The following is a 71,756-nucleotide window of genomic DNA, read 5'->3' as shown; positions in this document are numbered from 1 at the left end:
TTGTTAATGATGATGCCTTGGTATAAAAGAAGGCTTGATGAATGAAAGTAGTGAGATTAGGGGATCGGGTGCCACGTTCCGGTACCAGGATAGTATATGAGGATCGGTGTGTCACGTTCCGACACCAGGATAGAATATGGATCGGGTGTCACGTTCCGACACCAGGATAGTATATGGATCGGGTGTCACGTTCTGACATCAGGATAGAATATGGATCGGGTGCCACGTTCCGGTACCAGGATAGTATATGAGGATCGGAGTGTCACGTTCCGACACCAGGATAGAATATGGATCGGATGCCACATTCCGGTACTAGGATAGTATATGAGGATCGGAGTGTCACGTTCCGACACCAGGATAGAATATGGATCGGGTGCCACGTTCCGGTACCAGGATAGAATGAGGATCGGAGTGTCACGTTCCGACACCAGGATAGTATATTGAGGAGCGGAGTGTCACGTACCGACACGAGGGGAATAAAGATAATGAATCTTGAAATATGTTAATATATTCAATCTAATGAACTGAATTCCCAAATGAGTATGATGAGGAGGTGTGAGTCCTCATTGATGTGCTTGGTGTTGTAACCAAGGGTTATGGTAACTGTAAATGCTGCATGCTAAGGATATTAGTTGATTTTATGATATTTCTTAATACATATTGTTTTCTATTTTGAGTTGGCCGATGATATCTACTCAGTACCCGTGTTTTGTACTGACCCCTACTTTTATTGTTTTCTTCTTGTTTATTTGTGGAGTGCAGCAAACGTACCATCGTCTTCGACTCAACAGTAACTCAAGTCAGTCTTACTACATCGGAAATTCAGGGTGAGCTAATGCTTCTAGCTTGGACTGGATCTTCTTCTTCAAGTCTTGATGCCTTGAACTTCCGGCATGGACTAGCTTCTTATGTATTTTTAGCTTTTAGAATACTCTTAGTTTAGTCATTTGATCGTAGATGTTCTTGTGATGATGACTTCCAGATTTTGGGAATTAATAGTATTGAATTGGTTTATTAATGAGTTTAAGTCTTCCGCATTACTTTATGTTGATATTACATTGAAATGTTAAGGTTAGATTGGTTGGTTCGCTCACATAGGAGGGTAAGTGTGGATGCCAGTCGCGGCCCGGATTTGGGTCGTGACACATTATTTGGCAAATATTTTTGGCAAATATCCCAAATTTCCAAATACTAGTTTTTTCTAGTATTTGGGCCAAATTTCATTATTTGGGATATTTTAAAAATTAAAATTTTACCCCAATCTTTTATCTTTTACAAAAACACCCTCTCTAGTAGTTGTTTGCGTTGTATTACATTATTTTTTACGTGAACACCAAAATAGTGATGAAATATGTAGTGAATATTAAATAATGATATGATTGTTGATGAAAATTATTAAAAATTGGCTTTAGGTAACAAAGTCATGTACTTTGTCTACTTCACGATGTATGGAATAATTTTTGTTGCACTCACTCCAAATTACCACATTGCTTTAGTGTCATGGACATCATTTGTTATTGTTGTAACGAACATTCATTGACTTGTAATACAAACTTTTAGTTAATTTTGATATTTTTTAAAACTTGTGTGTATAAATCATATTTTTCTAAAAAGGTGAAATATATTTCCCAAATTTTATGGCCAAACACATGGTGAAATTTCACCCATATTTTCACTCAAATAATATTTGCCAAGAATATTTAGAAATCTATGGCCAAACGCTAGCTTACTCTTCTGTAATCTCATCCCAACCTTGAGTTATACACAATTTGTCCACTTTAGTCTTTCATTTTATCATCCAAGAGGTTATGACAGGAAACTTATTTCAAACAACCCTAGTTTGAGCTCAATGATTATTTTAAAAAAGAAATTATAGACTCAGAGGTGTTTTTATTCAAAACAAAAGAAGTCTGTACAAAATTGGGTTTAACTAGGCTCCGAATTAAGCTGAAAAAGAATTCAATCTTATATTTCTCTTTTAAACTGAGTAATTGCAGGAGAGTGAGTACATGTAAAAGGAAGGGAAGAAAAAAAGTTTGGATATCATCTCTTTTGAAAGAATAATAGTTAGGGCAACTATAAAATTTTTTTAACAAATACTCTGATAAAAAAGTTATTTTGAAAACTAAATAAACTTAATCTATTTTTATGCAGAGGGTACAAATATGTAAAGCAAAAATTGAAATTGAATAACCTAAAATGCTTTTGCATTAGGTGGCTAAGATTGAGGACAAATTTGATACTTTTAAAGAGAGAAATATAATTTTTAGGAATTTTTCATAAAGTGACATCTAAAAAAATGATCTTAAAGTATATATACACTATTGATGATTTATAGGATATAAATATCTCTCTAATATGTGAATAGCATGAGCAACTTTTAATTTAGAAAAAATTGTATATAATGACAAACTGATAAATCAAATTAAATGTTATAATAACACTTTAATTTTATTGTACCCTGTAGCAAACTATTGTCAGTCACCTCTCTCCCTTAAACTATCGCTCGTCACTCTCCCTCTCTCGCTCGCTCCCTGTCACTTTTATACAAACACAAGTGTATAAAATGTGTTTCTGTTTGTATAAAGCAAGAAAAAATTATATATATACATATATTTTCATTCCCCTCGCTCGCCACTCTCCCAGATCTCGCTCGCCACCCTCGCCTCTATCGCTTATATAAACAGAAACGAAATGTATAAATTGTGTTTCTGTTTGTATAAAGTGAGAGAAAATTGTATATACACATGAAAATACATATATCTTTATCATATACACTATAATTATACAATACAAATATTCTCCTGCCCAATTTTCTTTTGTCTTTCTCTCTTTTTCGTTTTATACATGCACAAATTATACAATTGAGTTATATACAACTGCTTTCTTTTGTATATGTATAGTGAATTATACATTTGATTTCTTTGTATATGTATAGCTAATTATACATATTTATGTTTGTTATGGAGCGCAACTATGCAAACTTTGCCATAGCATACAAATATAAATTTTGTGTTTGTTATATGTGAAAGTTGCTCTTTAATTTATTATGAGCCCAAACGATGGATTCAATAAGTTCTTGAAAATATTTTCTACTCATATTAGCTATTTACGATAAAAGTAGAAGCAAGATCTTTGTTGTTCTCAAGAAAAGTCTCAGTGCATAAAAAGTCCTCATAAATTGAGAAAAAGGGAATGTTTTATCTTACAACTCATCAAAAATGCAAAAAAAAAAAAAAAACTTAAAACAAAAGTCTTTTTGATTGGATTACAATGAACGAAAAGATATTTAATCGTCCTATATTAAATTTGGAATTTTGGTTAGATAGGTAAATATACCAATATACTAGTTTATAATAATGAAATAGTAGTAGATGATGCAACATATAAATGAAAAACTAAAATTACCCCTAGCTTTATTTAAAAAAGGAATTCAATTGTTATTATCCCATAAAATAATTATAACCTGGTATTATTATATCATTTTTCAATCAACTCCAAATTTTAAGAAGTAAGTATGTTCACACCAATCATTATATACTCACCCCTTTTTATAAAAAATGGTTTAGTTAGACTTGACACAAAGTTTAAGAAAATTAAGAAGACTTTTGATCAAGTGGTCATAAATCATAATTATGTTAAAATGTACAAAATTATTCTTTAATCTTGTGGGTTTAAACATGTCACGTAGAAAGTTTTTACCAAAAAAAGAAAGACGTCATTCTTTTTGAAACAAACTAAAAAGAATAGGAGACCATTCTTTTTGAGACAGAGGGAGTATATACATCGATAAAAATAATTATAATAAAATACGTAATATTTCATTTTTTATTTTTTTTTATGAATTGAAGTAAGACATACATTTGCTATTAAAAGATCTTATTAGAAAAAAACGTGTTGAAAAGAAAATGAATAATATATTTATTTGGAAAATGAGCATTTTGACCCACTTAATAATAGTAAGACCATTTTTGGATCAAAGTATTGATGACTAGGACATTTTCGGACCAAACTACAAATGAAAGACATTTTTGTTCCTTACACATAATTTAAGAACATTTTTGATCATTTTCCCTCAATAGAATAACATTCTTATGATCGTTATTTGAAATATAATATGCATTAAGCGTCTGTATAACTATGTATTTGTTTAATTTTATCTTTCTCCACTTTTTTATTTCATTCATTTTATATTACTTGACCGTTCTTGATATGACACTCCTTAGAAAAAAATTAATTAGAAGTGTATTTTATTAAACTAACTTTATTAACAATGCATTGAAATTTTAAATCTGACTACTACTACTACTTTAGCAGTTATTTATATTACAAGTATATAGAAATAAAAGAATATTAGAAAATTCTTTTGATTTCATTAATTGGAGAAGTAATGAATTAAATATATGTATTCTTAAATTACATAAATTACAATTTAAAATCTAAAAAAGATATAATCTTTGAAAATTTGACCTTAATTAAATTAGTTATTTTTTATTTTTTTACATCAAATTATATTCATACTTCTATTATTCATCGTTCTTTTTATTTATTAAACTTTCAACTTTTCACGAATTTCATTTCTTAATTATTACTCCTTAAAACACATCTCGATTCTAAATTAGCATATACACACTTGTTATCGCTTAAAAATAAATATTTGACTAACTCAATATCAAAACGTACTTTAATATAAATAGAGTGTTGGTTTAGATGGTAAAGAAAATGAAAAAAAAAATCAAATAATTCTAGCCTCCCACTTTTCTTTAAAACTTTTTGTTGTTCCTTTCCTCATTATAAAATATGTGGTAGAATAGAAGGTTGAATATTTCTAGTGGCATCAATACTTTTTGCTCCACCTCTTCCAAATTATTTTTAAAAGAAATTATTCGTGCGATTCAACTGAATTTAATAATTTTTTTTTTTTTATAATTTCATAATTTTAAAAATATCGCAACAAATTAAATGATAAAATTTTAAAAATCGGATCTAAAAAGTTCCTATTCTAAATCTGCGATAGACCCGCCCCTCCAATTGGTTCCTTCTCACTCCTATAAATTCCTCTGTTTTTCCCCTGTTTTTGCTCTGTTTTTTTTTTACTACAACAACAATAAAACTTGCACTATGTCTCAAAATCTTGAAGATGTGAATAGTTGGAGCTTTATACAAATCCTCAACAATCCTTCTACTTATCATCATCAAATCGATTATAAAAAAGATGATAACGACGTCTACATTCATCCCTCTACGAAGCTATCTTCTCTCGTCATGAGCACGAAAAGCTTGGAGATGTGTACGGAGAGCTTAGGAAACGAGACGGGTTGTTATTTCAACGAAAGCATGGAGGAAAGGGATATTGCTCGTAGCGTTCAACGATCAAAATGTAGAGAATTCAAGAAAAGAATTAAAAGAACGATGAATTTCCCACCTCCGCTGACTTCAATCAGCGGAAGTGAGAGGGTTAGAATAAGATCTCACCGTGAAGGTGGTCGTTTAGTGTTAAGAGTCGTAAGCATAAATGCTTGCAACTCTTATTTCAAAGCTGAGCGTGCTAATGGCACGCTCACGCTTTCGTGGCGAAATAATAAAGTTGCACAAATGGATGAAGAGGCAAATAGTTGTAGAAAATTAGCAAGTGAAATTGGGATACCAAGAAGGTGTAAAGAAAAAAGTGGAAGTAGAATTAAAGGGATTTCAAGTTGGGGCCAATTTTGGGTGGCCATTTTCTAAAATAATACTTGCATTACAATGGTGATGTTCCATTTATTTTACGTGTAATTATTTCTTGTTTATTATATTATGATAATGATATTCGATTCATCTTGCGTGTAATTATTCTTTTTTTTCATATAAAAGAATGTATCTCAACTTTCTATTGGTGATGAAACAATGTTTATTTTGAAACTCGAATTAAGCTGAATTTACACCGTGCCATAATCCTTGTTTATATGATTAATTACAATTATAATTACAACTTGATTTATGAATACGGAGTGCGCTCGTAGTAGACAATTTAACAAATATATACAAGTTTTATATCTAAAATTATCAGTTACATTAAATCTATGAATTCATTGTTTAATTTATTACTAAATGTATAATAAGGGTTTTTGTTTCATTATTTTTTATTTGATGCCTAATATCTAATTACGTAATTAATTTGATTTCATGCACCACAAAACTCATTTTTAAGGATAGCACTCCCAATTTTATTTTGGTGGAAAATGTTAGTTTATCTCATCAATTTTAAAGGGTCAAATTCATCCTATAATTGTTGCATGTGTTAATCATTTTAAAAGGAAAAAGTTCTTGCCACAACAAGTGGCTACTTCCCTGTCAAAAATTCAATAATATCTTGCCTTAGTTAATATTATCTGTCTTTTATAATTTATATATTTTTTTAAAAAAGATAATATATATTTTACTTAATTAAACTCTACTAATTTGTTTGCATGATCTATCAACTTAGACTAGATAGCACTAGTTGCTCCTTGAAGTATATGTTAGGTCAGATTTTTAAAAAATTTCAACGGATGCGTGTCGAATTCATTAAAAATAGTGTATTTTTAAAGAATCAGAGATGGATGCGGCATCAAAAGTGAAGAGCCCGAGCAACTAAGAGTAAAGCATGCCATATTCTAATTAAAAAATTAAAATTATTCAAAAATGTCAACCTTGAAATATAACTTCTTCTTTTTTAACTTGAAATATAACTATGTATTCTTTTCTTATGTTATTACTATATTTTTTAGATATAACTGTTTAATTAAGGAAATTCAATTAAATTATATTGCCAGTATATTGTTAGTTCTTTACGATGGGGTAAAATTTGTGTACAAATTACTTTTTTTAGATCTCATTTAATTGAATTTCACTGCATATATTGTTGTATGTAGCTAGTGGTGTATCATGTACAATAAAGAATTGACAGTTGAACATCTTTCATCAGATAATTATATTATGTATACAAAAAATTGTATCAAATATATAGATTTAAAAAATACTCCCTCCGTTTCAAAAAAGATGACCTAGTTTGATTTGGAAAGGAGTTTAAGAAAAGAAGAAGACTTTTTAATCTTGTGTTTCTAAATTAAAATTGTATCAAACGTACCAAAATACTCTTTAATCTTGTGGTCTTAAACATGCCACATGAAAAGTTAAAGTTAAATGTTGCTAAAAAAGGTTAAAGGTCATTCTTTCTGAAACAGACTAAAAAAGGAAATAGGATCATTTATTTTTTGAAACGGAGGGAGTAGAAAAGAACAAAACTATGTCTAATTATTAGATTTCTACAAAATTATCCTTCGTCCACCTAGCAAGCAATACATTTGACAATATTTTTTTGGCTCTACTGTTAACATAATGGTTAAAATGATAAAAGAATACTTTTTGACCCGCACAAAAAATATAACGATTGGGAAATTGACTCAAAATAAAGCTCGATAAAATAAATATTTTTATGAAGATACGAACTACCCTAAAAAGAAAGAGAGAGATAGAACAAAAGATACCTAATTATTGGTTGGGTTTATTTGGTCCCAATCACATCAACTTGACAAAGGTGTCCATAGAACAACCTTACCAACAGACAGAAACATACATAGGAAACAAAATATATATATGTGGATAAGTTTTATGGATGACTAGATTTTATTTAAGTTGTTAAAATATGCTAGGTCAAGAAAATTACAAAGTAAGAAAAAAAAAAAGTTAATATTTTCCTTGGCTAGAATGGATGTTGAAAAAAAAAAGAAATTAAAAGCTTGAAAAGAAAGAAACCATAAGAATAAGTTTGATTGGTTCCTCATTAGTGTCATAGATTTAATATTCTCAAAAAGTTGAATTGAATCTTTAATTTTATTTTTATATTATAATCTTCTTGTCCATATTATGATATATCTAGTCAAATGATAAAAGTTTTGTGTCATTTTCTCAAAATGGATAAGGCACAATATAGTGTTTGGGCTAAATCAATTCATATTATATGATTTTAGCAAAAAATTCACATCATTAAAGGAATTATCACATTTGTAGGGGAAACATATAGATAAAATCTTAATTTAGCCTTAAATAATAATTAATTGTTTTAATTTTTAATATACATATCTAGAACATTAGATGTTCACGAGATATAGTAAAAACGAATTGAAATATTTAATTTTCAATTGAGATCGAAGATATCTAGATATACACTATCAACGTTATAATGCTTACTTGCAAAAATAAACCAAATTTGAGTATTTATTTATGTATTATGCATATCAAATTTAACGTTATTAATGTATTTTAAAAAAGTGATTAGAGAAGATATGACACAACTTTAACTTTATTTTTGCAACCCTGCTTCGAAACTTTTATTTTGAACTAAAAGTTTATGGAAACAACCTCTTTATCTTGTAATAATAATAGATGAAAAATCTATATATATTCAATTTTCTATAGACTAAGCATATAAAATTATACTAAATATGTCATGATATTTAACTAAAATATTTTATGTTAAATATGCAATTTATTCTCTTAGAATCTTAGTAGTATTATTTATGACTTTTATATTTGAAATTATATATCTTATAGTGCCTATATATATAATTTTGCCACTTATCAAGAGGCATGAATGAGTGGTGGGGGGGAGGGTTATCATGGTGCCATTTGGATACTTGGAAATCCAAACAATTTCTTGTGGTGTGTCTACTTCTGTAATTAATTATAAAAACACTTTTTGTTGAAGTTCATTTCTCCCCACAAGTGTAACTAAAGCTATACATCATCATTTGATTTTCAAGACTACAACATAAATATAAATAAACCCTAAAAAAAATATTCGATTGTTAAAGCAGAGGTAGAATTTGAAGCTTATAGATTTCAGATTTGAGCCTTTTAGGATTATTTAGTTTTATATTAACAGTTTAATTAAAAATATATAGATAATTCAGACCAAAATTATTGAATTGATCGTACATGTACATTAACCTTTAATTTCGCCTCTAAACTCGATAAATATATATTAACTTTTGAAAACGCTATAAAATCTCATAAAAAGTTCAAATATATTGCATGTTGTGTGTGTCATCAGTATATATAATTTATCCACTAGCTTTATTTATTTATTTTTATATGAATCCATCAACTTTTATATGGTGAGGTGTTAAAGGGACAAGAATACTATGAATGGGACATGAAGAAGATTTGCATTAGAGGGAATTCCCATTCCAATTTGACCTTTTTAGGTAAGTTTGAGGCTGAGAAATTTTTCAATATATAGAAAAAGTAAAATTAAAAAGAAAGCAAAAAAATAATATAGTTTGTAAAGAAATGAGCAAGGACCATACATTAAACTACACTAGTTGATTAATTTTAGCATAAAGTATCTGCTTTTACTTCTATACAAGTGATAGCTCAAGTGTTTACCTCACACTGAAAGCCACAACAACAACATACCATGGGGAACATAGTCCGACACAATGGTGACGAGTTGAGGCGTTTAGATGTACATCGTCAAAGTTGGTGTGTATAGATATCTCATGATATATTAAAAACTAACAAAAAATACAAACTGAAATACGTCACTGTCATGAAACATGGGGAAATTGTATAGATACAAAGTTCATCTTAAAACTATTACAAATATTCCAATCTAGTTATCAAATATCCCAAGGGAAGAAGAAACAGAAAAGGAAGAAGTATATAGGAAACAACAAAATTGTTGTCTTCCATCAACTTGCAACATAGGGGGGTACATTTTTTTTTACAATATTTGATATAGGTAAGATTACAACATGGCGTGCAGACTCCACTGGTGTGATTATACTAGGAGGAAAAAACAGTTTTACTCAAATTCACCATTTCTTCATTCATCATCATAGATATCATCAAGGGATTTGGAAATTCCATATAGATCTTTTTCACGTGCTCCGGATACATCATTTGCCTCAGTATGTTCCTCAGGTGAACATGAAATTTCCAATCCCATTCCTCTAAGTAAGCCTTCGTAGGACGCAGAGAGATCTTCTGAGGCCAACTGATGGTACTCAACAAGTTGTCGAAGGCACTGGTTCTCCCTATTCAAGTTTGCATTTTCATTTGCGAGCCTGGATTTTTCAGCTAGAAGTGCCTCCATTTGGAGCCTCACCTAAGCAAATTTATAAGATAAACAGTAGGTTAGATGCAGACATTTTCTAGTAGTGAACAGTTTGTTTCATGGTTCAAGTAGTAAACAAATGAGTGTCACAGTTGAAATAGTATACCTACCATATGATACTTTCAGTTTATAGCAAAGTGTATTTCAAGCAGTAAACAATTTGTGTAACGTGCTTCAAGTAGTATATAGTTTGAGTGCCACGGTTCAAGTATTGAACGATTTGAGTGTCACACGGTTCAAATAGTAATCAATTAGACTTTCACATTTAAGCAGCATCACTCTATGTTATCTACCATATAATATATATTTTATGTTCTGTCACATTTCACAAGTAGTAAACAACTTGAGTGTCACGGTTCAAGTAGTAAACAACTTGAGTGTCACGGTTCAAGTAGTAAACAATTTAAGCATCACACTTCAAGTAGTAACTAATTTGAGTGTCATGGTTCAAGTAGTATCACTCTATATTATCTACCATATGATAGTTTATACAGCAAATTAAATTACATTCTGTTACAGTTCAAGTAGTAAGCAATTCTAGTGTCATGCTTCAAGTAGTAAACAGTTTGACTGTCACACTTCAAGTGATATATTATACTGTTAGTTTATACAACTTAAATCTATTCACATTTCATTGCAGATCCAGTAGTAAACAATTTGAGCGAGGATGTCAAGTATTACCAGGTCGTCTTCTTCTGGTGGTATCCCAGTGTCAAAGCCATCACGAAGCCTTCTATTCTCCTCCTCCAACAGAGCAGAACGTTCTTGCATAAAGCGCAAGTCTGATCTCACTGATTTCAGTTCTCGAGCTAACGTGGCTGCTTTTGACGCCATGGAAATTGCAAGCTTCACAGAGATATGTCAAGTTAGATCGTGAACACAAATGCAAAGGTGATGTAACACCCAAAAAAAAAAATAAACTGAGAGAGACGGGTACCAACATTTTTGGCTTTCTTGAACTTCCCAATATGTTTCAAGACCTGCCCATTTTCTTTTTTGGTATCATCATCTTGTTGTGAATCCTCTGAACATTCGTCCAATTTCCTCTTCAATCCTTTATTTCCTTCTTCAGTCTCTTCTTTTTCTTCATCTCCCTCGTGTTTACCTTCCTTTGATTGGTTTTCTCGACTTGCCTTCTCCATTGTGCAATGAAGTATATCTGTCAATGTGGGTGGTTTTGCTAGATCCCTTGCTCCCTGTATGAAAATTACAGGATGCATGATCAATAACTCGATGTATGCACTCGCAAACAGAATTTCAACTTGTATGCTTTTTTTTCAACTATATCATGCAGTGCATTTATACTCCCAAATACACTTCTTAAACTTCAACAAAATATAGTCGTTATGAATTATGTACGCCTCAAAATGTTACATTCCAGAAGTGTAAGAGTATCTATGAGCAACATCTTCTTTTAACCTCATCTAGCAACTATTAATGATTAGAAAGCACTATACTGAGTAAAGGACCTCAAATTTACGAATCAAATCTTCTTTTTGACTAATCTATCTTCCTTAAAACAAGAGGCCATTGATAATTCACACCACTAATCCTATATGTACTACATATATGCATATACACTGATTTTAAATCCATAAATGACAATTGACAAACAAGATAGGTGCTTCTTTTATTCCCATCTAGCAAATTATTTATGATTACAACAACACCAACATACCCAGTATAGACACACAAAGTGGGCTCTGGGGAGGGTAGAGTGTACACGGACCTTAACTCTACCTTGGGGGTAAGAAAGGTTGTTTCCAATTGACCCTTGACTCAAGGAAAAACAGTCCGAAGCAAGTCCAGAAAAGGAGTAATGGAAGTGAAAGCTACAACATTCTAAACAGTAACTACAACAAAATAGTAATGCTACGACTACTAGAATTGATTGATAGTGAGACACCACACTATGCCACTGATAACCAAAGTACAAGAAACAACAAATAGTAACAGAAATCAAACTAAAGGAAATTGATATTGAGACAACACACTATTACCTACTAATTTACTACCCTACTCCGTGCCCACCAGTTATGATTAACAAACACAAATGCTCATCCAAATTAAGGTAAGAAAACTCAATTTTACAAACCAAAATTGCATCCCAACATTTGAAAAATCATAGATCTTTATCCTATATGAGCTTTTGATCAAACATTAAAACAAGGGATACCTGAAGGGCATTTTCCAGATTGTCAGATAACAGTGAAAGAGAGGAAGAAACTGAATCAAATCCTCTTAGTAAAAGCATAGCATCCTCCTTCATCCTCTTCGATCGATCCTCTGCTCCATCGAGCTGCTACAAACAATTTTCAAAGTAAATACACAAAAATTGAGACCCAAAAACAAATCTCACTGTTTCTGATATACTCTCGACTCGTGTTAAACCATTAACACAACAAAACAATAATCGAGGTACAAGTATAGTAGCAAAAAGCAAACTACAATAAAGCTACCAAAAATCAAATCTTGAATATTAATTTAAGCCCAATTTACCTTTTGAGCAGGGTTGTGATTTTCGCGGTTTTCAAGAAGAGTATCTACCCTACTGCGAAGATTACTCCAGAATCGTTTATCTGATGATGGACTGTAAATTGGTGAAGAACCCATCAAGCTTGGTGAACCCTGAAATGGTGGAAAAATTCAATTTTTATAAAAAAAACAAATCTAAAGCTGCAATCTTTATTGTTGTTTTTTTTTTTATAAAAACAACAATCATGAACAACAACATACAATAATCGAAGCTAAAGAATCAACAGAACTTGTCATAACATAAAAACAAATCTAAAGTTGCAATCTTTAATGAATAAAGTACCTTGTTAAGGGAAGCAGGGGATGAAGATTCTACTGAGATTGTCATTTGAGTTTTCTGGATTTGGAGAGAGAGAGAGAGTGTGTGTGTGTTTTAGAGAGAGAAAATTGAATATGTAACGGCTAGTTTCGAAGGAGCTGATGATGAGGTACTCTTTAAATAGGAGAGTATACACATACTAACGTTATAAATTGCACAAAGTTGTCTTCTTGCCTTTGCATTTATATTGTTGACTTGTTTTCTAAGGGGTTGTTTGGGTAGTACATGGTGGGATTTTTTAAATAATTTTTTTGTCCTTGATATGACGGTTGATATCCGTATTTGAATTCGATTAATTCAGATTCTGTTAGAGGATTTTTCCATACACAAAACATGAATTCGAGACTTATGGTTAAAAAAGAAATAACCCGATTCATCGTACGACATTCTTTAACGGTGGTCGGATAGCTTATGACTAAGTTTGATTTTTGATCTATATTATGTTATCAACACGAGTTGTGGTGTAGTGCTAGGACTGGCCCACCCTTAATCAACCTGCAGAGCGCGATTCAACTTTAGTCAGGCTCTATATATGTTTAGATCCCGATATAAATCTAAGTTTTAGTCTTGAGATATTGCATCTTATCTTATTTAACGTGAGATTATTTTACCCCAATTTCTATATGAGGTAAACTAACACTTGATCTATATGTTTGTTCTCATTCATCTTGAATTTAAGGTTCGCTACATGTTTGCTCTCATTCAACTTAAATTTAAGGTTTTTTGCCTTATTCAACATGAGATTATTTTATCCCAGTTTCTATGTGAGATAAATTAGACTCTTGAACTATTTGTTTGTCCTCGATCAACTTTAGTTTAAGGTTTTTTGTGTGTTTTAAAATATTCATTATATAAATAAATTCAAAGCAACATATATAATGTAACGTCACGAGTAAAGTTTGAGAGTGAAATATACACAAAATTTACTTTTATCTTTGTGGATTAGAGATGCTATTTAAGATAAACTTGTTTCTAAAAAGAAAATATAAGAATTTCAAGATAACAAGGTACAAAACAAATGTAGAAGAAAATAACAAAAGATAGTATTACACATCCAAGAAATATTTTAAAAAAAAAGATATTTATATCACGTAAATTGGAACAAGTATTATTAAACCTTATTTAAGTGTACATAATTGGAACAAATATAGTAGAGCCCCCCCCCCCCAAACTACCCCTCACTCTTTGCCGCTTTACTGTTAAATCCTATACAACATTAGGGTCTAAAGAAGAACTTAGGTCTCAATTTTTCTTCAAAAAAAAACTCACCAAGATTCAATTTTTTCACTCAGAAAACAAGAAAATCAGCAAACCCCAGAAGATGAAATTCCAATTAGAAGATGTAACAATCTATTTTCCATATGATAACATATATCCAGAACAGTATCAATACATGTTAGAACTCAAAAGAGCTTTAGATGCAAAAGGGCATTGTCTTCTTGAAATGCCTACAGGAACTGGTAAAACAATTGCTTTACTTTCTTTAATTACAAGTTACAGACTTTCAAAACCATCAAATCCAATTAAGCTTCTTTATTGTACAAGAACTGTACATGAAATGGAGAAAACATTAGCTGAGCTTAAATTGTTGTATAATTATCAGTTACAGCATTTCGGGCCGGGGGCTCGAATGCTGGCAATTGGGTTGTCATCAAGAAAGAATTTGTGTGTGAACCCATCTGTGGTTTCTGCTGAGAATAGGGATTCTGTTGATGCTGGTTGTAGGAAACTTACTGCTAGTTGGGTTAGAGCAATTGCTGTTGAAAATCCAAATATTCCTACTTGTTCCTATTATGAGAATTATGATACTGCTGATAAGGCTGGTACTTCCACTTTGCCTGCTGGAGTTTATACTTTGCAGGTATATCTCTCACCCTTCAATCAATGCATGATTAATTATGCCTCGATCCCAACTTAGTTGGAGTTAGCTAGATGAATGTGGTTTATTATTTCTATATGTTTTAGATGGTTATAGTTAAGTGAAAGATAACTTTTTTTGTTTGCTTCGTGTGGAAATAAATTAGTTGTTCTTGACTTTGCTTGTGGAGGGTTCAATGACATCTATTATATAAACTAGGCATAATACTTAAACAAACACTTAAACTTGGCCTCAACTAACAAGTAAGCACACCAACTTTGATAGAGCATATTTTGACATCTCAACTTGGTCTCAACTGGTACCTAATCAATTTACTCCTTCCGTTTCAAAAAGAATGACCATATTTCCTTTTTAGTTTGTTTCAAAAAGAATGATCCCTTTCTTTTTTGGTAACACTTTAACTTTAACTTTCCACGTGGTATGTTTAAGACCACAAGATTAAAGGGCATTTTGGTATATTTGACATAACTTTGATTTAGAACCACAAGATTAAAAAATCTTCTTTCTTTTCTTAAACTCCGTTCCAAGTCAAACTAGACCATCCTTTTTGAAACGGAAGGAGTAACTCGTCTCTACTGTGTCTCGTGGACACCTGATGTTGACGTGACACATAAATTTTGGAGGTGTTTAGATGATCATTTTGTTGATTGGAGTGTTCAACTGACACAGTGGATGTAAGTTGAGGTGACTAGATGTGCATATTCGAAGTTGGAGTGCTTACTTAGTTTGAGTGTCCGTGTATGTATTATGCCTATAATCTAATGTGGTTGGATAAGGGGTTATAGTGAAACAATTGATTGTGCAGCGGTGAAGAGTTTTTCTGCGTTATATGTTGTAAAGACTATTTCTTCACTAGAACATTTACTGTCATGATTAAGGCTGTTTCTGCATTTTTTAGGAGCTAAGATTGTTTGGTAAGGAGAAAGGCTGGTGCCCGTACTTTCTGGCGAGGCATATGGTGCAGCAGGCAAATGTTGTGGTTTACAGCTACCAATACCTTCTTGATCCCAAGGTTGCTGGTATCATATCAAAGGAGATGGAGAGAGAGTGTGTCGTAGTGTTTGATGAGGCCCATAATATAGACAATGTATGTATTGAGGCACTTAGTGTCAGTGTGAGGAAGCAAACACTTGAAGGGGCAACAAGGAATCTCAGTAGGATGTCTAATGAAATTGAAAGGTAAATATCTTCTGTGACAATAGCCTCTTCTTTCGATGACAATCTTTTAACAACCAAGCAAAAAACAATTACCTCTTCTTGTCACAATGACTCAAAAGATATCGTTTTTGAGTTTTAAATTTCTCCCAATAATGAATATATTTAGTTTCAAGAATTCATGGTAAGAATCAATTTTGATATAATAAGAAGTTAAAATAGGATTAACAAAAACTCTGTTAGAAGAAGTTCTCTCAGGCACTAATATCGAGTTTATAGTCTAGCTCGATATTTCCTACTTTCCTGTTCTCCGGTGATCCTTCTGATCACCAGAATGTACCTTATTCCTTTCTTTCTTTATTGTCTTTCTTCATTTCTCCATAGATAGCACTCTAAGGGCATTGCCTGTATTTACAACCACAAACATCAACACTGCTCCAAAGTTCAAAGGAGCATAAGTACAACTTCACTCAACTAAGTAAGTATCACTGACTCCCTAATTCAAGGATGACACGAGACTTTGTAAACAATAATGGAATATAAGCAAATCAAAACATTGTAAAACATTTTTCATTATAAAATATTATAAAGCATTTCATGCTGAACCATGGTTTGCATATTCTTACTTGATAGCATAGAAGTATAAATTTTCTAATAGCATTTGAATTATGTTTCATGCTGTAGTTTTCTGGGTCAAAAATGATTTGAAATACCTTGGAGATTGTTCAATCTATTATATATGATGTAATGATCTGTTATAACCCTCTCTTGGACAAGCCCTGTAAAGGCAAATACGTAAAGAAAAAAGAAGAGAAGTAAAGTAAAAGGATGGTGAGATACCCATGTTTGGCTAACATCTTGCATGGTAGGAAGGCTGAAGGCTACTGATGCTGGTCGATTGCGGGTTGAGTATAATCGTCTAGTTGAGGGTCTAGCTCAAAGACTGCCCGGTATGTTGATTAAAGTGTTCGTTCACGATGTACGTCTAATCTTGTGCAAGTGATAGTAAGCCAAGTTTCTTTCTCATCTATCTTCTTTGTACAGCTCAGGATGTATGGCTTGCTAATCCCGCCTTGCCTGATGACATCATGAAGGAGGCAGTGCCAGGAAATATAAGGAAAGCAGAGCATTTCTTGTCTGTTTTGCGAAGATTTGTCCAGTATCTTAATGGGCGTCTGGAGACTGATAATGTAGAAAAAGAAGGCCCTGTTGCCTTTGTTGCTTCTATTAATACACAAGTTGGAATTGATCAAAAGATGTTAAAATTTTGTTATGATAGGCTTCACTCCCTTATGTTAACCCTGGAGATTACTGATACAGATGAGTTTCTGCATATACAAACTGTTTGTGACCTTGCCACGTTGGTAGGGACGTACGCTCGGGGCTTTTCCATTATAATTGAACCATATGACGAGAGGATGCCACATATTCCTGATCCTGTCCTGCAGGTGCGTGTTTGCTTCTCTTGGGACATATTTGTCTAGCTTTGTGATTTACTTGTCTTGAGTTAAATACTATATATTGAAAATTATTGTCATTAGTTTCTAAATATTTTACCATTCAGATGTTGGATTTTCGAGTGCACTGGTCTTTTCTCAAGACACTTACTTGTCTAGCTTTGTCATTTACTTGTCTTGAGTTAAATACTATATATTGAAAATTATTGTTATTAGTTTCTAAATATTTTACCATTCAGATGTTGGATTTTCGAGTGCACTGGTCTTTTATTTGTTCTCAAGGCACTTACGATTGTGATGCCTCTTACCTGAGTGGGGAATCAATTTGTCCTTCTTTATATTGATCTTTTTGTAATGATTGCCTCTAATTAGTCTAATCATAGTCCATGTCTCCTGTAATGCACATCTGTCCATAAAAATATTGCTATATTGTTTTGAAATGCATATAACTGGGAAGATATCTAAATTGCCATTGATAATTTTTTAAGTTGCTTTACGATTAGTGCTCAATTTTCTTACATCAGAAATATTTTGGCTTGCCAGCTTACCTGTCACGATGCCTCTCTTGCCATAAAGCCTGTTTTTGAACGATTCCAATCTGTTGTGATTACCTCGGGGACCCTCAGTCCAATTGATCTCTATCCTCGTCTTCTCAATTTTAATCCGGTAGTAAGTCGAAGCTTCAAGATGTCACTGACAAGGGATTGCATATGCCCAATGGTCCTTACCCGGGGAAGGTAAACATTTGACTTGCTGTTGACCTCTCATGACTATACCTATCTCAACTCCCAACCCACTCACAAGATGTGGATGAGAAGAAGAGCATATATCCTGTTTGAGTGTTTCTTAGTTTGATTATGTTGAAGAATTTAGTACATGTTATCTGTTTTGTGTTTCTCTTAAATTGCAGTGATCAGCTTCCTGTAAGCACTAAGTATGACCTGAGAAGCGATCCGGGCGTCGAGAAAAATTATGGGAAGCTTTTGCTAGAAATGGTTTCTGTTGTTCCAGATGGGGTTGTCTGTTTTTTTGTCAGTTACTCTTATATGGATGGAATTGTCAACAGTTGGCATGAATCAGGAATATTAAAGGTGTCACTACACCTTTATTTTGTTCTCTTCTCAACTTTCTGTACTAATTGAGAATGTTTAAAGCTTAACAACAATGCCTTATCACACATGTGGCTACTTCTCTCTGTTGTTTTTTCTTATCATCATTATATGATGCAGGATATAATGCAACATAAACTTGTATTTATCGAGACCCAAGATGTTGTAGAGACTACATTGGCTTTGGATAATTATCGCAAGGCTTGTGATAGTGGGAGGGGTGCAGTTTTCTTCTCAGTTGCTAGGTGAATCTTTTTTTTGTGAGTTTATGCATTTAACAATTTTTTATTTCCATGCCTTGTTTCTTATGTGCCAAACACAAAATACCAGTCTTAAATTTCTATCAAGTGTGCAAGTGAATTGTTTTAGGTTGAACATGCTCTAAATTCTTTGTTTTTGATATTCTCTTCTTTTTGAATATACTTGAAATAAGTGAGAAAGTTGTACTTCCTTCAATTTGCTTGATTGGTTTTGACTTGGCCCGAAGTTTAAGAAAGTAAAGAAGACTTTGGAATCTTGTAGTTTTAGTGTAAAGATATTAGAATGTACCAAAATGCCCTTTGATCTTGTGGTTTTAAACATGCCATGTGGAAAGTTGAAATTAAGGAGTTTCCAAGAAAGGAACGAGGCATTCTTTTTTGAAACGGACTAAAAAGTAAGAAAGAAACAAATTGGAATGGAGGGAGTAATATTTTTAGTTCTAGACCTAATTCTTTGTTATTACCTTTCTCAATGTTGGACTAGCTTTCAAAGCTAATTAGCTCGATTAATTCCCAAATGATGATACTGGATTTGTTCAAAGTTTCTCTTTAAATTGGAATACAATTTTCTTTTTCTCAAAAAAGAAAAATAAAAAAATTGGAAGACAACTTTTAGGTTACCTTGGCTAAGTTTGCCATGTTGTAACAGATATAGGAATTACATTGGCTTAATTCATAGTTTCGAAACTCTTTTTGTAGTTTTTTATTTTCCAGTTTTAATTAATGTGGTAAACTTTTTTTGTTTGATATATTTATGTGTTATGATTCTTTCTTTCTCCTAACTTTGACCATTCTATTCCTTCACCATCATAAAGTAGGGGTCAGCATTTCACTTGTTTCTGCCAGTTTCCATTACTTCTGTTCTGCAATTGAATCAACTCATACTTCTGAAAATGCGAAAATGATATTTGAACAAAAATGATATTTGAACAAAAATGAGTTCAAAGCTATTCCAGTTTTGTTGTGTACCAGGTTTTCATTTTGCCTTATCTATTTTTGGGTTTTGCATCTTCTCTCTCTCTCTTTGCTTTGTTTTTGTTAAGCTGCTTCAACTAGACAATTACACTTTTGGCGTAAACTAAAAATGCATGAAACCTAAGGCAGCTCTCTGCTGCTTATCTGTATGTATCTGTTAATGGTAAAAATAATTTCAAACTGAAACTGGACTGGAAGTTCAAGATTTTGTAAAGGTATTCAAAGCTGACCAAGTAAAGAAAAAGTGGAACAGAAAGTTTGATTGGTAGTTTCAGTAAATTGTATAACGTGCACTTCTTGTGTAGAACTTCTATTACATAATTCTTCATTAAAGAATCTATTACATAATTATTCTTAGCTCAAACTGCTAAGAAAATTCTATCATTGCACAATTACTTCCGATCTTTCGCTTTGCCGTGTTACCTTTAAGGGAAAAAATGCCTATTGCTGATGTGTTTTAGTTCCTTTCTTTTGATTCCTCTCTCTATAAGGGAAATTATGAATGGTTGTCAACCAATTTTATCAGAAGCAAATAGCACAAAAAAGCTCTAACCTCTAAGGTCCGTCATCCTGGGGTTTTGAGTGCAAATCGCAAATACAACATTGACTTAAATAAAAAAGCTCAAAGGGAGAAACAATACAAAAAAATTATATATGTTTAGTCCAAAACTAATAATTATAACCATGAATGACAAATATATGAACAAAGTAAATATAAAAAAATCACGATTAAGTAAAATTTCATTTGGTTGGTATTGCCTCTTCAAAGGAGTCTCATTGGCAAGAAAAAGTATGCCTTAGAACCTTGATGATGACACTGAAGTGAAGTGCACATTAAGTGAGGCAAAGTGATCAACACGTTTTGACCTTGCTTCAGGGCTTAACCGAACCTTTGACGACACTGTTGCCATCTATCTGGAAGGGAAGTTGTTTAAACTTTTAGAGAGAGTTGTTATTTTGAAACATAACTTTGTAAGGTTCCCATGAGACTACTTAATTCAGTGTTTGTATCAACTGCAAAAGCGCAAATATCATTTTTTGCAGCAATGATGACGTAAAATCTAGTGCAAATTGATTTGGTATACCCGTATTGACATTGAACTTAACGATGTCCATGTGTTACTGTGCAGGGGAAAAGTGGCTGAAGGTATAGACTTTGATAGACACTATGGGAGGCTTGTTATCATGTTTGGCGTTCCATTCCAATACACATTAAGCAGGTTAGTATAACATTGTGTTAGGCTTCACTTCCCTTATGATCTAATGATGAGAGTGTGGTTCTCTTTTTAATCAAAAGGAAGTTCCAATGGCACATCCTTTTGATGTAATATCAGAGTATTGTTCTTTCTTTTTAATCAGATAATCCATTCACAGATAGAGACACGTGAACTTTATCTTTTAGGCTATATATTGCACCTTGAGCTGAGTTAAAATTGCAGAATATTGCTTGCACGATTGGAATATCTGAGGGAGACCTTCCAAATAAAAGAGGGCGATTTTCTGACTTTTGATGCTTTGGTACTTCCCGACTCGGTTATAGTCCTTATAATCTGTATTTGTTTTTTTCTCCGTTATTTAATTATTTACCATATGTTTGCAGAGGCAAGCTGCTCAATGTGTGGGTCGAGTTATTCGTTCAAAGGCAGATTATGGCATGATGATTTTTGCTGATAAAAGGTTTGCTTCTTGTCTGTGTCAGTTACATAATGTGAATAGAAAAACTCGGAAGTGAAACAAAATTTAGAAATGATCACAAGCAACTGGTGATGTTTTACCCGACCTCTTATCTATTATACTAACCTACACTCTATATTATCGACAAATTTACAATGTGCCAACAAATTATTGTCTTGAATATGTTCTAGCCCCTCCCCCACAACATACACACACCAAAAAATATTGGATAAAGATGCTTATGATGCCTTCCCTCTTGTATCCTGTGATCAGATATAGCCGTCATGATAAGCGCTCCAAGTTGCCTGGATGGATACTTTCACATTTACGTGATGCTCACCTGAACTTAAGTACAGACATGGCCGTGTATATAGCAAAAGAGGTGAGTAGTATTGGTTTTATGTTTTGCTGTTAACTGTTCCCAGCATGCCATTAACAGTCAGATCCATCAGAGAACCATTCTGAGGATCATCAAATGTGCTATGCATCTTTCGGAGGATCTTCTTATTTATTCTGTTTAGTTCTGTTTTGTCCGTATCTTTGGTCGTACGGGAAGCGGGCTGAGGTTTGGATGTTACGGGTGGACTATTCTAGTGAAGATAGCTAGGTTTGATAATTCTATGACAGAAGCCTCAAGCAGTGGAAAATATAGAGAACTACTCTTCTAGTGCTAGTCCAAAGGTTGGGATAAGGTCTGCGTACACTTTACCCTCCCCAGACCCCATTAGTGGATTACACTGGGTATGTTGTCATATAATAGTGGACTGATGTGAACTTAAATTGATCGACATGAATCAATGAGGATTTATATAGTCAAGCCTAGCTGGCTTGGAATCGAGTAGTTGTTGTTTTGATGATGACACTTAACTCTCCCCAGACTCAATTTGATTGCATTATATATACTGGTACTTCTAATTTTAAAATCTTTACTACTCCCCTGGATGCAGTTTTTGAGAAAAATGGCTCAACCATATGATAAGAACGGTGCTCTGGGCAAGAAAACTCTACTGTCACAAGAAGACTTGGAGAATATGATCACCGGCCCTGATGGGGAAATGTTGCTTTAAGTGCCAGTACTAGGTGAGAAATCATTTTTGCTAATCTGTTCCCCGGAATTCTCAGTGTTCTATATGTGGAACAGCACGATTACTACATCCGTTAAAATTTCAAGTGAACTGATTCCTGTTAAAGATTTGTAGCAACCTTCAGTTTTGGGCGACTTCACTACTTTTAGAGCTGACTTAATTGGAATTTCATGAAGCTTGTACATTTCCGGATCTCTGAGACTTTCTTGGTTTTTTTAAAGTCGGAATAGGTTTTTTTAAAAAGTTAACATAACATGGATGTCGCTTGTCTATTGGCGTAGAAAGATGTATTTATTTTCTACTGAAGCTGATTGTCGCAAAGTCTGTTCATGCAAAAATGTATCATTGGTAAATTATGGTTTGATTCTCAGTTGTAGGGAAATGAAAATTTTGTTTATCAATTATAAATTGCTGTGTATCTCAAGTTATCAACTTTTGATGAATCCATTTTGAAAATGTGTTATGCATATGTTTCAAATGTATGGACAATAGACCTACCGCTTACTGCTAATATAATCTATTATTGATATCGTTTTTGGTTTCTTTTTAAGTCGACGGTCATCGGAAATAGTTTTCCTATCCTGCAAAGATAGGGATAAGGTCGGAGTATATCTTACCCTTTCGAGACTTCACTTATGGAGTACTCTTATATTGTTGTAATTTATGTCTTCTGCTTTTTATGTTCATTGTGTGGTGGCTTCTATATATATATATATATATATTTTAAATAGGCTCGAAAATGTTATACAAAAAGTATATTTAGACTTCTTGATAGTAGGATAACGAGATCAATGATAAGGGTAGAAGATTAACACATTGTATATTTTTTTTCTAATTAATATTTTTATTATTATTATTACATGTTACTTTATTTGTTTAAATTGTCTGATGTTTGTTGTGTTGTTCTTTTCTCAAGTATTTCAACAATAAATTCTTTATTATTGTATTACATTTTCTAGCCTATTTAGAAAATCTTTGCTTGAGTCAAAAGTATGGAAAATAGTCTCTCTATTTGTGTATATCTTACATATTTCAAATTCTATTTATGAAATTATTTTGGATATCTTATAGAAATTTTTTATGATAATTTCAATTTAGTTCAAACTCTTATATGAGTATTAGATATCAGGTAGATTAATAAAAAGAAATTAACTTTGTTTTAGCTTAAATTTGTGGGTCCATTAATTATGAATGACCTTTTAGATAATATTATTTGTTTGGAAAAGTAGAAGGTGAAATATGCATGAAAAATGACGGGATATATGTAATGCTTTTTCAACTAATTATGGAGGTTTACATAAAGTTTTTTTAAAAAAAAAAATTGGGTGTCCAAAAGATGCTAAATTCATGGATTAATACAAATGGAAAACGATAAAAATTGGATAATTAATAAAGTTGGCTCGTAAATACATGAAAAAAATGGCTAGCCAATATGCAATTCTTACCCAACTCATTACAGAGATCAATCAATAATTTTTTTAGAAAATTCTTTGGTGCCTTTAAGGCGTCAAAAACATATGCTTACACACGAAAATGGTGAAAATCTGATAATTTCTAATAGTTTGCTCTAAAGTACGTGAAAAGAAGATGAGATATATGTAATGTTTTCTTAACTCATTATAAAAATCTTCGTACAACATTTTTTGAAAAATTTCTAGGTGTCCAAAGGCGTCGGATTCATGGCTAATACACACACAAAAAAATAATGAAATATAGCTAATTCCTAAAAATTATCTCGTAGCTACGAAAATGTGTGAAAAATCGTGGGACTGTTGTCACGATCCAAATCGGGCCGCGACTGGCACCCACACTTACCCTCCTATGTGAGCGAACCAACCAATCTAACCCCAATCGTTTACCAATAATAACATAAAATAATGCGGAAGACTTAAACTCATTAATGAAAATCAATTAAATAACTTCCAAAAACTCAACAACTATTATTATCCCCAAAATCTAAAAGTCATCATCACAAGAACATCTACTTCAAATTAACTAAATCTAAGAGTATCAAAGAAACTAAAATACATAAACAGCTAGTCCATGCTGGAACTTCAAGGCATCAAGACATGAAGAGGAGGATCCAGTCCAAACTAGAAGCATTAGCTCACCCTGATATCCGGAGTAATGAAGACTGGCTAGAGTTGCGGTTGAGTTGAAGACGACAGTACGTTTGCTGCACTCCACAATTTACAAAGAAAACAAATGCAAGTAGGGGTCAGTACAAACACAAGTACTGAGTAGGTATCATCGGCCAACTCAAAATAGAAAACAGTATATATCAGATAACATCATAAATCAACTAATATCCTTAGCATGCAGCATTTACAATTACCATAACCCTTGGTTACAACACCAAGCACATCAATGAGGACTCACGCCTCCTCATCATACTCATTTGGGAATTAGGTTCATTAGATTGAATATATTATCATCTTTCAAGATTCATTATCTTTATTCCCCTCGTGTCGGTACGTGACACTCCGCTCCTCATATACTATCCTGGTGTCGGAACGTGACACTCCGATCCTCATTCTATCCTGGTGTCGGAACGTGACACCCGATCCTCATATACTATCCTGGTACCGGAACGTGGCACCCGATCCATATTCTATCCTGGTGTCGGAACGTGATGCTCCGATCCTCATATACTATCCTGGTACCGGAACGTGGCACCCGATCCATATACTATCCTGGTGTAGGAACGTGACACTCCGATCCTCATCATGCTATCCTGGTACCGGAACGTGGCACCCGATCCATATTCTATCCTGGTGTCGGAACGTGACACTTCGATCCTCATATACTATCCTGGTACCGGAACATGGCACCCGATCCATATTCTATCCTGGTGTCGGAACGTGACACTCCGATCCTCATATACTATTCTGGTACCGGAACGGGCACCCGATCCATATACTATCCTGGTGTCGGAACGTGACACTCCGATCCTCATATACTATCCTGGTACCGGAACGTGGCACCCGATCCCCTAATCTCACTACTTTCGTTCATCAAGCCTTCTTTTATACCAAGGCATCATCATTAACAAAGTAGATTAGGGTTTCTTTTTCAAGATTTAAGATTCAATAGTTTCATCATGCTTATTTTATCTCAATCATATAATCACAACATGCAAACACATAATTAAGTGTATAGAAGGGTTTACAACACTACCCAATACATATCATTCTCTATTAAGAGTTTACTACGAATAGTATAAAAACCATAACCTACCTCCACCGAAGATTAGTGATCAAGTAAGCAAATTCCCCAAAGCTTTGTGTTTTCCTCTTCTCGTTCGATCCTCCCTCTCTTTGTTCTTTCTATTTTCTTTATTCAAACCCTCTTTCTTTTACCCTAATTAGCATATAATTAAGAATAAAAGATGGCAATAATAACCCCCTAATTTACTCAAGGTTACCTCTTTTAACCCCCAAGTAATTAGACTTATTAACATTAACCCACTAACTTTATAATTAAAGCAAGAATAGTCAAAAACGTCCCTTAAAACATTAAAGAAATCCGACTCCGCCTGGGATTACGCAGCCTGTGACGGCCCGTCGTGCCTGTGACGGTCCGTCCTGCTGCTCCGTCACAGAGTTTAGAGACTCAATTCCCTTAAAGAGTCTGTGACGGTCCATCACGCCTGTGACGGTCCGTCCTGCCATTCCGTTACGAAGTTCAGAGAGTCGATTTCAGTACCCATTTTTCAGAATTTCTAAGTGTTTTGAAACGAGACCCCCTCGACGGTCCGTCGTGCCTATGACGGTCCGTCGTGGGTTCCGTCGTCTCAGCCTGTTTTTCCAGAAATAAAATCTGCTGCTCAAAACGACTAAACAGGTCGTTACAATAGATACCAACTTACCCATCGTTCGTCCCCGAACGATCACAACTCCCAAGTGACTTCTTCAACGGGTCGATTCTTTCATTGAACTTTGATGGATGCAATCTCCCTTGACCTCAGCTTGCGAACTTCTCTATCTAAAATGGCAACAGGCTCCTCCTCATAAGACAAATTTTCATCAAGCAGAATTGAATCCCAACGAATGATGTAGTTTCCATCCCCATGGTATCTTTTCAACATAGACTCATGAAATACCGGATGCACTCCGGACAGCCCTGGAGGCAAGGCTAACTCATAGGCCACCTCCCCTACTCGTTTAAGTACTTCAAAGGGACCAATATACCTTGAGCTTAATTTACCCCTTTTACCAAAACGAATCACCCTTTCATGGGCGAAACCTTCAGTAAGACTTGTTCACCCTCCATACACTCCAAGTCTCTAACCTTTTGATCTGCAGATTCATTTTGCCTACTTTGCGCCGATAAAAGCTTTTCTTGAATAGATTTCACTTTCACTAATAATCCCTCAAAAGGTCAGTACCCCAAGGTCTAACCTCAAATGTATCAAACCAACCAATGGGAGACCTACATCTCCTCCCGTACAATGCTTCAAATGGGGCCATATCAATACTTGAGTGATAGCTATTGTTGTAGGAGAACTCTGCTTAGGGTAAGAAGCTATCCCAATGACCACCAAATTCTATCACACATGCATGAAGCATATCCTCCAACACTTGAATTGTTCGCTCAGACTGACCATCGGTCTGAGGGTGAAATGCAGTACTAAGGTCCAACCTAGTACCTAATTCAGCATGCAATGTTCTCCAAAACTTAGAAGTAAACTGCGTACCTCTATCTGATAAGATGGAGAGTGGAACTCCATGCAATCGAACGATTTTTGAGATATAGATTTTGGCTAACTTCTCTGCATTGTAGGTCACCTTGACTGGAATGAAGTGAGCAGACTTAGTTAACCTATCAACAATTACCCAAATAGAGTCAAACTTCCCCAATGTCTTTGGAAGATCAACTACGAAGTCCATTGCAATCCTTTCCCACTTCCATTCAGGAATGGGCATTCTCTGAAGTGTTCCTCCGGGCCTCTGGTGTTCATACTTTACTTGCTGACAGTTTGGACATTTGGCAATAAAATCAACAATATCACGCTTCATTCTACTCCACCAAAAGTGTTGCTTTAGGTCACGGTACATCTTGGTTGCACCAAGATGTATAGAATATTCGGTACTATGAGCCTCTGTAAGAATAGTATGGATTACATCATCAACACGGGGCACACATACCCTTCCCTTAATTCTCAAAACACCTTCCTCATCCATTATTGCTTCCTTAGGCTCTCCTCGCAACACCATATCCCGAATTCGGCTTAGTTTCTCATCATCAAACTTTTTTCCCTTGATCTTGTCAAGAAAAGAAGATCTCGCCTCCACACAAGCCAACAATCCTCCCTTCTCATTTACTTCTAACCTCATCAAGTCGTTAGCCAGAATCTGAACCTCTCTAGCAGTGGACGTCTAGAGACTTGCAAGTGAGCTAGACTTCCCATGCTCCCTATCTTTCTACTTAAGGCGTCTGCCGCAACATTAGCCTTTCCCGGATGATACAAGATAGTGATATCGTAGTCCTTCAGTAGTTCCATCCATCTCCTCTGTCTCAAATTCAAATCTTTTTGAGTAAAGACATACTGTAGGCTACGATGATCCGTATAGACTTCATACTTAACCCCATATAAATAATGTCTCCATTGCTTTAATGCAAACACTATCGCAGCCAGTTCCAAATCATGGGTCGGGTAATTGCGTTCATGCACCTTTAATTGCCTTGAAGCATAAGCAATTACGTTCTTCTCTTGCATTAGCACTGCACCCAAACCCGAATAGGATGCATCACAATAGACAATGAAATTCTTACCTTCCACTGGCAGGGTAAGGATTGGTGCAGTAGTCAACAAAGTCTTGAGCTTTTGAAAGCTTTCTTCGCACTCGTTCGACCATACGAATGGAACATTCTGTTTAGTCAATTTCGTCAATTGGGAAGCAATGGAAGAGAACCCCTTGACAAATCGACGGTAATAACTAGCTAAACCAACAAAGCTCCTTATTTTTGACACATTAGTAGGTCTTACCTAATTCTTCACTGTCTCAATCTTAGAAGGATCCACCATCACCCCATCCTTAGAAACCACATACTCCAAGAAGGACACTGCATCTAGCCAAAACTCACACTTGGAGAATTTCGCATAAAGCTTTTTCTCCCTCAACGTTTCCAATACAATTCTCAAGTGCTCTTCATGTTCCTTCTTACTCTTTGAGTATACCAATATATCATCAATGAATACGATCACAAAGAGATCCAGATATGGCTTAAAAATCCCGTTCATCAAGCTCATGAAAGCAGCAGGGGCATTCGTAAGACCAAAAGACATTACTACAAATTCGTAATGCCCATACCTAGTTCGAAAAGCAGTCTTTGGCACATCCGCTGCCCGTATCTTCAATTGATGATAACCGGATCTCAAGTCAATCTTAGAGAAGACACAAGCACCTTGTAACTGATTGAACAAGTCATCAATGCGAGGAATGAGATACTTGTTCTTAATAGTTACCTTGTTCAACTGCCGGTAGTCTATGCACATCCGAAAACTCTCATCCTTCTTCTTCACAAATAACACCGGAGCACCCCAAGGAGATGCACTTGGTCTAATGAAGCCTTTGCTCAACAACTCTTGAAGTTGGGCCTTTAACTCTCGTAACTCCGCGGGGGCCATTCTATAAGGGGGTATAGAAATGGGGCGAGTACCCGGTTCAAGATCAATGCAGAAGTCAATATCTCTATCCGGTGGCATACCCGGAAGGTCTGCGGGAAACACATCTAAAAACTCACGAACTATCGAAACCGACTCAATTGGAGGTACTTGGGTAGTATCATCCCTGAGATATGCCAAGAACGCTAAACAACCCTTACTAACCATTTTCTTAGCACGAAGAAAGGAGATGATACGAACCGGATTGGAAGTGTAGTCACCCTCCCACACTAACAGATCTGTCCCAGGTTTGGCTAACGTCACTGTTTTAGCATTACAATCCAAGATCGCAAAATTCGGAGAAAGCCAAGTCATACCCAGAATTACATCAAAGTCAACCATTTCTAAGATAACCAAGTCTACATAAGTATTGCTCTCCATAAAAGTCACAAGACAAGACCTATACACCTTCTCAACTATCACAGACTCACCCACCGGAGTAGAAACACGAATAGGCATGTCAAGCAATTCACAATTTAATTTAAGACCAGTAGCAAATGAGGAAGATACATATGAAAATGTGGATCCAGGGTCAAATAATACAAAAGTCATGCAATCACAAACCAAAAGATTACCTGTGATGACAGCATCTGATGTCTCCGCTTCTGACCGCCCAGGGAAAGCGTAACAATGGGCCCTATCACCTGTCTGCCCGTTGCCTCTACCAGGCTGCGCTGCAGTAGTTCCCATTTGTCTGTCACCCCGACCGTTTTGGTGACCACCATTACTTCGGCCACTACGCCCTCCAGAATGACGGCCTCTTCCATGTCCACCTCTACCTTTGACTATTTGAGGTCTGTAACTCTGTTTTGGACAATACCTCTTGATGTGTCCAGTCTCCCCACATCCATAACATTCTATGGATTCAAGCATTGGTCTCTCAGAGAAGTGTTGACCGGTCTGAGGTGGACCCCCAACTATAGTCTGTAGTGAAGACTGAATTGGTCGGACTGAGTAACCTCCTGAACACTGTCCTCTAGAGTAAGAACCATTAAACTCACCTCCCTTTCGAAACCTTTTTGATGTCGATGCCATAGTGAAGTCATCTGGCTTCACTCCCTCTACTTCTATCACGAAGTCTACCACTTCTTGAAAAGATTTCGCTGTAGCCGCTACCTGTAAGGCTGAAATCCGCAACTCTGATCTCAACCCCTTCACAAAATGAAAAATCCGCTCTTGTGGACTAAAACATAGTTGGGTGGCATACCGGGATAATGCACGAAACTTAGCCTCATATGCAGTAACCGACATCCTACCTTGCTCTAGGCTCAAAAATTCATCTCTTTTCCTATCCCTCAAAGTCCGGGGGATATACTTCTCCATAAACAAGCTAGAGAATGATGCCCAAGTCATAGGTAGTGCCTCTGTTGGTTGACACTCAACATGTGACCGCCACCACATTTTGGCGTTCCCTTGAAATTGATAAGTCACAAACTCAACACCAAACCGTTCTACTATACCCATCTTGTGTAGTAGCTCATGACAGTCAACCAGAAAATCGTAGGCATCCTCAGATTCAGCACCCTTGAAGACTGGAGGTTTTAATTTCAAGAACTTACTGAAAAGTTCATGTTGATCATTTGTCATTATCGGCCCTGTAGTCAGACGAGGAAATGTGCCTATTTCCAATGAGGCATCCATGCGGGGAGCCACAGTAGCCGCATGTTGTACCTCCGGAGCCTGAGGTGCTGGTGCAGAAAACACTGGAGGCGCTTGGCCTTGATCAGATAACCCGCTAAATAAGCAAGAACCTGATTGATCATCTCTGGGGTAGGTTGGGGTGGCAATTCCTCATTCTGCACTTGTTCATTCTCCCCATCCTCACCCTCTCTTACCACTTCCTCAGTTGGTGGAGGAGTCACCGCCCTAGTACCAGATGGGCTAGGTGCTCGTCCTCTTCCTCTAGAGGACGTCCTCCCACGACCTCTTCCACGGCCTCTTGCCACTGCTCCTCTTCGAGCTACAGTCTCAGTGGCCGGCTCAGATGCATCTTGTCTTGCCGATGTTGATGTTGGCGCGGTTGTTGCTCTAGTTCTAACCGTCTGCGAAATAGAGTGAAGATGGTCAGATACCAATTTGTATGACCTAGATACCAATTGGACCCAAGTAATAGCACGAAAGAACGAAAGAAAGAATGGAATTTTCCTAAAGTCTTATAGCCTCTCAAAGAAAAGCAAAGGTGTCCCCCTACCATTCCTTAAGACTCTACTAGACTCGTTCTTGTGTGATGAGACAAACGAACCTAATGCTCTGATACCAAGTTTGTCACGACCCAAATCTGGCCGCGACTGGCACCCACACTTACCCTCCTATGTGAGCGAACCAACCAATCTAACCCCAATCGTTTACCAATAATAACATAAAATAATGCGGAAGACTTAAACTCATTAATGAAAATCAATTAAATAACTTCTAAAAACTCAACAACTATTATTATCGCCAAAATCTGGAAGTCATCATCACAAGAACATCTACTTCAAATTAACTAAATCTAAGAGTATCTAAGAAACTAAAATACATAAACAGCTAGTCCATGCCGGAACTTCAAGGCATCAAGACATGAAGAAGAGGATCCAGTCCAAACTAGAAGCATTAGCTCACCCTGATATCCGGAGTAATGAAGACTGGCTAGAGTTGCGGTTGAGTTGAAGACGACAGTACGTTTGTTGCACTCCACAATTTACAAAGAAAACAAATGCAAGTAGGGGTCAGTACAAACACAAGTACTGAGTAGGTATCATCGGCCAACTCAAAATAGAAAACAGTATATATCAGATAACATCATAAATCAACTAATATCCTTAGCATGCAGCATTTACAATTACCATAACCCTTGGTTACAACACCAAGCACATCAATGAGGACTCACGCCTCCTCATCATACTCATTTGGGAATTAGGTTCATTAGATTGAATATATTATCATCTTTCAAGATTCATTATCTTTATTCCCCTCGTGTCGGTACGTGACACTCCGCTTCTCATATACTATCCTGGTGTCGGAACGTGACACTCCGATCCTCATTCTATCCTGGTGTCGGAACGTGACACCCGATCCTCATATACTATCCTGGTATCGGAACGTGGCACCCGATCCATATTCTATCTTGGTGTCGGAACGTGATGCTCCGATCCTCATATACTATCCTGGTACCGGAACGTGGCACCCGATCCATATACTATCCTGGTGTAGGAACGTGACACTCCGATCCTCATCATGCTATCCTGGTACCGGAACGTGGCACCCGATCCATATTCTATCCTGGTGTCGGAACGTGACACTCCGATCCTCATATACTATCCTGGTACCGGAACGTGGCACCCGATCCATATTCTATCCTGGTGTCGGAACGTGACACTCCGATCCTCATATACTATCCTGGTACCGGAACGTGGCACCCGATCCATATACTATCCTGGTGTCGGAACGTGACACTCCGATCCTCATATACTATCCTGGTACCGGAACGTGGCACCCGATCCCCTAATCTCACTACTTTCGTTCATCAAGCCTTCTTTTATACCAAGGCAACATCATTAACAAAGTAGATTAGGGTTTCTTTTTCAAGATTTAGGATTCAATAGCTTCATCATGCTTATTTTATCTCAATCATATAATCACAACATGCAAACACATAATTAAGCATATAGAAGGGTTTACAACACTACCCAATACATATCATTCGCTATTAAGAGTTTACTACGAATAGTATAAAAACCATAACCTACCTCCACCGAAGATTAGTGATCAAGCAAGCAAATTCCCCAAAGCTTTGTGTTTTCCTCTTCTCGTTCGATCCTCCCTCTCTTTGTTCTTTCTATTTTCTTTATTCAAACCCTCTTTCTTTTACCCTAATTAGCATATAATTAAGAATAAAAGATGGCAATAATAACCCCCTAATTTACTCAAGGTTACCTCTTTTAACCCCCAAGTAATTAGACTTATTAACATTAACCCACTAACTTTATAATTAAAGCAGGAATAGTCAAAAACGTCCCTTAAAACATTAAAGAAATCCGACTCCGCCTGGGATTACGCAGCCTGTGACGGCCCGTCGTGCCTGCGACGGTCCGTCCTGCTGCTCTGACACAGAGTTCAGAGACTCAATTCCCTTAAAGAGCCTGTGACGGTCCGTCACACCTGTGACGGTCCGTCCTGTCATTCCGTTACGAAGTTCAGAGAGTCGATTTCAGTACCCATTTTTCAGAATTTCTAAGTGTTTTGAAACGAGACCCCCTCGACGGTCCGTCGTGCCCATGACGGTCCGTCGTGGGTTCCGTCATCTCAGGTCGTTACAACTGTGTAATGTGTCCCCAACTCCATTACATAGGAATTTATATAGTTTTTTAGAAAAAAAATTTGTGTGCCCAAGGGCGGTAAATTCATAGGTTAATACACACGAAAATCGTGAAGGTCGAGTAATTTCTTAAAGTTGGCTCACAAATGTGAAAGTGTGCGTGAAAAAAATAGTGAGAATATAAGTAATGCTTCCCCAACTCATAACAAAGATCCTCATATAGTTTTTTTTCAGGAAAAAATTTCAGGTGTCAAAGGCGTTAGATCCATTAGCTAATACATATGAAATACGGTGAAAGTCGAGTATTTCTTAAAAGTTAGATCGTAAATGCAAAAATATGCGCGTAAGAAACAGTGGGACTATATATAATTTTTTTCTCAACTTATTAAAGAGGTCCTCATATAGTTTTTTCAAAGAGAAAATTTGGGTGCCCAAGGAAGCTATCAATGAGGTAATACACATGAAAATTAGTAAAATCGAAGTTTGGCTTACAAATCGAAAATATCAATGAAAAAATGGTGGGACTATACATTTTTCTTCCACTACTCATTATGGAGATCATCGTATAGTTTTTTAGAAAAAAAATTGAGGAACACAGTCCCACGAAAAATGGTGAAAGTCTTGTAATTCCTAAAAATAACTCATAAAGAGAGCAACAGTATGCATAATGCTTCCCCAACTCATTTTGAAGGTCCTTATATAACTTTTTTAGAAAAAATCTTGGAGTGCCCCGAAGGCACATGATCCATGGGCTAATACAAACAAAAAATGGTAAAACTTGCCTATTCCTAAAAGTTACCTCGTAAATGCGTGAAAAAACGACAGGACTAAATGTAATGTTTCCCCAACAAATTACAGAGTTTCTTATATGTTTTTTATGAAAATTTTCCAAGTGTCTAAAGGCGCCAGATCCATGAGCTAATATACATGAAAAATGGTGAAGTCGGGTAATTCCTAAAAATTGACTTGTAAATGTGAAAAATATGTGTGTAAAACACGACTGGAATCTACCAAATGCTTACCAAACTCATTACAAAGATCCTTATTTAGTTTTTTCATAAAGAGTTTCTGGGTGTCCTAAGACACCAAATCCATTGACTTATATATATGAAAAATGAGGGAAATCAGACAATTTCTAAAGTTGGCTCTTAAATGTGAAAATATGTGCGAAAAATGACGGGACTATACATACTACTTCTCCAACTCATTAAGGAGGTCATCGTATAATTTTTTCAGAAAACAAATTCTGGATGCCCTAATGGTGTCAGGTCCACGGGTTAATACATACGAAAAATAGTGAAAGTCAGATATTTTCTAAAAGTTGACTCATAAATGCAAAAATATGCGTGAAAAAACAGGACGATACGTAATACTTCCCTAATTCATTACGGAGGTTCTTCTATAGCTTTTTTGAGAAGTTTTTGGGTGCCCTAAAAACGACATATTCATGGACTAATACACACGAAAAATAATGAAAGTTGGGTAATTTCTAAAAATTGGCTCATAAATACGTAAAAAAATTATGACAATATATGTTATGCTTCCCTAACTCATTAAGGAGGTCCTTCTATTGTTTTTCAGAAATTTTTTTTGAAGGCCTAAAGATGCCTGATTCATGGGCTAATACACACACAAAATGGTAAAAATCAGGTTATTCTTAGAAGTTATCTAGTAAATGCAAAATATGAGTGAAAAAAATGATGAAACTATACATAATTCTTCCTAAACTCATTCTGAGGTCCTCAAATAGTTTTTTCAAGAAAAAAAATCGTCAACCCAAAATGCGTCAAATCCATAGGCTAATACACATGAAAATCAGTGAAAGTCAATTAATTTCAAAAAGATGGCTCGTAAATCTGAAAACATGCGTGAAAAATGGAATGACTATACGTAATATTTCCCTACTTATCACGAAGGTCCTCATATAATGTTTTCTAAAAAAAAATTGGGTTCCCAAAGACGTCAAATAGGCGTGAAAAATGATGATACTATATTTACTGTTTCATCAACTCACTATGGAAGTCCTTATATAGGTTTTTTAAATAAAAAATCCTGGGTGTCCAAAGGCGTCAGATACGTGGGCTAATGCACACGAAACTGACAAAATTTAGTTAATGCCTAAAAGTTCGTTCGTATATATTAAAACATGCGTGAATATATGGCAGGACTATATGTAATGCTTACCCAACTCATTACGAAGGTCCTCATATAAATTTCTTAAAAAAAGTTTCTAAAAGGCGTCAGATTGTTAAGCTAATACACATGAAAAATGGTGAAGGTCGGATAATTCTTAAAATTGGCTTGTAAATGTGAAAATATGCATGAAAGACATGGTGGGACTATACATAATGCTTCCCTAATTAGTTACGCAGTTCCTCATATAACATTTTTTGAAAAATTAATGGGTGCACCTTAGGCGCCAAATACATAGGTTAATACACACGAAAAATGGTGAAAGTAGGATAATTTCTAAAAGCTGATGCGCAAGTGTAAATATATGTGCGAAAAAAATGACGGACTATACTTAATGTTTCAACAACTCATTACGGAGCTCCTCATATAGTTTTTTTAGAAAAAAATGTTGGATGTTCGAAAGGGTCCATGGGCTAATACACAGAAAAAATGGCGAAAGTCGGTCAATTCCTAAAAGTTGGCTCGAAAATGTATGGAAAACAGAAGGACTATACGTATTCCTTTCAAACTTATTTCAGAGGTCTTGTTATAACTTTTTCAGAAAAAAATTTCAGGTGCCTTTAAGGCACCAAATCTATGGGGTAATACACTCGAAAACGGTAAACTAGTATAGTTTATATAGGTTGGCTCATAATGCAAAAATATGCGTGAAAAATGGAGGAACTATACGTAATGTTTCCCCAACTCATTACAGAAGTCATCAATCCTCATATAGATAATTTTTTCAGAAAAAATTGGGTGCTCAAAGACGCTAGATTCATGGGCTAATGCATATGAAAACAATTAAAGTTGAGTAATTCTAAAAGTTGGCTTGTAAATGTAAAAATATGCATGAAAAAATGACGGGACTATACATAATGCTTTACCAACTCATTACGGAGGTCCTCGTATAGTTATTTCAGGAAAAAAAATTCGAGTGGCCTAAGGCGCTAAATTCATGGATTTATACACACGAAAAATGACTAAAGTAAGGTAATTCGTAAAAGTTATTTCATAAATGCGAAAATGTAAAAATTACAGAGGGATGATACGTAACGCTTCCCCAATTCACTACGATGGTCCCCATGTAATTTTTTCAGAAAAAAATTTCAAGTATCTTAACAACATCATATCCATGGGCTAATACACATGAAAAATGGGAAATGTCGGATAATTCCTAAAAGTTGGATCATAAATATGAAAAATATTTGTGAAAAAGATGGATGGACTATACATTATGTTTCCCTAACTTATTACGGAGGTCCTTAATAGTTTTTTCTGAAAAATATTGTGAGTGACCCAAAAGCACCAATTTCATGAGCTAATACATACGAAAAATGACGAAAGAAGGGTAATTTCTAAAAGTTAGCCCGTAAATGCGAAAATATGCATGAAAAAAATATGGGATTGTACGTAATGCTTCCTCAATTCATTACGGAGGTCCTCGTATAGTTTTAAGAGAAAAAAAAAGTTTCAGGCCCATTGGTTAATACACATTTAAATGGTGAAAGTCTGGTAATTACTAAAAGTTGGCTCGTAAATGCAAAAATATACGTAAATGAAACTATAATACTTTACATAATGTTTCCCAACTCATTACAAAGGTCCTCATATGTTTTTTTCATATAAAAAAATTCAGGTGTCCAAAAGGCACCAAATTTATGAGCTAATACACACGAGAAAAGTGAAAGTGGGATAATTCCTAAAAATTGGCTCGTATATGTGAAAAGATGAGTGAAAATAATGGCAAGACTATATGTAATGTTTCCCAAACACATTAGGGAGGTCCTCATATAGTTTTTTCAGAAAAAATTTTTGGGTACTCCAAAGGTGCTAGATTCATGGGCTAATACACACGAAAAAAGGAGAAAGTCCGGTAATTTCTAAGAGTTGGCTCATAAATACAAAAATATGAGTGAAAAATATGGCGAAACTCTATGTAATTCTTTCCCAACTCATGACAAAGGTTCTTATATATCTTTTCCAGAAAAAAAACTTTCGGTGCTTGAAGGACGCTAGTTAATACACACGAAAAAACTAAAAAGTTAGGTAAATTCTAAAAGTTGTCTCGTAAATGCAACAATCTATTTGAAAATCGGTGGGACTATACTTAATGTTTCCCTAATTTATTATGAAGGTCATCATATAGTTTTTTCAGGAAATATCTATGGTGCCACAAAGGCGCTAAATTCATGGGATAATACACATGATAAACGGGGAAGGTCCAGTAATTTCTAAAAGTTGATACGTATATGCAAAAATATGCGTGAAAAGAATGGTAGGACTATACCTAATGTTTCCCTAACTTATTAAGGAGATCCTCATTTAGTTTTTTCAAAAAGAAAATTTGAATGTCAAAAAAGCGTTAGATCCTTGGATTAATATAAAAAAAAATTGTGTGCCCAAAGGTGTCAGACCCATGGGTTAATACACACTTAAGTGGTGAAAGTCGAATAATTACTAAAAATTAGCTTGTAAATGCGAAAATATGCGTGAAAATTGGTTGAATTATATCTAATGCTTCCCCAACTCATTGCGGAGGTTATATTATAGTTTTTTTCAAAAAAAAATCAAATTTTCCAGAGGCACCAGATCCATGAACTAATACAAACGAAAAATGGCGAAAGTCGAGTAATTCCTATAAATTGTCTTGTAAATGTAAAAATGTGTGAAAAATAATGACACTATACGTAATGCTTCCCCAACTCATTACGGAGGTCCTCATATAGTTTTCTCAAAAAAGGAAGATAATAATTTTTTGGGTTTATATTTCACAAAATAGGATTAGGCTATTATCTCGATTTTCATATGCTAGTCCATGAATTTTCTAGAATACATGTGAACGACTCAGTTTGAGCTTAATTGTGGGTCCATTGATAGTGTCCTATTAAATGTTACTCATTAATTTTGAAAGACAAACACTATTTTTCATTAGATTTTATGTCTCACGAAAGAGGATTTTGGCTTTATCTCAATTTGTTGTGTGTATTAGTCAATGATTTTTTCATGAATTTTCAAGAATATGTGTGACCGACTCTATTTGAGTTCAAATTTTGTGAATTCATTATTAATGATCTATAAAATAATACACATTATTTTTGAGAGGCAATAGTTGCTTTTTTGAAATACATGAGTCTCAAAATAGAAATCCACCAATATTTCAATTTTTTGTGTGTATTAATATATCAATTAATTAGAATATGTCTATCTGACTCTATCTAAGGTCAAAATTGGGGCCCATTTGCTAAGGACCTATTAAGTAATACTTTTATTGTTTTTGAAAGGTTAACACGAATTTTGAAGTTTATGTTTCACGAAGCGAAAATTCAAGATTATCTTTCTTTTGTGTGTTTATATCAATGAATTTCTATATAATGTGTAAGTGATGTGTTTGACCTTAAATTTTGTGTTTCCCTTAGAAATAACCTATTAAATGATATTTATTATTTTCGAAAGGCATAAATTATTTTTTAGAAGTTTGCTTCACGAAGTAGGAATTCAGTACTATTTCAATTTTTCATGTGTATTAGTTCATGAATTTTTTGAAACATGTGTGTCGACTCTATTTTAGCTCAAATTTTGTGAATCCATTAGCGACGACCTATTAAATGATTGTAATTATTTTCAAAAGGTGGATTTTTTGAAGTTTATGTGTAACAAAACAAGAATTCGAAGTCATCTCAAGTTTCATGTTTACTATAGTTTATTAGGTTTTCAATGTATGTGTCACCAACTATGTTTGAGCTCAACATTTGTAAATTCATGAGTTACAACCTAGTAAATGATATACATTGTTCTAGAAAGACGCAAGTTACTTATTTTTCGAAGTTTATGTCTCACAAAACAGAAATATGAAATTAATTTTGAACTTTTTGTTTTTGTTAGTCAATTAATTTTTTGAAATATGTAGGACCAACTCTATTTGAGCTCAAATTTGTTTGCTCCTTGAATGACAACCTATTAGATGATACTCATTATTTTCAAAATGTGGAAGTCACTTTTTTTCTCGACTTTTGGTGTGTATTAGTTCATGCATTTTTCTAAACATGTACGACCTACTCTATTTGAGCTCCAATTTTTGCATCCATTGATACCGACCTATTGAATGATACTCATTATTTTTAAAATGCGGAAGTCACTTTTTTTCTCAACTTTTGGTGTGTATTAGTTCATGCACTTTTCTAAACATGTACGACCTAGTACCTGCTCTATTTGAGCTCCAATTTTTGCATTCATTAATACTGACCTATTGAATGATATTCATTATTTTTAAAAGACACAAACCATTTTTCTTTTTTGAGTTTATGTTTCATAAAATCAAAATTAAGAATTATTTCAATTTTTCGTGTATATTAATCGATAAATTTTTTCGAAATATGTATAACCAACTCTATATGAACTCTAATGTTGCGAGTTTATTAGTGAACCTATTAAATAATACACATTATTTTCGAAAGGCAAAAATCCTTTTTGTATTATATGTCAGGAAACAACCCTGCTCTATGATCGACGTTTTATAGTCTTCATATCTATGAAAAAAGGAAGCTAGGAGAGGATTCTAAACATTTCAAAGTGAAGTAGTCAAATCAAAACTCAAGTGATCTAGAGAAGGGTTGCTAACTTCTATATCTGTCCTCCAACATTTACACAATAAAAGATTGTAAAAAGTTTACTGATATTCTAAAAGACTATGTTACATTACCAGTCCTCCTTGAGAGCTCATCTAGCAAAGTTCAAGCTCCCCTCTATAATCATTTGAGCAGCAGTACCCATAGCACCAACACCACTAGCTTCCAAAAGCGCGAGAGCTAATACTTCTTCATCGCACCGTTTCAATCCCTTGCTCAGTCTCTTCAAAACTTGAAGGTCCACCTCAAGAAGCCAGCTTGGTGTGCATCCTACTATCAAGCTTACGAATCCCGACACGTATGCTCTCCATGTAGCCTTGTTACAACCAAGTGATATTTTGCCATCTAAGGCACTCGCAAGAAATTCCAAGTGTGCTCCGAGCATACTTGGTCGCCATTTGGATGTGGGTGATGATGAATCCACCCCCCAACAAAATGTTCCACACAGCACTGCTAAGTATGCAAGGGCATAACCCCTTAGCCTTGCAACCATTCCTTCTGAGACACCACCGTTAGGCTCTGACCTATGTGCTGATATAAACCAAGATGGCAATGTTTCTTTCAGCAAAGATTGGACTAGACTTAAACCACCCGTAATCCAAACTAATGAAGCACCCAATGAAGCTGCAAGCTTGACACGGACCATTGCTGCAGCAAGAGAGACGTGACAAGATGCAGGGAATCCAATATCTGTTTTCTGACTAGAGAGAGACCTTATATCACCTCTAGTTTTCTTCAGTTTCTCCAAATCCTTAGCAGGAACTCCACTATCCGCAATATCTCTGACAAAATGCATCAAAAGGGAGACTATCTCTTCTGACATAAACATGACATTTCTGACAGCTCTATGAACACGCAAGTAGAGTATACCAGGGGCAACAGCAGAAATGCCACCAGAAAAATGCGAACCAAATCCATGACCAAGAAGTGAACCGACCCCACCGTTGCTTTCTATAGAAGATCTACCTAAACCTAGTGTAGCTGTAAAGCAGACACGAAGAAGTTGAACCACTGCATCACTGCTGTGGTGGAAAACAGTCCGGGACGCAGAGAAAACAAGAAAGTCACTCCACCGTCTAACCTTTTGAGCCCATAGGGCAGCCATAACAGGCATACATGGCCAAGGACAACTTGTAGCCAGGTTACTCACTGCTGCACCCATCAAGTTCAGAAAGCGGTCAGTATCTCTATCAAGTTTATATGTAATGGTGAGGCTCACAAGGACTGCCAGGGGCAAAGGAAGAATAGCTGGAGAACTTCCACCTACAAAACATAGCATTAGCTAAACATCGAGATAAATGAATCAACAGTTGAATTCCCTGCACCTACTTCTTCCTACACACAGATGTATATATTAGATAGATATGGTAGTCCAGATCTATAGCATAGCAAGCCAGGACGGTTTTTTTAACTGATGCATCAATGTTAGAATCGACAGACAACCCTTGTCAGCTATTTAGCACAGGCAATATACTACATATGTCAAAACAGGAGATTAGAGATCTAGTCCCCCAAAACCAAACTTCAATGCCATGACAAAAAGGAACGGAAAAAGAAGGGTGTGGGAGTAGGTTTGCGTTCAGTCTACTACAGTCTGATTCCTCACCATTCCTTTGAGAGATTTTTAAGGGGTGATCAACTTGTCACTGTGGTAGCTTAGTCCATAGGTTAGAAGAAAAGAGGAGGGAAAGAATGTCTCTTATGTTAGAGTTCCTCGTCTTAAAAGAATTAGGTGATCAAATGAAATCAGATAAGTGCACACCTACAGAGAGACTGGGGACATCAACACCAGTGTCAGCTAGGATTTTCTTAACTTGTTGTTCCACTGTTGCTAAATTTGCAGCAGGACTTGGCCAATCAGTTCCATTCATAGAAGCAGGCTTCCAAATACCCCGTGTCACTTCAGCTGAAAAGTAACTTGTAATTGTTGCCAAAGATGCAGGAAGAAAGTCAGCTAGATGCTTAAGACCTGAGATGGAGAAAGTGCAGCACTCAATATACTAACTCATAGAACTCATCGAAAAAAAAAATAATACAACATCAGCTATGAAATAAGTTCAAGTGTGTCATGTGAAAATTTTCTTCCTCTTTCTATCTTCTTTCACTGTGTTGCATGTGTGTGCATGGTGAATAGATAAGGTCTACCAAGTGGTGGTAATGTGAAGAAAGGGGATAATATATCTCACATCAAAACTCCTCTCTCATTAAAAGGAAGTTAAAAGATTGGACTCTTTTCTTTTTTGTTTGCTCTTTATGGTCGGGTGGGGGTGTTAGCATTCAGGCATTGTACGATGTGCCTTGTAGGCTGTAGCTTTGACACTAAGGGTTCCATTTTTGTGGGTGTTCTAGTATATACCATTTTTAGATGTGTACCTATCAAGCAAAACGACTGTTCTTGAAGTCTTAACTGTAGACATTATGTCAAATGACTAACCTGTGGCTAGTTCACGCGGTGACAAGGTCCCATGAGCACATGCCGTGAGAGCAGCGTTAAGCACAAAAGGAACAGCTTCCAAAATATCCCAAGCAGGCAGCTTAAGATGAGGAGATATCTCTTCATTTCCAGACCCAGATGAGTTACTACCACTTGAAGTTGGAGGTATAAGTGACTGCCCAGCACTATTTATTTTTCGGAACATGAAGTTCAGCAGTGCTTCAACTATCTGATGAACAGGAGTTCCAGGGACGAGACCTGAGAGAGGTGATGCAATACATGCTTGATGTTGTCGGTACCAACATTTTAGTTTAGGAAAAGAATCCATAAATATGGGTTCTCTAGGTAACTGACTGAGAACTCTAGACAATTGCTTGCTTTTGCTTTGATCTTTCAGCAAATCCTCAGAGAATGCCAACTGGGAGTTGCGAACCAGCAATAGATATTCAGGAGTTAGATGGGATCCCACAGGAACATCTCTTGTGACATGCTCAAGCGGTGGCTGATCAAACCTCCACAATGTCAATAGAAGTGTGAATGCATTCGAGAAAACGGCATGTGAAGTAATTTCTTCCGACATTAGAGTCCAAGACACATTGGGTGGACAAGAACCGAAGGCTTCACAAATTGGCATCAACGCACCAACAAGCTGTGGAACCTGAAAGAAATTTAAGTACAACATCAGCACATTGGTTGGTTTCTCCATCTGTATCTTAAGCCCAGTTGCTACTCAGTGGTATTTTTTTTTCAAAACCTATTGTCAACAGAATTTAGTTCTTCAAATCATTGTTCAGTTATCAATTGCCTATAGAACTAGCAAAAATACATCAAAGAGGCAACCATCAAAATTTGACAGGAAGACACTTCTAACAACCATTTCTGGCCCAGAATCAACAAGATATATGAAATGCCAGCAATATACATGTCCAGGGCCCCCGGCTTCAGTGTTGGTGTAATTTCAAACATGTTGTATAGGTCATCCATAAACAGATTTCAACATGTAGAACAGGAAGTAACTAATGGGCATGTTTCGATTCATTAGTCAAACCAACAATAAACGTTGAAATGTTGCACAGATTAATCCATTAGTGAAACCAACAAAAAATGTTGAAATGGTGCACAAAGGACAAACTGCTTCTGCACATCTGTCAATCGGAGAGATCAGTAGTGCAACTATATGCCAGTATCTGATTTGTGCCAAAGTGATTTTCACCGACACTAACATATGAATGGCAGAAAACATAATTCAGAACAAGAAAAGTACAGCTGAAGAATTACCTACCAATCCATGCAAAGAAAGTATCTGGATACAGTCGACAGATGATATACCAACAATAAGAACATTCAGAAATGGAGCATAGCTAATCAAATGGCTATCACTTCCAGAATAATCAGAAGGAACACTAGGTGATAGCAGCCAAGTGATAAATAGAACCGTATGTTCCTGCAAGCATGTAGATGAAAATACAGTGAAATGGGTGTGAAAGACGAGAAATGGAACATATGTTTTGAACTTGAGAATGACTTTAGGACACCAGTTTTCTGTACAGGGTACCTTCATCTGAATTTATTTGCAAAGTACAACCAAATATACTAAAGATATATGAAAAATGATCCTATCCCTCAAGAGAGTATATTGTGTAGTTTTCAGATCCAAGATCCAAATAAATTTCAGCAGTCCTGATTGCAGTGAGAGCTTCTCAAAAGTAAAACTATTTTTTTGAGAAAGCAAAAGGAAACTATTTTTTCTCAACATCTAAAAGGAGGGTTCCTTCAGAAACAGATAGCACTTCATCTCAATAGAAAATGTTGCTTTATTCTCTTCTTAATCTTCATCATCTACCATTCACTTCTAACAGCAAACACTTAATCACAGCTACTCCCTTCTTCTATATCTCTCTATTAAAAACTCTTGTGAGCACTAAGCAGTGTCATTAAAGGCGCACTTAAACCCTTAAGCAAGACTCAAAATGCGTTGAGCGCATCACCTTGCTTAATGTGGGCTTCAATATCATCATCAAGGCTTTAAGACATACTAGTCTTGGTACATATATATATATATATATATATATATATATGTTTTCTCCATTTGTGTCTTCTCTCAATAAAGCCCACAGTTCATTTGTGCTTAAAGCCCCAACAAACCTTAAAACTTTTTTGCACTTCTCTTTTTTTTTTTTTTGGATAAGGTAAGTGGTATTAATAACAGCATCAAGAAGATGCAAATAATACAAGATATGGCATTTGAGCTTACAAAAAGAACTCTGGCTTTGCACTTCTCATTTTTAATAACACTTCTTGTGAGCCACTAGAAGTGAGCAGCCTGCTTTATCTAATTCAGCTCTTGTAGAGAATACAAGATATACACTCTCCCAGTCACACAAACACCCCACCCACCAGAGACGATATGGAGATCAATACCTTCATTCAGCCTCTTCATTGTCATTTATAAGATTAGTGATGGTGGCAGGTGAGTGTTTTTCTGGTCCAACTATGTTAAAATCTTTCCTTAATTTAACCTTATCAGGGGGTTGTGGATCCAACCCATTTGGCAATTGGCAGTGCTTCTCACCCTTGTTTTCTAATTACATTATTCATTTAACTATAGCTGTTTTTCTTTTTTATTCATTTAATCAAGGTTGTTCTTTCCTCGGTGCAATAATCATTTGTTTGTGAGGACACTTGTGCTAAGGTCATGAATTTTTTCCTTCTTGTCATGGGTTTATGGGAGGGTAGGAAAAGGGAAACAAGAAAACAAGGTTTACTAGAAAAAAATCGAGCAAAAATGCAGGCTCACAAAGAGGTTTCCTGGAGCTGAAGATAGTTAAGGTTTTATTGCTACTATAGTACAAAATACTAGTTCAATATCAGGGAGATCACAAGTATCACCTGAATATTCCAACCACGAGCAAGAGAAGCCCCACAGAGAATAGTAGCGGCAGAAATCTTGTCTTCAGCTGGACCATTGACAGCAATCTCATATATTTTCTCTATTTCTGCTAAGCTTCCATCAAATCCATGAGCTTAAATTCAGTTGTCATACAATATAAATTTCAAGAAAGAAAAGCATTTTCAACTGAAAACCAGGCTGTAGCTAAGAGAAACAAGGGAAAATAATTCTACTTAATGATATGACTGCAATTCCCGATATATGGCACCGAAATACATACTCTAAGCAATTTAGATTGATAAAACAGAAATCCAACTGGTTGATCTATCCTTAAATCTGCTCGAAAGCCCCAGAAGATGCAGTTTCAAGATCATAGCCACAGGGAATATTTGATGTTAAAGGTCAGCTTCTCTTTCAATCGGAGTGCACCAAATGTGAACACTAATACTTACCATCTGCAGATGTTTTCTTAAGTATAAACCCATTATTTTCTAATTATAAACTGTTTTTAATTTTTATAACACATTCTTTAACTCTGAATATGTTTGAGAACTCCAAATACGACCTTAAAAGAAACCACAAACCAGTGGCAAGGGATATAATTACTGCTTAAATCTATAGACTCTTTTTAAGAATCACGCTATTTTCCAGCTACAAACAGATTTTATATCATTAACTCTGATATGTAGGAAAACTCCTAATTTGAAATCAAAAACCGCCACTGGGGAACAACCACTACTGCATGGACCATCTAACCTTGGCAGATGATGGGATGAAGTGATCAACCCAGTAATTAAAAAAAAAATTATAGTCAACTTCTATACCTTGAAGCGGGTGTTGAAACTAATACACTGACCATTGGAGGAGTGAGGGGAGACCCCTTCATCAATGATGACCAGCTAGGCGATGGGGCTGACATGTTACGAGGCACTTGATTGCATTGACCTTTTACATATCCCGGCCATAAATAAGCAGACGTATCCAAAATGTTTCTAGCAATGCAAGCCTCAACAATAAGGTGCCACAAGCTCCCAGCTAGAAATAATTACAGATGATTAGCATACACTACCAGTATAACATACTTATGCATGTAAGAGTTAAATAATAGATGCATTAGATTGGTTAGGAGTTTCCAACATATAGTCTAAAATCAATCTGCCCAAAAAATTAAAACAAAGGTGAGGGTGAAGGACGGAGGAATAACTGAGGGAGGTAAAATATTCTCGAAAAGGTTACCAACCACATGGATGGGGTTGTGGGAATAAATAGGAAGCAAATTCTAGAACTAGTTCAAATTGAAAAGAATACACGATGGAAACCAGGCAGCGAGTGACATAAGGCTGACAGAACACAAGCCTCTCTTGAAATCTACTGGACTCACCACAATTAACAGGCATGTCATTCAATCTCAACCCATCAAAATACTCACTTCCCTCACTTATCCCTGAGAGGAACATCATTGCTTTCAAAGCAGCTTGGTTTGCCAAGGGAATTGCAGGCAGTGGTGGGGTCAACAAGCCTTCATAATCATGCAATTGCTGTAAGCTAGAAACCAAGGCCTGACGATGTTTTCCTGTGGCCTCTGTTCTTTGATCACTGGTGCTGCTAGCATTTTCCTCTTCTTTAATAATGTTGGTAATTGCTAGCGGTGTAATAGACAACAATAAGCATAAGCAAGTATCAAGACGAGGTACTGGTCCCTCACTGGGATCCCTTTCCTAATTGACCAAAAACAGTAATTTAGTATATTTTCAACATCGAAATGAAGCTAACATTAAATTTGACCAGCTCAAATACCAAACTGTAGTTTCAATTCTGATACGTAGTTTCATTTAACCTTCTACACAAAGGAATGAAATTCTAGGGTAAGAAGGAAACCATATAGTTAATGCTTAACTAATAAATTAGTGTGGTTTACAGAACTTTGGAACTTGCACGCACTTATGAGCAAAATTTCATTACAAAAGAAACCTAGAGCTGAAGATGGAAAATGGCGGGATGGATCGGAAGCGTAGTTTTTCTGCCATCTAGCAACCTGGATAAAGCTGATGAATATATTCATTGATTCTTACTCTATTAACAAGCCTTAGGGCTGAAATCCACAACCCAAAAAATGTGTTCTTCCACGATGTACAGTTAACTGCCCGCAGAGCCTTCACCAGACCTGCATAATAACTCCAGTTTAGCAAACAGAACAGAGTATATTCAATATTGAATTAGACCATTGACTACAGTATTTACCAGTAAGAGTGTCAGCAGCACTTGTAGCTGCCACTTTTGATCCATCCATCGTATCTTCAAGAAAGAGATCAATCGGTAGCCAGAGAACTGATGTACTAGCATCATCACACCGACTAGCAGAAAGTGCAAATGATCCAGAAGCCATAACAGCATGAAGAAATTTCCGTGAGCTTGTTTTGCATTCTCGGGAGAGGACTCCACGGTTTTTGGATATCAACAGTACCAAAGTCTCCAGAGAAATTTTCTTAGAGTTTCTTAAAGCTGACGAGTTTGACACTAGAAGGTGTAAGTGCTGCATGAAAGAATCCCAATGTGTGGGCCTAAAGAAAGAAAAAAAATGCATGTTTAGCTATCAATAATATCACTTAGGCTAGCATACTGAGCATTTTGTTAAGCACTACTTCTCTCATAGCTCAAGAGAACTGTGAGAGACAAGGCATTAGTAATAGACATGCTGATATTTGATACAGCACACAACTTATTGAAGAAAGCTGTCAGCTTCTCATCTTACATGTTCCTACGTGCCAAGTAAAGAATCATGGATGTCAGTTTGTCTCCAAAAAGTTCGCCAATTATTTCAATAGCCTGTACAGTGTTCATTCTACATAATCCTTCACGATGTTCAACTCTTTTTCCAGCAAAGCCATCACGGTTGCTGATTTCCATTTCTTGAGTTGCAACTGGCCACCTAGACTTCTTTTCGGCAGTCAGTTCCAGCAGCCCCTCATCATCAAGTGAGGCATCAAGTAACTGACATACAACTGCAAAAACATATTCAATCACATGCATTCCACTTTCAGATCCCTGGAGTTCAAATATCTGGGAAAGATGAAGAGTATCATTTATCGATTCCATAATCCTGCAATAACACCTCCAGACATGTTATTTCTTCTACTGAAATTCATCCACAAAAACTAAACTAGCTCAAAACAAAAATTAATTAGGGAAATTTGAATCAGTCATGAATATTAGTATTGGTTTTCATCCACATGGATATCTGTTTATCTCCCAGGAAATATAGAGGACAAACATTCACCGGATAGTACAATGAAAAATTATCTCCAAGAAATTTCATTTCAGATAGCATTTGCACAACAGATTGAGGCATAAATTTACAGGATCTCACTCCGAATGAAAAATAGAAGATATTGAAAACCAGAAAAGAAACGAATGAACCTCCATTGACAAAAAGAGATTGGAAAAAGAGTTGTGCCAAATTAATACTTCCACAGCAAAAAAGGTGATACTCTGGGACACATCATAAACTATGTTGTAACAGTTTGACGATTCAATGAGTGTCCAAGGAAATTATTAAAACAGTGAAGACATGAGCAACTGTCCAGAGTAATTCAAACTGTTATGAACACCTTAGCAGAAGAGGTCCAGTGTTACTACCCATTCAAGGATTGTGACCGGCGCTACGGGGGAGAATCCCAAGCAAGCCTTGACAGAAATCTACAGAAAATCGGGCAAAATTTCCCTTGTTTTTGGGCCTATTCAATTTTTCCATCTTAAAATCATCAATACAACTAACCAACACCACCAAAGTAGTACACAATATCCATTAACAATCTATTAGATTCACTATAATACTAATCCATCTCCAAATACGGAGAAAAATTTAATATCAGTCATGTGTCTATAAAAATAAAAGAATATATTACTCAAGTAAAAGAATGGAGCGACTCTAAGAGTTCAAAGAAAGATCCATAACAAATAGATTATTTTGTTGCCTACACGAACAAGTGTGGGGCTCACCATGGAATTTTGACTTGCTAGCTCTAGTTAATGAAATCCTCATCAACGTTCCCCGTGTTCTTTGTAAAAATATTAGTGGGGGCTGAGATGCTAGCACAGTGAGTAATAACATTTAACCACAACCTTCTTAATGAGGGACAAGCCAAAAAAATATGCTGGTGTGATAATCAAAATCATGAAATAAATGCCTTTTCAGACTTGTTTAATTGAAATTCGAATTGGCCTATCAATTGGGGATGTCAACTGAATTAATTAGACATGTGACTGGGTGTTGTGACATAACACAAACAAGATTGGTTATTTTTACAGTTTCTGAGAAGGCACCCAGTCAGCACTCAGTAGCCAGGTTATGTGTTTCCAGGAGAACGAAATTTTAAGGCTTAGCATAAGAATACGCAAATCTCCAACACTGATCTCGTTTGGCAGCCTGGATAAGGAGTGCGTGAAGAGTGAGGAAGGATTTGGAAGAAGCAAGACCAAGCTATAAATATGAAGTAGCAGCAGAAATATAGTATGGTGACTTTTTCTTTTACTGTTCCATCGATTCTATATTTCCTTTGTTATCCAGTTGGGTAATGAAATCCAATCCATTAGTTCATTTCCGTTTTACTGTGTTGAGTTGGAATAGTAAAACATTACACAAACTACATTTTTTTTATTTTTTGGGACATTATATAGCACTTGAAAGTAGGACCAAGATGAACCATGAAGTCTCAGTACCAACGAAGGCTTTTACAGAACATCAAACCATCATCCTAGAAATAAATAATATAGTCTAAAGCACCTAATAACAGGGGGGGAAAGTTCTTATGGATCAAACTAAAGAGAATACAAGAAAATGACTTGAAATAGGAGAACGGAACATGCTTTTGATAATTTGTACCATTAGTTAGAAATGGTAATGAAAAAGCAGATGTGTGGAGTTCATTTCCATTCTTGTGTGGAGTTGAAACAGTAACATAACACAAACTATATCTTTTAGTTTTTTGCCATTATATAGCACTTGATAGTAGGACTGATATGAATCATGAAGCCTCAGTACTAGAGAAGGCTTTTTCAAAACATAAAACCGCTACCACCACCACAAACAACGGTAACAACATACCCAGAGTAGTCCCACAAGTGGTGTTTGGAGAGGGTAGTGTGTGCGCAGATCTTATCCCTACCTTGAGAGGTAGAAGAACATCAAACTACCGATCCTGGAAAAATATATTCTAAAGCACCTAACAGAAGAACAAGAAAACTAGTTCTTATGGATCAAACTAAAAGAATACAAGAAAATGACTTGAAATAGGAGAATGAAACTTACTTTTGATAATTTGGACCATTAATTAGAGATGGTAATGAAAAAGCATATCTTTTTAGAAGTTCCATATACAGCCTGTATGCCATCGGATAGCTCCTTCGAGCAGGAATTACTCTGCAATACACAAGGAAATAAAGTCAAAATAATAAAATAGATTCAATCACTAAATCAATTATTATGCCTCAAATTCCTCCCTATCCGTTCTGTTCTATTCAACTCCATTTCAAATTGGTAATCAACGTTAGACCTTTTTTTATGCCAGACATAAACCTAATGCATTTCTCCTCGAATTCCATGCTGTCAGTAAAAAGCACAATATTGAAAAATTGAAGGGCAAGAAAATGACGTAGGTGCGTAAATATTATGACGAAATTGTTAGTTACACATTTAATTACCAAATGGTAATGTTAGCCACCATGAAAAAATTTCACTCTTTTCTGGAGTTGAAAACAAAAACTACTTTTTTCAAATTTCACAACGAAACATGGCCAAACACCCACTAACTTTTCCATAATAAATACACTCCTAAGCTATGTGAGGATCATATTAACCCCCTGAACTTTGACTCAAATCCCCCATCTGTTCCCCCCTATTCAACTCCATTTTCAAATTGCTGATCAAATGCCAGCCATCAAACCTAATCCAATTCTCTTCTTTTTTTATATTTGGGCCGAAATCACAAGGAAATAAAGTCGATACAACAAAATAGACTAAATGAATAAATCAATTAGTTATGCCTCAAATCCCCCAATATTCATTCTGCTCTACTCAACTCATTTCAAATTGGTGATCAAAGTTGTACCTTCTTTATGCCAGCCACCAACCTAATGCAATTCTCCTTTTTTTCGGATCCATTCATGTTTGGCCATAAAACTCGTAAATTCAACTTGAATTTGAATACCAGAAATTTTATGAATTTGATAAACAACAAAAAGGTGTTTTTACTTTTTTCCACTCCAAACTACTCACAAAGAGTAAAAAGTAACTCCAATTTGTACTCATGGCCAAACGCAATAACATAGCCAAACACCTACTTAATTCTAGCATATAACTTACACTCCTATACTATATGTGGATTATATTAACTCCATCGGTTCAGCTCTATTCAACTCCATTTTCATATTGCTGATCAAATGTCAGACATCAACCTAATGCAATTCTCCTTTCAATCAATTGGGGATGAAATCAATTTTGTAAACTAAAAGCACAAAACTTGAAACATTGAAGGGGAAGAAAATAACCTTGTAGAGAGAAGGGCGAGAACGAACAAAGGAGGGACAATTCTAAACACCAAAGCTTTCTCTAGAAGCTTCCAAGCATTAGGAACATTATTGGACCAACAAATATGAGATACGAGAAGTTCGGCAACGTCGGTCGACGGCATAGAGATGCCGGCGGAGTTAAGACTGGAGGAAAGCTCCATGGCCCATACCAATGGATCGGTATTTCTTTCCTGAGCCAATTTCGTCAGCTCCGTCACTCTGTCCCACTGGCTCGAACGTACGGTTACCGTTTCCATGGATTCGCCGGTCGGGAAATTGGATTCCGGCGTGTTACGCCGGCAATTATGTCGAAGGAGTATGTTGGCTTGCTGGAAACACAGTCCCGGGTATAAGTATTTAGGATAAAAAAACTTACTCAAAATTAATTTAAAACGCAATTTTTAATCAAAAGTTTTGGATTAAAGTTTTAAAAAATAAATTAAAATAATAATGCAATTTTTAATTAAAAGTTTTGGACTAAAGTATTAAAAATAGAAAAATAAATTATAGCAAAAGAAAAAATATTTCTAGTTTTTAAAGAAAGTCATACAAGTAAATAACTAGCTATTACCCCTACTTTAGTTATTAATTAATCGTCGAAAAATGAATCTGATTCTTTCATAAAATTTAGTATAAAAGTATATTTTACTAAGCGTACATGAAAAAAATAAAGTAAGTCTTGTTAGTTGTAGTTCTTTTTATTCTAATTTAATTTAATTATATAACATGTTTAAAAAATTATGTGTGAGCATGAGTGTAAGCTTGACTATATTACTTTTTACTTACCCTATAAATACATAAGAAGCATGAAGCTTCAATTAAATTATACGAAAATTACGCAATAAAGCAAATTTATATTATTTAATTACCAATTATAGTTATATTTTGCTATAATGGGTTGACTTCGAGTTTGTATATGTATAATTCACAAAATATACAAATACATATGTTTAATATACAATTATGTAACATATATACATATACAATTTACCTCTCTCTCACTCTCTGCCCTCTCTCCTCCCTCTCGCGAGATCGCTTGCCATGTATACTAATACATATGTATAATATAGAATTATCTAACCGATATACATATAGAATTCACCTTTCTCCCACTCTTCCCCCCCCCCCCCCCCCCCTCTCTCTCGCCTCTCTCCTCTTTCTCTCCCAGTCTTGCTCGCCTCTCTCCTCCATATAACATGTAACTACAAACTGTAAATATCAAACTATAGTTTATGGATATAATTAGTCTATTTTTAAGTAGTTATATGTGAAAGTTTCTAAAATTTTAAGCTAGATAAAAACGGAGAATTACAACAAATTGACAGTTGACATAAAATTAATTAATTTATAATGAGTCCTTAAATACATAATACATTAACAACGATAAATTTAAGATTTAAAATTTACGAGTTTCAAAATTCAAAGTCATTTCAAACTACTAATTTGTGTATACTCCTCTAATTCTGTCTTAATTTTTAATAATTGTATCTTAATTTATGCGTATGTTCTACGCATAACTTTGGACCTTTTATGAACTAAGCATATATTAAAATCAAGATATGCAACTACAACTTGACTATGATAATTAAGTACTAGTGATAATGCTAGTGGTAGGAGTGCGATGTTAACAAAAATTTTAAAATGGTATATGAATTTTTATTTTAACTAAAAGGGTAAAAATTGCTAGAAGAGCAGCGATTTGGCTTGGCGAAAAAAGTAAAATCGCTGCAATAGCAACAATTTACAAAATTTGATTTTTTTCTTAAAAAATTTTTTTTAATAATTTTTAAATAAATCGCTGTCTAAGCAGCGATTTCTTTAATTTTTTTAAATTTTTTATTTGAATTTTTTTAAAAAAAAAAAGAGAGAGAGAAATTAAGAGCAAATCGTCTCCAAAAATTTTTAATATTTTTTTAAATTATTTTTTTTAAAAAAATTATTTTAAAACTTTGAAAATAAAATTTTAATTTTTTTTAGAAATTTTAATTTTAATTTGTTTTACTTACTTGTTCCAAAATAAATTAATAATTTTTTAAAATAAGTAGTAACAAAATATTTTTAAAAAAATGATTAAAAAAAATTAGAGATGAATCGCTGCACTTGCAGCGATTTGCTCTTAATTTATCTTCTTCTTTTTTTTAATTTCAAATAAAAAATTAAAAAAAAAAGTTAAAAAAATTGCTGCTTAGGCAGCCATTAATTAAAAAATTATTTTAAAAAAATTATTTTGGAAATCGCTTAAAAAAAATTTTAAAAAAAATCAAATTTTACTTTTTTCGACGAACGATATCACTGCTCTTCTAGTGATTTTGCCCTTTTGGTTAAAATAAAAATTTATATACCGTTTTAAAATTTTTGTTAACATTTTATACCCTTTAAGCTCCAGACTATTACTTTCTAGCAGTAGTACTTAAAATATTAATGTTAAGACTTTTAATTCCACAAATTAGACCTCAAGTAAAGATAACAAAAGGCTAGTTGCACTATTTTACTTGGTTTAATTAAATAAGGATTATGAAAATAAAAATAAAGCAAATTTTGAAGGAAAAAAAAAAAGGTAATTTGCTGCATAAAGCATCTTATATTAGTATATTTGGAAAAGAATCATTACAATAAAATTTTATTTATATGCTTATTAGATTAATCAGTTATTCTCGAAAAGACCTATCAAACAAAAGAACTATAAATTAGAACAACTAATAGCATAAGAAAAGTCTGTATACGTAAATCGTTCGTTATGTCTAATCGAGCACATTTTGAATGAATAACATAACTATACATATGAAATATATTTTAAGATTCTTCTAAAAGTGCAATCAATGTAGAAAAATTCAATGCATTTGAATATGGTTGGGCCATCTAGTGCATTACTAGTGGAAGTAGTTGTTATAGCCATGGCCATAAATGTAGTGATTATAAAAAGGAAAATTTAGCTAGCTAGTCAAAAAAATTAACTTATTTAGTGGTAATATCCATAGATTAATAATATTACTAAATATGTCAAAAATGTCATAATTTTAAAAATAAATAATTATTCTGATATTATTAATATTTTCTCTCTCATTATTTACACCTTCTTTTCTCTCTCATATATTACACATTTTCCTTAAGCTTATTAATTTCTCTCTCTTTTCTTAAGCTTATTAATTTCTCTCTCTTATTTTCTTCCTAATCAAATCCCCAGATTTCTCTCTCTTTTCTTATTCTTCTTTTCAATTTCTCTATCTAACATTCTTCCAAATCAATTTCACAGATTTTCGATTCAATATATTAATATTTTCTATTATTCTCATTTAATTTCGTTGCAAAATTTGATATGAAGATTAACATTGATTTGAGTATTATTTTTTTTTAGATTCCTTATTTATTTACTTACTGATTTTAGTATTTTTTTAATTTTTTAAATTTTGTTGTTGTTCTTAAAACATTTTTTAGGATTTGAGACTACATAATTCTCTCTTCAATGGACGTTTTCAAGAGAGAAACTAGAGGTATTGGACAAAATAATCAAAGTTCTTCCGATTTTTTATCATTTAATTTTTTTTCACTCAAGAATTAAACAACAATATAGGTTTCGCTTCTAAATCTAAGGAGGATATACGACGGGGAAAATGCCTGAATCTGTCGATGTGCAAAATCCCACACAAATTTTTTTCACTCAAGAATTAAACAACAATATAGATTTCGCTTCTAAATCTAAGGAGGATATACGACGGGAAAAAATGCCTGAATCTGTCGATGTGCAAAATCCCACACAAATTAATAACCATGAAGTTGAAGAAGACCAATTTGTTGGAGAAGAGTTTTTTTTTCGCATGTTCTGTGTCTTGCATGTTTAATTTAATTTGTCTAGCAATTTTTAAGATTCAAAAAAATTCATGTTACAATGCGTTTGGAAGTATATATGAAATTTTTATTATGTTATAGTTAGTATTTATTTTTGTATTTTATATATTTATTGTATTTTGTGTTCTATTTTTTTTTTGTGTTAGTTATGTCAATGTAACACATTATATGAGTTTGATTGTGTATATTCATAGTTTTGATGTTTTTTGTATTCATAAATTTGGAAGTGTATATTGAAATTTGTTGTTGTTTTAGTCAGTATGTATTTTTGTATTTCATTGTTTTATTGTATTTTGTATCCATAGTTTTGGAATCGTATTTCATTTATTTAATTTAATTTGTATTCTGTTTTTTCTGATAGTTATGTCAATGTACCACAGTTAGTATTTATTTTTGTATTTCATAGTTTTATTATTTTTTGTATTCATAAATTTGGAAGTATATATTGAATTTTAATACTGTTTTAGTCAGTATATATTTTTACAATTAATAGTTGTATTCATTCAAAAATTATGTTGCATTGTTTCTGAATTTGACATTTTTTTTAATTTGTATTTATTCTAAAGGTATGTCAACTAGTTATGTATTTTATTTAAGAATGAGTACACCAAATATTCAATTATTTCTTTTCAATTTTATATTTCATTCACTTTTTCATCATACTAATTTTTTGTATTTTATATATTATTATACAAAATTCAAAATAAAAACTAGAATAAATAGAAATACAAATAAAATACATATTGAAATGAATACATACAAGAATTTCGAAGAATAAAATAACTATATAGGGAAAGAATATATAAAAATGCAAATACATTTCTTAAATGACTATATAGATAAATTTGGCATATTTATTGGAATGAATATAAATTATAAAAAAACTATAATAAATATAAATAGAATATATTTTGGAAGGAATAAAATTTTAAAAAGGTAAAAATTTTGGAGAGAAAAAAAATTAAATTTTATTTGAAAATGTAACTGATGAGAAAATTAAGGATGCTTACCTTTTTTTGAAATATTCTCTCCCTTAATTTTATCCCTTTTGTTATTAAATAAATATATTCTTTAAATAAAAACAAATAATAAAAACATTAATAAGATACATAACAAACTAAAATATGACATTTTTACTAAATATTGAAAGTGTTGCTAATGAGCCTTTTTAAATGCTAAAATATTGACATTTTGAAAAATTTCCCCTATAAAAAATACAAAATGGAAGATTCACTTTATGTTATTGGCATTATATACAATGAGTTCAATACTTAAAATTTCAACCAACAATAGATTTTGAACTCTTGTCATTTTAAAAGTTAGACAAGTCCAATACTATAAACTCTCACATCTACATTATACTACACCAATTCATAGGTTCTTCTTTGATGACATGATCCATCGTTAGAGATCGATTCGACTCGTAGCCAACATAAGGAGAAGAGTTGTAGTAGGTTGAACCATAATAAGGTTGATCAAACATGGCTCCTCCTCTAGTAGGATAGTAAGAAGTTGGCTCATTCAATGCATGATTGTAGCCATAAGGTCCATCTAGTGAATTAGAGTTATTGTTATAACCATGGCCAACATTATAGTGTCCATGTTGATTTCTTGGAGTATTAACAATAGAAGGATGCTTCAATTTCACATTTATTAATTCTGCATGTTGACCTGACTTTAACAATGCTAATAACAACCTATTTGGATCCACCTCTCCACAAACATTTGCTATTCCTTTTTCTGCATCTATTGTCAATGCATACACTCCTGTACGGAATCGAATTCAGAATCAAGAGTCAGATAACATAAAATATATTTGTTCTGATAAGTAAATACTTAGTTAGTTATGCGTGAATAAAAAGCTACACATATCATGACAAGTATATATATACATGCACCTCGGAACGGATTAACTTTAATTTTTTTTATGTTAAACGAAGAATTTAAGTTATATACCTCGTACGGAGTGCAACACTTCCATCATCTTCATTTTGCAGGATTCACAATGGATGTTCACTTTCAAATTGCAACTCTACAATAAACAAATAAACAATTGAACTGAGTTCGATCAAATTTTTAAAATCTGCTTATATTTTAAAATATTTCGTAAAATAAATTTTTGAAACGGAACATTATATGGAGAAAAAAAATAGAAAGGTTTTTTCTCTTACCACGTCTGCAATGGGCTCCATTGAAATTAATTATTGGTGTCTAAACAACTGGTTTAAAAAATTAAAATAAAAAATCAGTATGAGCAGAGAAGATATATTACATGCAACTAATATTCAATATTATGTAATAATGTAAAATGTTTTTACAATTAGTTCACCACTAAAAAAAAGACGAAGTAAGAGTAAATACAAGTCCAATAAAATTCAGTAGCTTCGATCAAATCCATTGAATATGTACAAATCATTAGCAATCAAAAATTCAAAAGCAATTTCAAACTTATAAGTTTTAATTTTTGACTCCGTATCTGCACGAGAATGAAGGAATATCCGAACATAGGTTGAGAAAACTAACCTTAGAATATAATGAAATTGCAAAATGGAAGATATTACGATTAAGAGGAGTGATAATAAGGGGCTTTTAATAATGAGATTATGCAAATGGTGTATATAATTTCCAAGATTTTATTTATGGCTAAAAATGGAAAAATGAAGATTTGTTCCCTTTGAAATTGTTTTGAGAATGGAAACTAATAAATGTAGAGATTAAAAGAAGAAATCAAATATCTTATCAATATACATTTAAGTATATTAATTTTCAAATTTGTTACTTGAACAATATTATGACAAGGGGAACAAAAATGTCGCACTAAATCCAACGTAAAATTATGATCATTTACACCAAACAATATAAAGAACTTTATCTTATAAGATTATTTTTCAAAAAATTAAGGGAAAATAGTCAAGTACCCCCTCAAACTATGTCCTCAAACTATGTCCGAAATCCCAAAGACACACTTATACTATAGTAAGGTCCTATTACCCTCCTGAACTTATTTTATATGTAATTTTCTATCCCTTTTCAGCCTATGTGGCACTAGTTCGGAAAAAAAAAGTCAACCATCGTTGAGCCCACAAGATAGTGCCACGTAAGCTAAAAAGGGATAAAAAATTATTAATAAAATAAGTTCAGGGAGGTAATAGGACCTTAGTATAGTATAAGTGTGTCTCTGAGATTTCGGGCATAGGTTGAGGGGGTACTTGAGCATTATCCCAAAAATTAACTATAAATATCAGCCTATAATGAGTTTAACGATTTAATTTACCATATTGAAAAAGAATCCTAAGTTGTGTATTATTTGTGTATAATACACTATTAGCATGTTTGATATGATAACGTAAAGATCCTTTATATTATCAATATACATCACTGATAAATTAATCGAAGTGCACGTACACAAATGATAAGGTTGAAGATGATACTATCAAGAATGAAAGAAGTATTAAAATCATCAACACTAATTCATCTCATCATATATAACAACACCTTCAATAACACAAGCAAATAAACTCCTTCAAGAAATTAGAGTGGAGTTTCAAATAAATGCAAAGAACATATATTATTAGTAATACCATAAAAAATGAACAAGACTTGGATTTCTTTTGACACTTTCATGAAAAAAATATTTGCATCAGCACTTATCAAGTCTTGTATTTTCCACAATGAACAAATTAAAGTCTTTTCTATCATCAACCTGCCTAGAGAGAACCATAGTGAACCTAAAATCACCTAAATCATGAAGCCTCAGTTTATTACTTTTGAAACAACGCCCGCGCCAACTGTTCTACCACCTTCTCGCAAAGCAAATCTTTGTCCTGCAAATTTTTACATAAAATGGCATCGAAACAATTATATCCGTTCTAGTTCTACGATAAATAAAAACACATAAACTGAGTATCATGTCTAAGATATAAATTCACTTGACTGGATAACAGCCTGCATGATAGTGAAAGCCTATTGCATTCTTTCCAAATGCAAAGAACATATATAATAGGTGATTTCTTTCCATCTTGTCCAAGCCTAGGTGGACAAATTACCCGGTACATACACTGGCAATAAGTAGCAAGTACTCCGTGGAATTGGTTGAGAAGTGTACAAGCCCACAGTTATAAAAAAATATATATATTTGGATTTACTAGCCAAAAGAATCTCTTTCCTGATCTAATCATCACAAGTGCATCAAAGAAATTTCATGACTGATCAAAGTTATTCGATAATCAAATTCATCAGCCCCATTGAGTTATCTTGCATAGTAATAGGCCAGTGAGATGGTATCATGTTAATCAAGATGTAATAGCAGCATTATGGGGCACAAGGTGTGTGACGGCCATGAATATAATTAATTTGAGAATAAGATCGACTATCACATCAGTAGTGAGACCGTGACAATCCGTAAAAGCAAATTCCTAGTAAAAGTGACACCACCATCAGCCACCCGAAGTGAGGTGATTTGTAAAATTTATCTTCTGCCACTAGAACGAACAGTAATTCTTTAATGATAATGAACATTTTGAATATAATATTGTCCATCTTCAAGGGAGTAAAATAAGAATCAGAAATTTTTACAAGAATATTGCTTCCATATAAAACCAAAAGCCTGAATAATTTACTCACCTGCATCAAGGGGAACCGGAGACATCAGCTCAAAAGTAGCAGTAACATTATCCCCAGGCATAACCATCTTGACATTTTCAGGCAACTCCACTTTGCCAGTGATGTCAGCAGTCCTCATGTAAAATTGAGGCATATAATTTGAGAAGAAGGCAGTGTGACGACCACCTTCATCCTTTGTAAGTACATATATCTCTGCTTCAAATTTCTTGCATGTTTTCACACTTCCAGGCTTTGCAATCACCTACAATACAAAAGGCCTATAAATGTTTGCAACATATGTATGTAAAAGAAATCTATTTTCTTAAGATTCCAGACTCCGATCTCATCATGAATAACAGTACATGCTTGATACAATCACAAGAGAATAGAATTAGATTGCTCCTATTTCCTGTAAATAAGGTGGAAAATCGAACCACTCTTTCTAGGCTGATGATAGAGGGTGCACCTAACATTGCTAAAAGGACCTGATTCATAATTGCTTGTATTAAATTTCAGACAATAGGGATACAACATGAATAGAACAATAGTAGCGGAAGCAATAAATTTAAAAATAAAGATGAAGACAGGTAAAAAGTTCTATGAAGGAAGTCACAGCAGCTACAAACTGGCCAAAAAGATGTCCAATAGTTGTAGCAAAATTTCAAACGTACCATTCCTCGCGTAATGTCATCTCGTTTCAAGCCACGAAGAAGAAGGCCAACATTATCACCAGCCTAATTAAGAATTTTGAGGGGGGGGGGGGGGGGGCAATGATCAGTTAATGCAGTAAGAAATTATTACAAAAGTGATTAAGATTAGGTTAGATTTTTACTTGTCCATGATCCAAGATCTTCTTGAACATTTCAACACCAGTAACTGTAGATTTTAAAGTGCCCTATAAAAGAAAATTGATATTAGGAGCATGTGTTACAAAGAGCAGAATTACATACTTTTATCAAGTACCAGATATTTAACAAAGGAATCAGAGCTATTAAAACTTCAAAGCCAGCTAAGATTGTCATTTGGATCAAGCATCTTAATCATCAGAAAAATATATGAACTCAGGCTTCAGCCAAAGTTTATGAATAGAACAAGTCATCAAAACCTGAAAATTATAGTAACCATCTAACCCTTTGCTTTTACTTTTAACAGATAGGATTATCAAGAATTCTATCCAGTAGCCCATAACACCAATAAGATAAAGCAAAAGTCACTTGCTTATTAATCAGGTGATGACAATCATGTTATTGTTGTCCTCGACTGTTTCGACTGAAACAGGGAGAACAAAAAGATATAATTCAGATAACTGGCCCTGGGAAATAATAGTCAAATTATGAAATAACAATTGCCTCCCCAAATAAAGAATAAAAATTAAAGGATTACATGTTACCTGCATCAGTCCTAAAATCTCCACATCTTCTCCAACTTTTATGGTTCCTTGTTCAACACGCCCAGTAGCAACAGTTCCACGTCCCTACGAAACATAAAGAGGAAATAATCAACAAAAGGAAAAACTAATAAGGAATACCACAGAATCAAGCAACTAAGAAGCATTGATTTGCTATTTCGATACAAGTAGACATTTTTCCTTCGTTTTGCAGCAAAGGATTTGTTAGACTTTAAAAACATAAAAATAAGAAAAAGTTAGAACGTGAAAGTGAAGTTGAATTTTAAAAGACAGTTCAGAAAAAGAACTCTTGAAACCACAAAGTTAAAGAACATCTAAATACCTGAATTGAAAATACATCTTCTATTGGCATTAGGAATGGTTTATCAAGCTGACGCACTGGATCAGGGATATATTCATCTACAGCCTCCATCAACTTCAGAATAGCTTTTTTCCCAATTTCTTCATTTGTACTCTGTAATGCAGAAAGAGCTGAACCACGAACGATAGGGATGTCATCCCCAGGAAATTTGTAGAAACTAAGCAGCTCTGCAAACAGGAAAGCTCTTGGAAGGAAATTTAGAAAAGATATTATCGCAGTTACCAAGACTTCAAAGTGCAACAAAATTCACACGTGTCCGAAAAAGCTGGTTACCTCGGAGTTCCATTTCAACAAGTTCCAGGAGTTCTGGATCATCAACAGCATCAACCTTGTTCAGAAAGCACACAAGTGATGGTACACCTACCTGTAAAATGTAGGCACAGGTAAAATTAGAATCACAACATAAAGCTTTCAGGTAGTTTACTAGTCTATCCACAAACTGACACATATCCACCTGGCGTGCAAGCAGAATATGCTCCTTTGTTTGTGGCATGGGTCCATCAGGGGCAGATACGACTAGAATACCACCATCCATTTGGGCAGCTCCAGTAATCATATTCTGTGGAAAAAGAATTTATGAGGAAGTGGACAAAATGGGAGTTTGTATTAGGGAAAAAGAGAAACTATTATCTTGTACTGGAAATGAAGTTTTTGACATTGACAAGCATAAAGTATAATACCAGACAAATTTATCTAAAGAGGTAGCTCAAACTTCAGATACATTACTAGCTGACATGCTTTAACTATCACATACTGTTCCAAAAGACGCGTAGTAACTTTTTTAAAAATGGTAAGGTTGTATAAATGAAGCACACAGATTGTGCCAAAAATTACATACAATTAGTTTCTTTACAATTACTGATGGAAGCTGAGTAAATCTGCCATCCTATAAACTGCATTAACATCTTCTCGTTGATACCAACCCACCTCTCAAAGACGTACTTTAGAAGAAAATATCGACAAAAGAATACAGAGTCGGATTCTGGACAAACAACTGCTGCAGCAGTTGTCTAGCAGTTATCTGGCAGTTTAGTGTCAGTCTTATCCTTTTTATCTTATCCTTTTATGTTCTCTCTATATATGTCATTAGGATTAGTTATTGGTAGGATGTAAGTAAGAATCAAAAGTACTATTTTCTGGAGTCTTGTCCACACCATACGGACAACTTTATTTGTATAGTTGTCTTTAAGGCACTTGCACAAACTATTTTCAGTAAATCTACTTACTTTGTTCTATTTTGTCGGATCTCTACTTCTGGTTACTATCACTCGTCTACATCAAAAAACACAAAAGGAAATACATTTGTATTTTAGAGTGTAAATATTATCATATTTGCTTTCAGCACACCTTCGCTTCCTCTCCTTCCAAATCACCCACCAAACACCCTCAGAGATTGTCTCCCATATCTTCCTCTTGCACTTCACTGTGCCCTTGCCAGTCCAGCATTGTAGCAGTTGTTTAATGGTTCTTGACATAACCCAACTGAGCTAGAAAAGATTAACGAACATGGTTTCATAGCAAAGCTGTAGTGCAAAATTAAGTGATAAATTTCATCTTCGCTCTTTTCACACAGCAGGCATCCACTGCGAAGAGTCATCTCTCATTCTCTCTCCATTGTAATTGTGTTGAGTGAGCACATCCTCAACCTCAAAAACATGTTACTTTTAGCTTCTTAAGAAACAGACTGATTCCATTTTTTGACTAATGACTGCTTTTGGGGGATATGGTAAATCCCACATCTCCAAGAACCCCTCTTCCCAGGATCCAACAATGGATTTCCCTTTTATTAAAAAAGGATTTCTCCTTTTTCTCTTAGTAACTCGAACTCTTGATCATATAGATAAGAATGGAGGGTGTCTCCTACTAGATCGCCCCTCTTCTTGACTAAGGACTAATTAAGCAATAAGCACACCATTATGTTTTGAACAGCAAAAGCTTTCAACTTGTACTTCTCATATACTTCCAAAACATATAAGTTTTATCTTAAAAGACTCAAACATCACAAAAATTTGTTTTGAAGGTTGGTCAAAGCAATACCTAGAAACAAATAGATAATTGCCTTTGAAATCTAAAAACTATGTTGCTCGGACTCTTCAAAAATGTCGACGGGTGTGTTGAATCCTCCAAAAATAGTGTATTTTTGAAGGATTCGACACGGGTGAGGCAACATTTTTGGAGTCCGAGCAACTTGGCTGCAAACTAAGAATAACATGCCACATTTAGACTGTAACTGTAACTGTTTATACAAAGTAAGCTCCATGTATGTGCTCTAATGTTAAATCACATCAAACCAAACATTTTCTATCAAATATGAAACTATAGTGAAAAGCCTACCAGCAAAGGGTCTATCATAAAACAACCTCTCTACCCCACAAAGGTAGGAGTGAAGTCTGCGTACATCCTACCCTCCCCAAACCCCACTAACAGGATTACGTAGGTTTGTTGTTGTTATTTTAAAAGCAATATCAAAATATTAGTTAATACATTTTATCTTATAATAGTAAAGAATGTAACACTACCTCGATTGTGCAAGAACATATAAGAAGGGTTTACCCTATGCTCTACAGCTAGTGCCCAGGAAGGGAGTCAGCAACAACGAAAGGTGCTTCTAAAAATAGGAATTTGAACAAAGAAAATCTAAATATTATACCTTTTATACTAATTTTCTACAGCAGATAGAGAAAAAGATCACTTTCAATGTATTAACAGATTGGAATCTCTGAGTGTTATCTTTCTGCTCAAACCTTACAACTCAAATCTTGGGGAACCATTTAATGATATTGTTATAGGCCATATAATCCCCTAAAAAGAAAACGGCCCCGTGATACAGAATTAACTGCATACATAACAACAACAAAAACATACCCAGTGTAATCCCACAAGTGGGGACTAAATTAACTGCATACACATTTTTTTCAAGCTTTAATAAGCTTGACCTTAAGCATTCCCTAGGTAGCCGTTAATAAGTATTCCCCATGTAATAAGGACTTTCTTCAATAAGAACCAAAAGAGCCTATGTAATAGGCACTTAAAGTCATAAAGTACAATGAATGAGATGATAGCATCAAAATAGGTAGGTTATGCATCTTACTTTAACATAATCTGCGTGCCCAGGGCAATCAACATGAGCATAGTGTCTTTTAGCAGTCTCATACTCCACATGGGCCTATGAAGCATCAGTTCCATTGTTAAAAAAAATTAAAAAAGAGGGAGTAAAGACAAATGGTGTTGCATACCCACCGTAGCGATAGTAATTCCTCTCTTTTTCTCTTCAGGGGCTTTATCGATTTCATCAAAAGCAACAGCCTTTGCTTTTCCTTCTTCTGCTAGAACCTAGACAATGCACAGGTTTTTCTTGTGTCACGTCTTGATTAGATAACTGAATGAGGTCACAACGGAGGAAAACAAAATAACAAATACCAAAACTAACCAACCTTACCTTTGTAATTGCAGCTGTGAGAGTAGTCTTTCCATGATCAACATGGCCGATAGTTCCCACGTTAACATGAGGTTTTCTGCAGGAACCCAAAAGATGTTATTAGATGAGAACAAAAATTGGATGGTGAAATTTTCAGTTCAACATTTCCAACTTAGCATAGTCGACTGAGGACAGAAATATGTTCCAATGTAGAGCACAATAGATATCACGGATTCATATAGATAACCGCTGCTACTTCAGGAGTGATTCATAATTTGTTAATTGTTTGCTTGACGTGGTTTCTCCTTGATATTTATCTTTCCATCCGACCAGTGAAGAGAAACCCGAAAACCTCCATATTTCAGGAACAATATATTCGGCTCTATTCGAATTTCATTTCATTCTAACAAAACAAATTTTTCCTAAGACGTTCTTTATAAATGTAATCTGCACAGAAGTATGAAATATTAAACGTACGTTCGACTGAAAGTAGCCACGGATCTTCACCATGTGTTAGGAAGTGTGAGAGTCTAATTTGCATTTCAGCTTTTCATTAAGTGAGAACTGGATGGAGAACAAGCAAATTATTAAAATGTGTGCTTGCATACTCTAATGAATCAATCAACTACACCACAATCCGAAGCTAGCTCACCAATCATCTATATACATTCTGCTCTATTTTGAACTTCATTTTATCCTAACACAACATAGTTTTGCCTTCAAAAAGTGCTTATATTATAATTGTGTATCATTACAAGTTAAATCTCCAAACAATTTTTTAAAATATCAATCTAAGTTTCTGGTGAAGGTAGCCATGGATCTACACCGTGTGTTAGGAAGTGTGAGTTGCATTTAGCTTTTCATTAAGTGAGAACTGAATGAATCAACAAGAAACTTACTAAAATGAATGCTCCCATACTCTAATCAATCAACTACTCCTCTATTCAAAAGCTAGCCAAGGTTGAGCACATCAACCATTTGTATACATTCTGTTTTATTTGAACTTCATTTTCTTCTAACACAACATAGCTATGCCTTCAAAAAGCGGTTTTTATAAATGCCTATCATTACAAATCTCAAAACAATAAAAATAATGTCTTACCTGGATCAATGAGCAAATCATTCAAATGAGTGCTCAGATACACTGATCAATCAACAACTAAACCTCAATCCAAATCTAAACAAAGCTCGGATATCAATCACTAACACCACATAATTCCATTTCAATCTAATACAACACAGCTTTGTAGAAAGGCGTTTTTTTTATAAATGCCTGTCATAACAAATCTCTAAACAAGAAAAATATCATCTTACCTCGATCAACAAACAAATTATTAAAATGAGTGCTCGCGTACCCTCATCAATCAATCAACTACACCTCAACTAACACAACATGTTGCCTTTAAGAACCCGATTTTCGTAATTCGGATCATTACACTGATATAAAAATCTCTAAAAAAATAAAAATTTCAATCTTACGTTCGAGTGAAGGTAGCCATGGATCTCCACCATGGATGGTTACAAAATGCAGGAGCTTCATTTGCATTTATGGTTTCGGAGAGTGAGAATTGAGCTGGCACCGATCCTCTACAGCATGAAAAGTATAATTGAGGTGAAACTGCAAGCAATCGCTTTGAATTTGAGCTTCTAAAAGCAATTGACGCCATTGAAGAAGACGCAGAGCTGAGAAAAAAAATGAAAAAATGGGTAGTGGAAATGTTTCGGATTTTACAAGGGTTTAGGGTTTAAGCGAGAGGAAAACGACGACGTACTGGATTAGGTGACTTCTCAAATGGATATTACGGGTCGGATTTAGCCGTTTCGTCGAACCTCTACAATAAGATTTGAATGATTCGACGTATGTAATTAGATCTGAATTTGGTTGTATTCACGTTTAAAGATTAGGTTGAATTCATCACTTAATACATTAAATAGATTTTGTTCATTTTAAACATCTCAAATAGGGGTTTGTTATGTCATTTTAACATCTTTTTGTTAATCAGAAAAAATTAAAATTACAAAATGTGTGTAACACACTTGCGGATGACATGCCATGACGACAAATTAAAAGTTGATGTGGTATTTGAATGTAAAATAATAATTTTAAAATAAATTATTCAAACAACTCTACAACCATTTTCTTGATTCTTCTTTCAATTTTTTTTAAAAAAAATTATTAGATTTTAAATTTTTTTTATTTGATTTTGAAAATTATATAGGATGTTCTTCTAACTTTTTTGACAAAAAAAAATGTGTCTTGTTTTAAAAATCTTTTAAAATTAGTGTGATGACTTTTAAAAAATTTATTCTTATAAATATTTTCAAAATTAGTGGATCATTTTCTTTTATTGTGAATTTTCATGAGGAGGGGGGAGGGGGGAATAAGTGGTAGAGCTAAAAAGTGAAGAAGAAGAAGGAAAAAAATTCAAAAAAATCTAAAAAAAATTCCTCACGCACTCAAAATGGGTGTAACACACACAATATGTCAAGTCAGCAAAAAGTGTCAAAATGACAAAGCGGGACTCAAAATGAGGTGTCTAAAATAAACAAAATCTAATTGAGACGTCTAAGTGAAAATTGATGACAACTTTAGGGGCTACCAATGAGTTTAGGCTAAAGATTAAGGTATGATTTTAGTGGTTACTAACGTGAGTTGAATACTACAAGATTTCGGGTTGTACCTAATGTATGTTGCTAGTTAGAAGTGGAAAGTGCCATGTGAAATTCATCAAAGGACGAGATATATATCCCAAACACCATGATAATGCTATATATATCGAAGTTCAAAAATTAAAAATAAGATAGATTGAAAATAAAATCATAAGTGAAACTGTACCATAAAGTTCAATTAGAAGCTTCTCCACGTATTATGTTTCTATATAAGGCTCATTCAAAATCCAATTTTAAACAAGTACATGTCCTAATATATGAAGAGTTGCGTAATGCGTTAACTATTAAATTTGTTCTTGAATTTAATTTATAATACATCAAACTTTGTATGAAAATTTAAATTATATTTGAATTGAGTATACAAAAAACCAATTTACAGATCATCATTTTAGTTGAATTCACAATGCTTGAAAATTTATAAATTTACTTCACTAATTTCGGAATACGTCTTTTAAAATTGTAAAAATATTATTAAAAATTGAGAAGCCAAATATATAATTGAACTTTAAATGTATATAACTAAAACTGAAATTTTTTTGCATGAATTTGAAGTACATATGATTGAAGATGTGATTCAGATTCGTATTACTAAAATTGAAGTATTTTTGCATAAATATAACATACAGATGATTGAATATGTGATATTTATATCATATTTCAATCCCTTGTACTATATATAATAAAATATAATGGTCAATGGAGAGTCATTTTCATATCTTTAGTACTATAAAATATCAACGAATGAGATTTACTTATTTATTAATTTGGCTCAAGTTGAATAGTCTTTATAGGAGAAAAGTCATATCTAATAATTGTGTATAGTATAGTTTAAATATGATAAAAAAAAATTAGAAAACATATTTTTACGCAATAAATTTAAAATTAAATGATCATCGATAAATTAATTCATAATAATAGAAGTAAATTCTTATTAAAACTCCACGACCTCAAATTTAAACTTGTATATTAATGAATTATGAAATAGATAATTGATATTAGATTGATAAAAGTCAATATACACCCCTGGTCATAGAGATTCTCAATTAATAAAGCCAAAATGTAATATGTGCTTATGTAGTTATTAAATAAAAAAGGGATAATGCCCAAGTACCCCCTCAACCTATGCTCGAAATCTCAGAGACACACTTATACTATACTAAGGTCTTATTACCTTCCTGAACTTATTTTATTAATAATTTTTTACCCTTTTTTAGCTTACGTGGCACTATCTTGTGGACCCAATGATGATTGACTTTTTTTTCGAACTAGTGCCACGTATGCTAAAAAGGGGTAGAAAATTATATATAAAATAAGTTCAAGGGGTAGTAGGACCTTAGTATAGTATAAATGTGTCTCTGGAATTTCGGATATAGGTTGAGGGGGTACTTAGGTATTTTCCTAATAAAAAAACATATTCATATTATAATTACTTTACAAAATGGAGAAGCAATGAAAGATACTACTCTGGTAGTCAAAATAACAGATTCCCTTCTACATTACAATACCTTTTCCCTTATATAGAAATATCTTATTTACGATAGTATTTTCGAACAAGTCAAATTTATCGTTAAAATATCTCTTTTATTACAAAAATCGTCCAATCATAAAGCTTATAGGAGATGTTTTTATATGCATTTACATCTTCAAAAATTTCAAAATTAAGCTGGAATCTAAAAGAAAGTATAATTGCTAATTTAAAATTTTTGTTAATCAACTAAAATTAAAATTACAAAATGTGTATAATACACTTGCGGATGACATGGCATGGCGACAAATTAAAAGCCGATGTGATATTTGAATGTAAAAATAATAATTTTAAAATAAATTATTCAAACAACTCTACAACCATTTTTTCTTCTTCCAATTTTTTTTTTAAAAAATCATTAGATTTTATATTTTTTTATTGATTTTTAAAATTATATAGGACATTCTTCTAACTTTTTTGGAAAAAAAATTTGTGTCTTGTTCTAAAAAAAAAATTAAAATGTGATGACTTTTAAAAAATTTATTCTTATAAACATTTTTAAAATTAATGTGATAATTTGTTTTATTTTTTCATGTTTTGTAAGTCTTTTATCATGAATTTTCAAAGGGAGGGGGGGGGGGGGATAAGTGGTAGAGCTAAAAAGTGAAGAAGAAGGAAAATTTCATGTCAAGTCAGCAAAAAGTGTCAAAATGACACAGCGGGACTCAACATGAGATATCTAAAATAAATAAAGTCTAATTGAGATGTCTAAGTGAAAATTGATATCAACTTTAGGGGGCTATAAATAAGTTCAGGCTAAAGATTAAGGTATGATTTTAGTGGTTACTAACATGAGTTGAATACTACAAGATTTCGGGTTGTAACTAATGTATGTTGCTAGTTAGAAGTGGAAAGTGTCATGTGAAATTCATCAAGGACGTGATATTTATCTCAAACACCTTGATAATGATATATATATATATATATATATATATATATATATATATATCGAAGTTCGAGAATTGAAAATAAGATCATAAGTAAAACTGTAGCATAAAATTCGATTAGAAGCTTCTCCACGTATTAAGTTTCTATATAAGGGTCATTCAAAATCCAATTTTAAATAAGTACATGTCCTAGTATATGAAGAGTTGTGTAATGCATTAACTATTAAATTTTGTTCTTGAATTTAATTTGTAATACGTTAAATTTTGTATGAAGATTTAAATTATATTTGAATTGAGTACACGTTAAACCAATTTAGAGATCATCATTTTAGTTGAATTCACAGTGCTTGAAAATTTATAAGTTTGCTTTACTAATTTTTGGATAAATATAAATATATACGTCTTTTAAAATTGCAAAAATATTATTGAAAGTTGAGAGGCCACGTATATGATTGAACTTTAAATGTATATAATTAAAACTGAAATTATTTTTGTATGAATTTAAAGTACATATGATTGAAGATGTGACTCAGATTCATATAACTAAAATTGAAGTATTTTTGCATAATATAACATACAGATGATTGAATATGTGATTTTTATATCATATTTGAATCCCTTGTACTATATATAATAAAATATAATAGAGAGTCATATTCTTATCTTTAGTACTATAAAATATCAACAAATGAGATTTAATTATTTATTAATTTGGCTCAAGTTGAATAGCCTTTATAGGAGAAAAGTCATATCTAGTTATTGGTGTATGGTATAGTTTAAATCAAAAGACTTTTATAT

The 71,756-nt window shown here is 34.0% G+C and overlaps 6 protein-coding genes across 9 annotated transcripts; 2 read left to right on the top strand and 4 right to left on the bottom strand.

The window, feature by feature from the left end:
* The first annotated feature begins 5,121 nt into the window (after window positions 1–5,121).
* On the top strand, window positions 5,122–5,727 carry LOC101268871 (protein FANTASTIC FOUR 1-like). The gene has a single exon (XM_004240594.5). The coding sequence runs from the start codon at window positions 5,122–5,124 to the stop codon at window positions 5,725–5,727; it is 606 nt and encodes a 201-aa protein (XP_004240642.1).
* Window positions 5,728–9,567: 3,840 nt separating this feature from the next.
* LOC101255795 (uncharacterized) lies at window positions 9,568–13,150 on the bottom strand. 2 transcript variants are annotated; one of them, XM_010323545.4, is made up of 6 exons: window positions 12,957–13,150; window positions 12,638–12,766; window positions 12,315–12,440; window positions 11,080–11,334; window positions 10,820–10,984; window positions 9,568–10,129 (listed from the first exon to the last, which is right to left on the bottom strand). In XM_010323545.4, exons 1-6 carry the CDS (start codon window positions 12,999–13,001, stop codon window positions 9,848–9,850), a joined length of 1,002 nt encoding a protein of 333 aa, XP_010321847.1. In that variant the 5' UTR covers window positions 13,002–13,150; the 3' UTR covers window positions 9,568–9,847. The 2 variants fall into 2 exon arrangements, with proteins under 2 accessions (XP_010321847.1, XP_004240534.1); XM_004240486.5 differs by having other exon boundaries at window positions 12,315–12,437.
* A 1,015-nt stretch (window positions 13,151–14,165) lies between these two features.
* LOC101255497 (general transcription and DNA repair factor IIH helicase subunit XPD) lies at window positions 14,166–22,994 on the top strand. The gene is made up of 12 exons (XM_004240485.5): window positions 14,166–14,853; window positions 15,770–16,050; window positions 16,900–16,976; window positions 17,071–17,474; window positions 18,027–18,220; window positions 18,394–18,574; window positions 18,713–18,837; window positions 20,958–21,047; window positions 21,267–21,345; window positions 21,428–21,504; window positions 21,775–21,883; window positions 22,449–22,994. Exons 1-12 carry the CDS (start codon window positions 14,314–14,316, stop codon window positions 22,566–22,568), a joined length of 2,277 nt encoding a protein of 758 aa, XP_004240533.1. The 5' UTR covers window positions 14,166–14,313; the 3' UTR covers window positions 22,569–22,994.
* A 17,331-nt stretch (window positions 22,995–40,325) lies between these two features.
* On the bottom strand, window positions 40,326–52,797 carry LOC101268578 (mediator of RNA polymerase II transcription subunit 33A-like). 3 transcript variants are annotated; one of them, XM_069299020.1, is made up of 13 exons: window positions 52,221–52,605; window positions 50,983–51,093; window positions 50,779–50,896; window positions 48,427–48,774; window positions 47,916–48,235; window positions 47,747–47,838; window positions 47,056–47,392; window positions 46,499–46,709; window positions 45,674–45,788; window positions 44,067–44,228; window positions 42,785–43,442; window positions 42,113–42,319; window positions 40,326–41,613 (listed from the first exon to the last, which is right to left on the bottom strand). In XM_069299020.1, the coding sequence occupies exons 4-13, from the start codon at window positions 48,768–48,770 to the stop codon at window positions 40,442–40,444; spliced, it is 3,618 nt and encodes a 1,205-aa protein (XP_069155121.1). In that variant the 5' UTR covers window positions 48,771–48,774; window positions 50,779–50,896; window positions 50,983–51,093; window positions 52,221–52,605; the 3' UTR covers window positions 40,326–40,441. The 3 variants fall into 3 exon arrangements, with proteins under 3 accessions (XP_069155121.1, XP_004240641.1, XP_025887195.1); XM_004240593.5 differs by lacking the exon at window positions 50,779–50,896 and having other exon boundaries at window positions 52,221–52,797; XM_026031410.2 differs by lacking the exon at window positions 50,779–50,896 and having other exon boundaries at window positions 48,427–48,676; window positions 52,221–52,615.
* A 4,512-nt stretch (window positions 52,798–57,309) lies between these two features.
* LOC104647782 (heavy metal-associated isoprenylated plant protein 32-like) lies at window positions 57,310–58,410 on the bottom strand. The gene is made up of 3 exons (XM_010323540.4): window positions 58,259–58,410; window positions 58,044–58,119; window positions 57,310–57,854 (listed from the first exon to the last, which is right to left on the bottom strand). Exons 1-3 carry the CDS (start codon window positions 58,277–58,279, stop codon window positions 57,439–57,441), a joined length of 513 nt encoding a protein of 170 aa, XP_010321842.2. The 5' UTR covers window positions 58,280–58,410; the 3' UTR covers window positions 57,310–57,438.
* A 1,226-nt stretch (window positions 58,411–59,636) lies between these two features.
* On the bottom strand, window positions 59,637–67,778 carry LOC101255201 (elongation factor Tu, mitochondrial). The gene is made up of 12 exons (XM_004240484.5): window positions 67,356–67,778; window positions 65,898–65,973; window positions 65,699–65,791; window positions 65,550–65,624; window positions 62,913–63,017; window positions 62,732–62,822; window positions 62,420–62,625; window positions 62,080–62,163; window positions 61,522–61,584; window positions 61,361–61,423; window positions 60,711–60,951; window positions 59,637–59,911 (listed from the first exon to the last, which is right to left on the bottom strand). The coding sequence occupies exons 1-12, from the start codon at window positions 67,541–67,543 to the stop codon at window positions 59,841–59,843; spliced, it is 1,356 nt and encodes a 451-aa protein (XP_004240532.2). The 5' UTR covers window positions 67,544–67,778; the 3' UTR covers window positions 59,637–59,840.
* Between the last annotated feature and the right edge of the window lie 3,978 nt (window positions 67,779–71,756).

This window comes from Solanum lycopersicum, chromosome 6, assembly GCF_036512215.1.
Source record: "Solanum lycopersicum chromosome 6, SLM_r2.1".
NCBI lineage: Eukaryota > Viridiplantae > Streptophyta > Magnoliopsida > Solanales > Solanaceae > Solanum > Solanum lycopersicum.
The sequence above is the reverse complement of the archived record's forward strand: the minus strand, read 5'-3'. Positions and strand labels throughout refer to the sequence as shown.

Bases quoted from the DNA above. Each gene is read 5' to 3' on its own strand.
- LOC101255795 (XM_010323545.4), bottom strand. From the start codon at position 13,001: ATGACAATCTCAGTAGAATCTTCATCCCCTGCTTCCCTTAACAAG. The intron at 11,335-12,314 runs GTATCCCTTGTT...ATTTTCATACAG, and splicing joins ATCTGGAAAATGCCCTTCAG to GGAGCAAGGGATCTAGCAAA. The intron at 10,130-10,819 runs GTAATACTTGAC...AAATTTGCTTAG, and splicing joins CACCAGAAGAAGACGACCTG to GTGAGGCTCCAAATGGAGGC.
- LOC101268871 (XM_004240594.5), top strand. From the start codon at position 5,122: ATGTCTCAAAATCTTGAAGATGTGAATAGTTGGAGCTTTATACAAATC.
- LOC101268578 (XM_004240593.5), bottom strand. From the start codon at position 52,498: ATGGAAACGGTAACCGTACGTTCGAGCCAGTGGGACAGAGTGACGGAG. The intron at 46,710-47,055 runs GTGAGTCCAGTA...AATTATTTCTAG, and splicing joins TGACATGCCTGTTAATTGTG to CTGGGAGCTTGTGGCACCTT. The intron at 42,320-42,784 runs GTTAGTCATTTG...TCTCCATCTCAG, and splicing joins ACCGCGTGAACTAGCCACAG to GTCTTAAGCATCTAGCTGAC.
- LOC104647782 (XM_010323540.4), bottom strand. From the start codon at position 58,279: ATGGAGCCCATTGCAGACGTG. The intron at 58,120-58,258 runs GTAAGAGAAAAA...TGTTTATTGTAG, and splicing joins TGGAGCCCATTGCAGACGTG to AGTTGCAATTTGAAAGTGAA. The intron at 57,855-58,043 runs GTATATAACTTA...GATTCCGTACAG, and splicing joins AGTGTTGCACTCCGTACGAG to GAGTGTATGCATTGACAATA.
- LOC101255497 (XM_004240485.5), top strand. From the start codon at position 14,314: ATGAAATTCCAATTAGAAGATGTAACAATCTATTTTCCATATGATAAC. The intron at 16,977-17,070 runs GTATGTTGATTA...TTCTTTGTACAG, and splicing joins TCTAGCTCAAAGACTGCCCG to CTCAGGATGTATGGCTTGCT. The intron at 18,838-20,957 runs GTGAATCTTTTT...GTTACTGTGCAG, and splicing joins GTTTTCTTCTCAGTTGCTAG to GGGAAAAGTGGCTGAAGGTA.
- LOC101255201 (XM_004240484.5), bottom strand. From the start codon at position 67,543: ATGGCGTCAATTGCTTTTAGAAGCTCAAATTCAAAGCGATTGCTTGCA. The intron at 65,625-65,698 runs GTGGGTATGCAA...GATGCTTCATAG, and splicing joins GAGGAATTACTATCGCTACG to GCCCATGTGGAGTATGAGAC. The intron at 62,164-62,419 runs GTATTTAGATGT...TATGTTTCGTAG, and splicing joins AAGATGTATTTTCAATTCAG to GGACGTGGAACTGTTGCTAC.